Raw genomic sequence first — 52,740 nt, 5'->3', positions numbered from 1 at the left:
TCCCTCTTGCGTCTCCCTCCTGCCCTCCCTATCCCACCCTTCTAGGTGGTCACAAAGCACCGAGCTGATCTCCCTGTGCTATGCGGCTGCTTCCCACTAGCTATCTCTTTTACATTTGGCAGTGTATATATGTCCATGCCTCTCTCCCACTTTGTCCCAGCTTACCCTTCCCCCTCCCCGTGTCTTCAAGTCCGGCAATGGATGTTAACTAGACTTTTTGTGGTGATCATTTTGCAGTATATGCAAATATCATTATGTTGTACACCTGAAACTAATATAATGTTATATGTCAATTATATCTCAATTTTAAAAAATTAGACCTTTCCAGGGTGGAGGAGCCCAGGTAGGAGGGGGAGAGAGATCATGCAGCCATAACGTGAGGATGGAATGTGTGCTATATAATACAACAACTCCTCCCTAGAAGTTTCCTGAATTGTCAGTTAAGTCTCCTAAACCCATAAAGGCCTCCACAGTTCCATTGGAATGCTGTTCCTAACACAAATCTGACCTGGGAACGTACCCTTCTAGAAAACTCCCATTGCTTATTAGAGAACCTCCACAGTCCTCACTGCCAGCAAGGCCTTTCCTAACCTAGCCCCATCTTTTCTGCCTTGACAGGTAGAACTGTCCATCCAGATGTCTGTGTACGTGCACACTTCATGCTCTTCCCATGGCTTGGGTTGTGTTGCCGTTTCCTGTCTACTTTGCAAACTCCAGCATATGCTGTAGAGTGCCACTTATATTATCGTATCTCTTTTGCTTTCCGTGACTCTCCCAGGAAGAATTAGTTGCTTCTGCTTGTGTCTTTCCTTAGCTCTTTATTCATACCTTTCTTACAGCAGTTATTGCATTTTAGGTATTTACGTATTGTTGGGCTCTCTATGGTAATAACTTGAGGGCAGGTATCATGTCTAGATTTATCTTTGTGACCCAGGTGGTTGGCTGAATGGGGAGTTGATGAACAGATAGACTGGAAGAATGGTAGGTCATTGAGGGGATGCAGAACACGTACAAAATGATCCTTGGGGACACTTCTGCCTGGGAGTCTCCACTGGAGGTTAGTGTGGTGCTCCAAGGACAATGATGCTCAAGGACAAAGGACGACCCTGCTGAAAAAGTGTCGGCGTTACACCCTCTACCGGACTCTTAATCGCCCTCCCCACCATGTTGCGATGGTTACAAAATTCCTGAGCCCACCTGGGCAACGGGACCTGTCCCAAATAAGGAAAGGCATCTGGCCTGTCCCTCTCCCACCCTATAGAAGGAAGGTATATGTGCCTCGACAAATCAGTGAACGAAATTTTCACCTCAGACCATTCTTTTGTTTTCTGGCTATAAAAACTGGTCAATAGCACATGTTCGGGCTTGACTCTCGCAGACTGCTAGGAAGTTGGCCCGCTGTTCTGGCAGTGACCCTTCCCTCTAATAAATTCTGTCTTCTTTACATTCTGCCTTGTGTCTGGAAATTCTTTTCCAACCCGCGTTTGGACCACGACAGTTAGCAGTGAGATGGGCTGTGGCGGACAGAAAAGTTTCTGTTGTGCATAATGAAGGGGAAACCACTCCAATGTTACACATAATGTTTAATGGCTTACAAATAATTTCCCTGGCATGCGCTGGCTGTGTTCTCAAAATCTTAATTGTCCTGTTCTACTATCACAACTTAATGTTCAGTAATGATCAGATTATTATGAGAGTATCTGAGATTCTCTTACATGTTCAGAGCAAAGAGCTCTCTTATTTACTCCTATTTAAGAAAATACAATTTAGTAGACACAATATATTACTTATTTTAAAAAATTAAGTGAAAAGGAGATGGGATCTCAGCCCCTCTTCCTCTGTTGGCAACTTGGACTGGAGAGTCCGCAGAACTCTTTAACTCAAAACAAACTAACCAAAACTGAACCAGTAACTTTTCCTTAAAGGCTGAGCTTAGTCCTTCATCCAGGACTTAGTGCTTATCTTGTTTTGTTCACATCCAAGCCAAATGGTGCATCCTTTTATCTTGTTTCTTTATCTTGTTTCTTGTTTCTTCTTCCCCTAGTAACTGCATCACCACTAAAACACTTTTCTCTTAATACCTATAACTCCTCTTACTCCAGAGTTCCTAGTGGTTTAGTCTCTGATGTGTCATGTTCAAGCAGAACAGCCAAACATTATTTAAAAGGTTTCTCATTCTTTTTATATTTTAGTGTTGTCATTTTGTGATAGGTGATATATTTACCTGGCTCAAAATACTACAAAAAGTATACTTTGGGAAGAGAGTTCTTGCTCCCATCTCTGTCCCTCATCACCCCATTTCCCACATTCCCATAGGTGATCACCTTCCTTTGTTTTTTATGCATCATTACAGTGTTTATTTATGGGAGTACAGGCAAAGGAAAATGCATAGTCTCATCTTTCTCCCTATGGTCAACAGAATAATGCCCTCCCTCCAACATCCACATCCTAATCCCCCAAACCTGTGAATGTTAACCTTTCATGGCAAAAGGGATTTTGCAGGCATGATTACGTTAAGACTCTGGATAAGGGACGATTATCCCGAGTGGTCCATTTCGATCCCAAGGGCCCTTAAAAGAGGGAGGCAGTAGAGCAAGAGGAGAGGAGGCAACGTGGGGATGAGAGATTTAAAGACGCTACCATTTGAAGATAGAGGAAGGGGTCATGAGTCAAGGGAGAAGGACTGCCTCTAAAGCTGGAAAAGGCAATGAACCGATGCTGAACCCTGGCCTCTGTGCACCGGCACCGAATTGAACCTCGGAGAGTTCTGGGTGAAGTAGAAGAGAATAGCTTTATTGCTTTGCCAGGCAAAGGGGACCACAGCGGGCTAATATCCTCAAAACAGTGTATCCCATACCGGGGTGGGGGTGGTGGTGAGGGTGAGGGTTGTGAGGAGTCTTAAAGTCAAGGGGCGGGATTTCTGATAAGGATCAGGGTGCGTGCAGGACCTGCATCCCTTCAATCTAGAGATCATCTGGCATCCGGTGATCCCGTGATCTGTGGTGGTTCTCAGAATACTGAACTGTGACCTGCTTTCTGGAATGAAGAATGCTTCATCCAGTAGTTAACATCTTCCATTTGTTGGGGGTTTTAGTTCTGCAGAAGAGCTCAAAGATATTGTTATGTACGTCCCTTGAGGGGGAACCAGGACCCTGCCCCAAGGCTACACTGTTGTTTCTTGACTGCTCCTCCCTTGTCTCTGCATTCTCTCACTTCCCTGATTTTAGCAACTGTTTGAAGCTGCCCTTTAGAACTCAGGGAAGGTCATAGAGGCTGAATGAAGCCTATTTCCTACAAACAGGAAGTAGGGGACGTAGAAAGACTTTCATCCCCTGGAGCCCCATTCGGTCCTGCTTGGTTTCAGAATTCTCCCTTCAGAGCCTACAGAAGGAACCAACCCTGTTGACATCCTGACTTTAGCCCAGTCAGACTGATTTTGAGCTTCTGACCCCCAAAACTAGAAGACAATCAATCTGTATTGTTTTAAAGCCATTAAGTTTATGATCATTTGTTAAAGCAGCAAAAGGAAACAAATATACCTCTTTTCTTATATAAAAATGACATGAATTATATCCTTTGTTCTCTTTAAGGAGGATTGGGTGGGTCTCGATACCTTGAACATTAGTAATTCATTAAACTGGTTGTTCTCAAACTATAGCCATCATCAAATCACCTGAAGGCCTTTTAAAAACAACCCGGGACTTCCCTGCTGGTCCAGTGGTTAAGACTTCGCCTTCCAGTGCAGGGGGTGTGGGTTCGATCCCTTGTCGGGGAGCCAAGATCCCACATGCCTCATGGCCAAGAACCCAAGACATAATACAGAAGCAATATTGTAACAAATTCAATAAAGACGATCCACATTTTTTAAAAAGTTTAAATAGAATAAAAACAGAACCCTGGACTCCAGCCCCAGAGTTCTGATTTTGTCAGTCTTGGTTGGGCCTTGAGAACCCACTAAACAATTCCATGTCTCTTGGGTCTGAAGCACCCAACTACTCCAGGGCTCCCTCCTCCATCAGTTTAACTTGACTTCTAGACCCATGTCCCTCTCTGTCTTCTTGATAGTTCTTCTGGCTCTTTCACCTTCCCTTCCTTTTGCTAATTCTGCTTCATAAGGGTTTGACCAAAAGACCAGAGTTTCCCGCTGAGGCCTGGGCCTGTGGAGCAGTCAGGCAGAGCAGAGCATCCCAGGATGATTTCTGCTGGTTGGGGAAGCCATGAGGGAGGTTTCAGGAGGTGGGGTCTCGACTCAGACACTCTCAGAATCACACACTAGGCCTGCAGGCCTCACCTCGCACTGCCGTTGACCTTCCAATCTTCTGTCGAGCTTGGGCTTTCTGTAGGCTTATGCTGAGTACTGGGCCTTTTATCCTGTTATCCAACAGATGATATAGGGCTGGGAATTCTCAGTGAATTAATGTAAAATTAAATTCTGAAAGGACTTAGAAACAGCCCTGTATGCACTTTTTTTTTTTTTTTTTTTTTTTGCGGTACGCGGGCCTCTCACTGTTGTGGCCTCTCCCGTTGCGGAGCACAGGCTCCGGACGCGCAGGCTCAGCGGCCATGGCTCACGGGCCCAGCCGCTCCGCGGCATGTGGGATCTTCCTGGAGCAGGGCACGAACCCATGTCCCCCGCATCGGCAGGCGGACTCTCAACCACTGAGCCACCAGGGAAGCCCCCTATATGCACTTTTAAACAGGAAATCTGAGTCCATCAATCTTTTCTGTTTATAATGACAGATTTTACTACTATCTCAGAATCTACTTTTTTCCTGAAAATTGTCTACCTTTTTATTATCTTCCAATTAAAAAAATATATATTCACCTTCCTTGTAAGAATTAGAAACAATATTGGAGCACAATCATAAATAAATTATGTTTTTTACTCTAGAGGGCCTCATAGGACAAAGTTTGGTTAAACCAGTTTTGTGAGTCCTGGGAATTCTTTTTATAGGCAGCAGGTGACCACTGTCCCCTCACACAGGCTTGCTTCCAACTTCTGAGTGCTTTTCTCTTCCTCCTCTTGAATGGAAGTATCTTGCTTTTGCCTGTACTTTAGTAAGTTTAAGGCTATTGAAAAATAACTACAAACTCCTCAGTTGCAGTTTTCATAGAATTAAAATTTATGTAGACTATATTTTCCTAGAAATCTCTTGTCTAATTCTCTCCCCAGGGTCACCTGGATAACTGGACACGTCATGGTTCTTGGGTCTTATGGCCCCTTTGTTGGAAGAGGAGTAGGGTGGTTTTTTTTAATTTATAGTGAGTTTCTCTGAGGAATGAATTGCCTCAGAGTAAATTACGACATTTTAGTCTAGAGTAACTACATACCAAAGTCCTTGAAAGGCTATGGGTAAAACCCCTGGTAATAGGGTAGAAAGGCAGATTACAGTGCTGCAATGTCCAGGTACGGTTCACATGCTCTCCTTGACTTAGAAAGAAGAAGTTAGGATAACTTCCTTTGCAAGAATTCAGACGTGAAGATGATCACTTAAAGTAGGTACCCACCACCACCAACAACAACAAAAACAACACTTCCTCTTTTATATCCCTCACTAGTTTTCATTGATATGGTAAGAAACAACACTTCCTCTTTTATATCCCTCACTAGTTTTCATGGACATGGTAAGGAAGGCTGATCTTGTATGGGACCTTAGTATTAGTAGGCATCTGATTACTTGTATTTTACTTCATTTTTATGTGTCTTTTATCACCATTTCCAAAACATAATAGTTGCTTCAGAAATGTCTGTTGAATGTAATGGGGCACAGTTGATGGAGAACCCAGCAGAGTTACTGGCCTCCAAGTTGACAGTGTTGACTGCTGTGGCCCAGGGGCCCCATTTCTGCTTAGGGACCAAGGAACTTGACCAGAGGTTTGGCCCCAGGGAGGGGCAGAGAAGCCCCTCAAAACAGAAGCAGAGTGAGGCCCCACTCTCAAGGGACTTCAAGGGCAGGGCCTTCAGGGAGGGGTGAGTGTGGAAGGACAGGAGACACCCGAGGGATAACTTCAGGAGACTTTGGGGCTCGTGTCCTGCAGGCAGAGATGTAATCGAGTGAAATTTCTGTTACTACTCTTTATAGGAACTCCATAAGCTGGCGAGGCTTGGGGAAATTGAAGTACTATTTATTATTTCAACATTACTATTTATTGCCCTCTTACTAAGTGCCAGGCATTTTGCATATGTTATTTCCTCTTCAAAAAGATAATATATAGCACAGAAAAGTCATCTGGTGAGGTGATTAAACACCAGTGACGAAGCCAGATTGCCCAGATTGACTCAGATCCCGGCTCCATCTTTTACTGTGTGACTGCGGATGGGTGAGGTAGGCTCTCTCTGGACTTTGCTCATGTATAAAATGGATCTAATGGATGTAGCAAACTCGTAGATTCACTAGGAGGAGTAAATGAGATCATACATGTAAAGGGCTGAAACCAGTGTCTCGCGCAGAGTTAGTGCTCTGCAAGGATTAGTGTGATCACATTGTCCCAGCAATCATGTGAGCAAGGTGCTCTCGTATCTCCATTCTAGCGTGAGCACAGTGAGTGACGGCCTAAGGCCACGTAGTCAGTAAGTGGCAGAGCTGGCAGAACTCATACCTGACTGCAAAGCCCACATGCTCTACCAACTAGCAAACAGCCTCCATACGCATCCTAAGAAAAATGTAAAATCATCCAGCTTAGGCGGGAATTGATGCTCCCTTTGAAGGTGTTGTAACACCGCTGGCTTTGTGCAATGTGGGAAAACAAATGGAGTCTGGACATGTCCTGGCTCCAAGGTCAAGGAGTCATCCAGGTCATCACTCCTCTCCCACCTTCATCCCCACCCTCCTCCCAGGATGCTATTCCAAGGTCTAATCTGATCATGATTCTTCAAATGTTATGATGGGTTAGCACACCACCCTGTGGTTAATATTTGAAGTTAAGTAACCTGAGACTGATGACTGGAAAACAAACAGCATATCCTGGTATGAAGTGTCAGAGAGGAAGGCAGCTGGTTTCAGGGCACGAACAGCCAGGGAATGAGGTTTCTCTGTTAGTCCTCTTTCCTTTTAATCAATTTTAATTTAATTAGTTAACTTAGTTACTTTTAATTCTCATAGGAAGAACCCAAGCTGGAGAGATTTGCTTAGCCACAGGCACACAGCTAAGAAATGGCCTAACCAGGATTTGAATAATGTCCATGTGGCTTCTACTCCAGGAGAATATACCTGGAGCAGCAATTTTGGGTTCTTGGGCCAGTTCCTCTAGGAAATGTGCAGCTTAACATGGACATTCTCTTGTTAAATAGTACAACTGAAATGGATGAATTACATAAGCTATAAAGTATGCCTGAATAAAATTATTTTTAAAAGAAAGGAGGAAAGAGAAAGGAAAAAAAGAATAAAAGAAGGGAGGGAGGGAAGGAGGAAGGAAAAATATGAGTAGCTAGAAAAATATTTTCTTACTGGTTTAATAACTACTGTAAACCAGTGGCCTGGGTTCAGTGAAGCCCCACAGAACTGGATAAAAACTGAGAGCAAGTATAAACACCTTTTTGTGCGTATGTTTGCTTTTGGTAAAGGCGTGCTTGCTGCAATCCACAGAGTCCTAGGATCTCAGACTGACTGAGAGAGTTTTGTGTTAAGGATGCCATTTATACAGTCGCTGATGCTTAGGACTGTGTTGTTTATGAACACATCCCAGATGCTGATTTCGTACATCTGGAAGGGCTAAAGAGTTAGACTGGATTTAGGGCCTGGTTAGGCTCACCTGCTTATGACCCTTTGTGACCCATTCCCACATTATCCCTTCAAGTTGGAGGTGCCCCTCAGGGAGGCTGTTTCCCTGCCATCTATCCTTGTTGTCCTCTTCCTATATCTCAGCAAAGGGAGAGAGATGAAAGTGTGTATATGTGTGGGGTTTGGTGAGTTTAAGAGCATAGTTGTTGTTTTAATAGACTTTTTTTTTTTTTTGCGGTACGCGGGCCTCTCACTGTTGTGGCCTCTCCTGTTGCGGAGCACAGGCTCCGGACGCGCAGGCTCAGCGGCCATGGCTCACGGGCCCAGCCGCTCCGCGGCATGTGGGATCTTCCTGGACCGTGGCATGAACCCGTGTCCCCTGCATCGGCAGGCGGACTGTCAACCACTGCGCCACCAGGGAAGTCCTTAATAGACTTTTTTTAGAGCAGTTTTAACTTCACAGCAAAATTGAGAGGAAGGTACAGAGGTTTCCCATATTCCTCCTGCCTCCACACGTACATAGCCTCCCCCATTATCAACATCCCCCCCCCCGGCCCCAGAGTGATACATTGGTTACAATTGATGAACCTACATGGATACATCATAGTCACCCACAGTCAGTAGTTTACATTAGGGTTCACTCTTGGTGTCGTACATTCTGTGGGTTTGGATAAAGGTGTAACAACATGTATCATACAGAATAGTTTCACTGCCCTAAAAATCCTCTGTGCTCTGCCTGTTCATCGCTCCTACCCCCAACTTCTGGCAACCACTGATATCTTTACTGTCTCCATAGTTTTGCTTTTTCTGGAATGTCATATAGTTGGAATCATACAGTATGTAGCCTTTTCAGATGGGCTTCTTTCACTTAGTAATATGCTTTGAAGGTTCCTCCATGTCTTTTCAGGGCTTAATACCTCATTTCTTCTTAGTACTGAATAATATTCCATTGTCTAGATGTACCACAGTCTATTTTCAGTACCTTCTACTGAAGGATATCTTGGTTGCTTCTAAGTTCTGGTAATTATGAATGAAGCTGCGATAGACATCCATGTGCAGGTTTTTGTGTGGACATCAGTTTTCAGCTCCTTTGTGTGATTACCAGGAGTGCATTGCTGGGTCACATGGTAAGAGTATGTTTAGTTTTGTAAGAACCCACCAAACTGTCTTCCAAAGTGGGTATGCCATTTTGCATTCCCACCAGCAATGAATGCGTTCCCGTTGTTCCATAACCTCATCGGCATTTGCTGCTGTCAGTGTTCTGGATTGTGGCCATTCTAATAGGTGTGCAGAGATATCTCCCTGTTGTTTTAATTTGCATTTCAGTCTTTTATCAGATATGTCTTTTGCAAATATTTTCTCTCAGTCTCTGGCTTGTTGTTTCATTCCCTTCACAGTGTTTTGGGTGTGGCTGAACTCCACTGACTCCACTTTGTCAGCTCCGCCTTAAGCCCACAGTTGGATTGCCCTCCTCTCTGCAGGACTGAGCTTTAGTCTACTCACAAGGAATGCACCCAAGCCAGCTAGGTTCCCTGTCAACTTTTACCCTTTCCTTCATCTGATATGAAAACTGGAAGAATGCCTTTTGCTGAACCAGATGGTAATGAGACCCCTGGTTCCTGTCAGTGAGGATGTGATTTTCCCTACTAGTCAGATTCTATTTTTAGCTTCGGCCCCTTTAAATTCCCCGTACCCCTTTAGGCAGTGTGGCATACAGCTGCTAATGCCTCTGGATCATCAAACACCCGATCCTGTCTGTGTCAGTTACCCCCAGTAAACTTCATAGTTACACTTTATGGAATTGCCTGCTTTGTTTTTTGGTCTCAAAGTTCCTTCTCAGTTTGGAGGATATTATTCAATATCTCCACCTTCCAATACTTTCACAGAGCAGAACTTTTAAAAGTTTAGTGAAGACTAGCTTATCAATTCTTCCTTTCATGGGTCATGCCTTTGGTGTTATATCTTAAGACATCACTATACGCAAGGTCATTTAGATTTTCTACTGTGTCATTTTCTAGGAGTTTTATAGTTTTGCATTTTACATCTATGTCTTTGATCCATTTTGAGTTAAGTTTTGTGAGGGATGTAAGATCTGTGTCTAGGTTCATTGTTTTGTACGTGGATGCCCAGTTGTTCCAGTGCCATATATTGAAAAGATTCTCTTTGCTCCGTTGCATGGCATTTGCTTCTTTGTCAAAGATCAGTTGACTGTATGTATGTGGGTCTATTTCTGGGTTCTCTATTCTGTTTCATTGATCTATTTGTCTATTCTTTTGCCAATACCACATCATCTTAATAACTGTAGCTTTATAGTAAGTCTTGAAGTCTCATAATGTCAGTCTTCCAACTTTGTTCTGCTGTTGACTATGCTGGGTCTTTTGACTTTCTGTGTAAACTTTAGAATCGGTTTGTAAAATCCAAAAGTAACTTGGTGGGATTTTGATTAGGGTTGCATTGAATCTATAGATCAGGTTGGGAAGAACTGACATCTTGATAATATTGAGTCTTCCTATCCATGAACATCAAATATCTCTCCAGTTATTTAGTTCTTTGACTTTTTTTTTTTTTTTTTTTGGCCATGTTGCACTGCTTGTGGGATCTTAGTTCCCCGACGAGGGGTTGAACCCAGGCCCTGGAAGTGAAAACGCTGAGTCCTAACCACTGGACCATCAGGGAATTCCCTTTGAGTTTTTTAAAAATCCTCAGGTTCATTTATGTTAAACAGGAAAGCGATTGACTTTCATATATTATTACCCTTGTATCCTGAAACCTTGCTGTAACTGCCTATTAGTTCTAGGAGTTCTTTGGTTGATTCTTTTGGATTTTCTACATAGACAATCATGTCATCTATGAATAATGACTGTTTATTTCTTTATTCACAATTTGTATACCTTCTGTTTCCTTTTCTTGTCTTATTGAATCAGCAGGAACTTCCAGTATGATGTCGTAAAGGAGGGGGACAGTCTTGCCTCGTACCTGATCTTAGTGGGAAGCTTTAAATTTCTTGCCATTACATGTGATGTTAACTGTGGGTTTCTTGTAGATCTTCTTTATCAGATTGATGATGTTCCCTCCATTCTTAGTATACTGAGAGTCTTTATCATGAATGGGTGCTGGATTTTTGTCAAATGCTTCTTCTAGATCTTTTGATATGATCAGTAATTTCTGTTGTTTAGCCTGTTAATGTGATTGGTTACATTAATTGATTTTCAAACATTGAGCCAGTCTTGCATACCTGGGATAAATCTGCTGGATTGAGGTGTATAATTTTTTTTATACTTTGCTGGATTTGATTTGCTAATATTTTGTTGAAGAATTTTGCATCTATGTTCATGAGACGTATAGGTCTGTAGTTTTCTTGTAGTGTTTTTGTCTGGTTTTGGTATTAGGGTAATGCCGGCCTCATATAATGAGTTAGGAAGAATTCTTTTGCTTCTATTCTCTGAAAAATATTGTAGAGAATTGGTATAATTTCATCCTTAAATGCTTGATTAGAATTCACCAGCAAACCCATATGGACCTGGTGCTTTCTGTTTTGGAAGATCATTAATTATTGATTCAATTTCTTTAATAGATAGAGTCCTATTCAGATTGTCTATTTCTTATTGGGTGAGTTTTGGCAAGTTGTGTCTTTCAAGGACTTGGTCTATTTCATCTAGGTTTGTGGGCATAGATTTGTTTTAGTATTCCTTTAGTATCCTTTTTAAAATATTTATTTATTTATTTATTTATTTGGTTGCACTGGGTCTTAGTTGCAGCACGTAGGCTCCTTAGTTGTGGCATGCGAACTCTTAGTTGCGGCATGCATGTGGGATCTAGTTCCCTGACCATGGATTGAACCTGGGCCCTTCAATTGGGAGCATGGAGTCTTTTCCACTGTGCCACCAGGGAAGTCCCTATTATCCTTTTAATGTCTATAGGATCTTTAGTGATGTACCTTCTTTCATTTCTGATATCTGTAATTTGTCTCTTCTCTCTCTCTTTCCCTCTCTCCCTCTCTCCCTTTCTCCCTCCCTCTCTTTTTTCCTCTCTCCCTCTCTTTTTTAAGTAACCTAACTAAAGCTTATTGATTTTACTGATCTTTTCAAAGAATCATTTTTTGGTTTTGTTGATTTTCTCTATTGATTTCCTGTTTTCAAAAATTTTGTTGAGGGCTTCCCTGGTGGCGCAGTGGTTGAGAGTCCACCTGCCGATGCAGGGACACGGGTTCGTGCCCCGGTCCGGGAGGATCCCACATGCTGTGGAGCGGCTGGGCCCATGAGCCGTGGCCGCTGAGCCTGCTCGTCCGGAGCCTGCGCTCCGCATCGGGAGAGGCCACAACAGTGAGAGGCCCGCGTACCGCAAAAAAAAAAAAATTTTGTTGATTTTTGCTCTCATTCTCATTATTTTTTTCTCCTACTTAATTGGGGTTTGATTTGCTTTTGTTTTTTTAGTTTCCTAAGGTAGAAGCTTAGATGACTGATTTTAGATCTTTCTTTTTTTTTAATATATGAATTTAATGCTGTAACTTTCCCTCTAAGGACTGCTTTTGCTGCACCCCACAAATTCTGATAAGTTGTCTTTTCATTTTCATTGAGGTCAAAAATATTTTAAATTTCTCTTGAGATTTACTCTTAGGCCCACGTCTTATTTAGAACTGTGTTGCTTAACCCCCGTGTATTTTAGGATTTTCCAGGTATCTTTCTGTGTTGATTTCTAGCTTAATTCCATTGTGGTCAAAAGCACACATTGTATGATTTCTGTTCTTTTAAATTTTTTAGGTGTGTTTTATGGCCCAGAATGTAGTCTATCTTAGTGAATGTTCCATGTGAGCTTGAGAAGAATGTGTATTCTGCTGTTGTTGGATGTAGTCTACAGATGTTGATTATATCCAGTTGATTGATCATGTTGTTGAGTTCGACCATGTCCTTACTAATTTTCTGCCAGCTGGATCTGTCCATTTGTGACAGAGAAGTGTTGAAGTCTTCAACTTTAATGGTGGATTCATCTGTTGTTTGTTGCAGTTCTGTCAATTTTTGCCCCATGTATTGTGATGCTCTTTTGTTAAGCACATGCATGTTAAGCATTGTTATGTCTTCTGGAGAGTTTATCCCTTTATCTTTATGTAATGCCTTTCTTTATCCTTGGTAACTTTCCTTGCTTTGAAGTCTGCTCTGCTTTCTTCTGATTAGTGTTAATATGGTATGTCTTTTTCCATTCTTTTAACCTCTATGTGTCTTTATATTTAAAGTGGGGTTCTTGTAGACAACATCTTATTGGGTCTTGTTTTCTGATCCACTCTGACAACCTCTGTCTTTTAATTGGTGCCTTTAAACCATTGACATTCAAAGTGATAACTGATATACTTGGATTATTTATCATATTCGTTAAAGCCTTCTATTTGTTGCCCACGTTCTTTGTTCCAATTTTTGTTTTCCATTTCTTTTCCTGCCATTTGTGGCTTTAATTTAGCATTTTATTTGATTGTGTTTTTTCTCTTTCATAGTGTATCAGTTATACTTTTTTTTCCTTCTCTATTTTAGCGGTTGCCCAAGAGTTTGCAATATACATTTACAACTAATTCAAGTCCACTTTCAAAAAGCAATATACTGCTTCACAGGTAGTGCAAGTACCTTATAATAACAAAATAATCGTAATTCCTCCCTCCTGTCCCTTGTATCATTTCTTTCACTCATTTCATGCATACATAAACTCATATATATGCATACGCATCCATAATCAAATACATTGTTGTTATTATTATTTTGAACAAACTGTTATCTGTTAGATCAATTATGAATAAGGAAAATAAAAGTATTTTTCACTTGTTCCTTCTTCAGTGTTCTTCCTTTCTTTATGTAGTTCCAAATTTCTGACCTATATCATTTTTCTTCTCTCTGAAGGACTGTTAACATTTCTTGAAAGGTAGGTATGCTGACAACACATTCCTTCAATTTTTGTTTGCCCAAGAAAGTCCTTATTTCTCTTCACTTTTGAAGAGTAATTTCCCAGTATACAGAATTCTAGCTTGGTGGGGTTTTTCTCTCAACACTTTAAATGTTTCAGTCCACTCTCTTCTTGCCTTCATGATTTCTGAGAAGTCAGATGTAATTTTTATCTTTGCTCTTCTATAAGTAAAGTGTTTTTTCCTCTGGCTTCTGTCAGGATATTTTCTTTCTTTTTTTTTTTTTTTTGTGGTACACTGGCCTCTCACTGCTGTGGTCTCTCCTGTTGCAGAGCACAGGCTCTGGACGCGCAGGCTCAGCGGCCATGGCTAACGGGCCCAGCCGCTCCGCGGCATGTGGGATCTTCCTGGACTGGGGCACGAACTCGCATCCCCTGAATCGGCAGGCGGACTCTCAACCACTGTGCCACCAGGGAAGCCCAGGATATTTTCTTTATCTTTTATTTTCTGCAGTTTAAAAATGATATGTCTAGGTGTAGTGGGTTTTTTCGTCATTTTTTTTCTGCTTGGTGTTCTCTGAGCTCTCTAGATCTGTGGTTTGGTGTCTGGGGAAATTCTCAGTCATTATTGCTTTAAATATTTCTTCTGTTCCTTTCTGTCTTTCTTCTCCTTCTGGTATTCCTATTATGTATATCTTACACCTTTTGTAGTTGTCCCATAGTTATTCGATATCCTGTTCTGGGTTTTTCAGTATGAGACAGGAAGGGGGTAGGGCACAACATTTACAAGAATGACATAGCCAGAGGACACGACTGATTAGAACCAACTAGGTCCAAGATGGTGGACGAGTTGACTTCCACTAGACCTTGAGCCTCAGTATATGCTCTTTGTAACACATCAGCAAGCTAAATGACACACACACAGGTGCCATGACAGTTACAAGACCGACCATAAAGGTCAAAAAGTGGGTGGTGGCCCAATTCCTGGAAATCCCCACACTTTCCCCAAAATAGCCAGCATACTACTCCTACCCACCCTTATAAAAACTGACAACCCCATACCCTGGTGCCTCTCTCACCTTCTGAGATGGCCCACACTCTGTCTATGGAGTGTGTTTCTCCCTGAATAAACTTTCTTTCACTTTGCTGTGGCTGGCTCTTAAATTCTTTCCTGCACGAAGCCAAGAACCCACACTTGGCGGCCGTCCCAGGGACTCAGACATGACCTGGGATGTGACCATCCTTTCGTGTCCCACTCTCTTTCCTGCAGAGTTTTGGAGGTTTCTTTTGAGACATTCTCAAGCTTAGAGATTCTTTCTTCAGTCTTAGTTTGGGCTGCTATAACAAAATACCACAGACTGGGTAGCTTATAAACAACAGAAATTTATTTCTCACAGATCTGGAGTCTGGAAAATCCAAGATCAAGGTGTTGGCCCTCTTCCCGGTTCATAGCCTGCGGCTTCTCACTGCATCCTCACGTGGTGGAAGGGAGTGTTGTGGGATCTCTTTTATAAGAGCACTAATCCCACTAATTTACTAATTCACCCTCATGACCCAATTGCCTCCCAAAGGCCCCACCTTCTAACACCATTGCATTGGGTATAAGGATTCTAACATGAGTTTGGGGAGGACACAAACATTCAGATCATAGAACATGTCAAGTGAACTAATGAGTCCATCAAAGGCATTCTTCATTTCTGTCACAGTGTTTTTGGTCTCTAGCATTTCTTTTTGGCTCTTAGAATTTCCATCTCTTTGCTTACATTGCCCATTTGTTCTTTCATGTGGTTTACTTTATCCATTATAGCCTTTAGCATGTTCATCGTAGCTGTTTTAAATTCCCAGTTTGATCATTCCAACAGCCCTGCCTAATGCTTCTCTATCTCTTCCAACAGTGGTTTTTGCCTTTTAATATACTAGAAATGTTTTCTCTATAGCATGAGACAATGAACTGGGTAACTGCTGTTAAGTAGGTATTTAGTAATGGGGTGGTAAGATGTGTGGAAGGAGGGGAGCCTGTTACATCCCTTTGATTAGGTCTCAGTCTTTTTAGGGAGCCTGTGAGCTTCACATGTGCTTCTTGGTGCCCACACCCTGGGGTGGGTTGCCCTGTCTAAGTAGAGTAGGGTGGCTAGAATGGAGTTGGGTATTTCCCTTTTCCCTTAAGGAAGGCCAGAGGGAGCTGGAGTTGGGGTTTTCCCTTCCCCCAGGTCAGTTAGGCTCTGATAAAACCCCAGAACGTTAGGCTGTAGTTAGAGAGTTAACTCTTAAAAACAGACCTTGTTAAGAAAGACAGAATGCTCTGGTTTATTTCCAAATGGTTCCTTTTCTGCTCCCCCTGCTTAAAGCATGAGGGCTTTTCCCTCCAGCATTCACTGTGAGAACCTCATTAGAACTCCAGGTGGTAAAACTCACAAAAGCATGGACCCTCTGATGACTGGGTCCCCTTGGAGTTTTTAGCTCTGAGCGTGGTCCACATGGAGCCTCCAGCCGTTCCTGGATCACAGCTCAGGTTCCCCTCCCCCAGCACTAATTCTCATATAAGTTGAGATTCTCGGTATCTGCCTGTCAGTCTCCCCAGTTTGGGGGGCACTGGTTTGCTCTATGACCTCACTTCTCTTATGGATCTAAGAAGAGTTATTGATTTTTCAGTTATTCAGCTTTTCACTTTTTGTTAGGATGGAGTGGCAACTTCCAAGCATCTTACATGCCGAATTGGAAACTGGAAGTCCTCAGTAACATACATTTAAAAAGTTTATCAGGGCTTCCCTGGTTGCAGTGGTTGAGAGTCCGCCTGCCGATGCAGGGGACACGGGTTCGTGCCCCAGTCCGGGAAGATCCCACACGCCGCGGAGCGGCTGGGCCCGTGAGCCATGGCCGCTGAACCTGCGTGTCCGGAGCCTGTGCTCCGCAACGGGAGAGGCCACAACAGTGAGAGGCCCGCATACCACACACAAAAAAAGTTTATCAGATAAAAGGCCCGGACTCTCAAAATGAGTGCAAGTCCTGCAGGCCGGCACATCACGTAGCCCGGCATTTCCCAAACGCATTTGACTATGAAGCCCCTTTCCTCGTGTACCATTTATCAACATGCCATGGAGCCAGTTTTCTGAAGAACCTACTCTGAGGAACACTGACCTCGAGCACAGTCCATGCTGGAGAAGTATCAAGTTGTTCCTTGAAGCTGTGGCTCAGAACCCAGAGGCCCAGGGAGGCCCTCCTTTGGTCATTCCATTAAACCAGGAAACACAGTCCCCTTTACAATGAAAGCCCTGGTTAAAGGCAGAGCAGTGCTGTGTGCTCCTGGAACCCTGCTGGGCTCGAATCCTGGCTCTGCTGAGAGCTCCTGGGCAACTTAACCTCTCTGCGCCTTAGTTTTGCCATCTGTAGCATGGAAATGACAATGACTCATGTTAGTTGGCTTATAGGGCTGCTGTGAGGATCACATGAGTGAAAACATGGTCAAACCTTAGAAAGTGCTTGGCACCCAGTGTGTGCAGCTGGGTCTTTCCAAGCTTCTTCCATCAGTGTACCCTGCAGACTCTCACCTTCACCTGTTTCAACCAAAGGGGACACTATATAGCCTCTTTAAAATGCCTAGGAAACATGGGATAAAACCCATACCTTGATTTTGGTATGAGTTAACCATTATTTGATACTACCTTTACTCTGCAGCTGTTTTCTAGATTTTGATCTGTATAAGTAGGAAGACGGAGGAGGACCAGTGTTAGCCCTCTCTTTGATACAGGGAACTAGTCTCCAATATTTCCAAACTTGTAGACACCCCTCTTTTTTTTCAATATTAAAAAATGGGACAGGCCACAGCCTCTCCACATGTAGTCATTGTGCTTTAACCATCGACTGAGACAACAGTAATAATCAAAAGCTATTATCAATGTTAGGATGCTTTTTTAAAAAGTAAACGTTTTAAATAGATAATTATATGTACACGCAGTGATCCTTGAAATGAATTTATGTTTTATTCCCTGCTGCTGCTGCCATGTAAGGAAATAGACCAAGAAAACCTTTTATTTTTATTATTTTATTTTTCTGGCCATGCCACGTGGTATGTGGGATCCTAGTTCCCCAACCAGGGATCGAACCCGGGCCCCCTGCCTTGGAAGCATGGAGTTTTAACCACTGGACTGCCAGAGAAGTCCCCCCAAAATCCTTTTAACTGGGTAAATCAATTATTCACCTTTATTAAAATACTAGAAAATATAGATGCAGTGAAAGATACATGCAGCGGCACCTCTTTATATGTACCTGTGGAAAATCAGAGTATCTGTATATTCTCTGACCCTCTCAGTAACCCTGAGACCCCCTCCCCAGGTTGCAGGTCACAGAGCCCACTCTCCTGCAGTCAAAGAATAATCAGTGGAGAAAGGGTCCTCATACTAAAGACCATCCTTTTAGTAAGAAACGCTTATCCCTCACTCCTCAGAATCTTACAAAGGGGGATGTCCCTTCTTGTGCCAGCTCAGGGGTGTTTAAGGGAACACTCTGCATCCGTTGATCCATCCCTCATCTGGACAAGGGGAATTTCTCAGTTAGGTTAAGGACAGTCTATCAGCCATTGGACCTCACCTGAATGCAAAGAGTTTGGGATAAATTGGCCTCAAAAGTGGCCTAAGAGGAGGGGCGAGGAAGGGAAGGATTGGGAGCTTGGCATTAGCAGATGCAAACTGTATATATAGGGTGGATAAATGACAAGATCCTACTGTATAGCAAAGGGAACTATATTCAATATCCTGTGATAAACCAGAAAAGAATATGAAAAAGAATATTAATATATGTCAACAAAATAAATGGAATCAGACTATAAAAAAAGGGAAAGTGGCTTAAAGCCACACTGTACCCTCACTAGTGCTACCTGCCTGGGGCTTCCTAGATGGAGAGAAGAACCAGGGCTCCTCTCTGGTTAACCTGTGGTTTATCTATCTGGGACCACCCACATACCCACATTCTTCCCTTTCTGGAGGCAGCCTGAGACCCATCCTTTCCTTCCCTTGCACTCTCTTGCCCTCTCTGGCACTCTCCAAACATTCAGCGACTGTGCTTGTGACTGGGATATTCCAAGTAGTGGGCTAAGGGCACTTAGAGTCAGTTTTGCACGTCCACTCTTGCCACACAGGGGGGTTGCATTCTAGATGTTGGGGGGCAGCCTGGGTGGCCACAGGTTCCAGCTGAGCTAATTTGGTCTTCCGGGGAGCTGTCAGTCCTCCATTCCTAGAGTGAGTCCTCTGGTCCCCATAGTCTAACCAGAGTTAGAACCCAGGGCAGATTAGGTTAAAGGTCATCCATCCTCAGCCCTCAGGATGACTTGGAAGAGTCATAAAGAAAGGCAGTGCAAAATCCCTACCTTCCCACCTTAAAGACAACTTGTAATTTTTTTTTTTTTTTTTTTTTTGCGGTACGCGGGCCTCTCACTGTTGTGGCCTCTCCCGTTGCGGAGCACAGGCTCCGGACGCGCAGGCTCAGCGGCCATGGCTCACGGGCCCAGCCGCTCCGCGGCATGTGGGACCCTCCCGGACCGGGGCACGAACCCGTGTCCCCTGCATCGGCAGGCGGACTCTCAACCACTGCGCCACCAGGGAAGCCCCACAACTTGTAATTTTATGTACAGACTATTCCAAGTTTCACAAGGCACACGACAGAAAACTAAGAAGGCATTTGCTCTGCTCTCTCCTGAGAAAGCTCAGCTACAGGCATCCAGAGGCTCCAGCCCTGCTGGGTGGGACGGAGGACCCCAAACGAGCAGGAAGAGCCACTAGGAATAAAATCCCAGGCGTACTAGGCGAGGCCCCCGAGAGGTTCTGCGCTTTCACTGGCTCTGCGATACCCCTTCATCCCCCCCTCTTCAGCTCTGTATAGCTCACCAGAAAAGTCACCTGCAGATAGGAAACATAAATCATGTGTAAATATAGACCCGTGTTTAAATATCACTTATGCTTAAAGGGACCAGGCCAGAATTCTCTTCCACTAATTAGGAAGATTAAATTCTTCCCCTTCAAATGTCCAATGTACTTAATAAGAAAAGATCACTATTAATATAGCAAAGGGATTTTAGTTAAAATATCTCAGCCCAATTCTTTAAAATATTTCCCAGGACCCACTAAAAATTGTTATGGCGCAGTGAATGAGGGAGCATGGCTTTCTCTTACAACCAAATTTCAAGATAATGGCCTAATGATACCCACTGGGGATATGAATAGTGTGATCTGCACACTGATCACCCCTGGCTGTTGTTTCCCCTTAAGGGCCATCTCTTTGGACAACCTTGAATTGGGAAGAATGGCTGTCAGGTGTCCCACTCCAGGGGCCAGGCTGGAAGGGGCAGACTGAAGGCAGTTATTAAAATGAGATACATGCAGGAGATTGAATCACTTGCTTTTTAAAGCAAACCAAAGGAATAGAGCTTTGGCTATGAAGTTTTCGCCTGGTTATTCTTGTTGCTTCCCTCTGCCAACCCCGTGTGCCAACTTCTTGGTGGTCTTTGGATGACAGTGCTTTCTATCCCTGCATATCACACAGAATTACTCAGCAAGGAACAGACAGAAAACAGAAGATTACATGAGAGTCTGCACACTGACCAGGGGGCTGCCAAATCCCTTTCCCCTGCTTGGCAGCCAGAACCTGGTGACATGCCTCAACCCCCACCTGGGAAACTGGACAGCTGAAAAGAAAAACGTCCAGGAGCTAACAGCTGGGTGGTCTGCAGCTAATCATTCATTCATTCACTCATTCATTCATTCAAACACCTAACAGATATTTATGAAGTACCTACTATGTGCAAGCAGTCTTCTTGAGGCTGCAGATACAGCAGTAAATAAACAGACACAAATTCCTGGTCTCAAGGGGTTAGTGGTGAAGACAGATAGTAAATAAAGTAAATAAGCAAATTATACAACATATTAGGTGATAAATGCTATAGAGAAAAAACAAGGAAGAGGGATAGAGAATGCCAAGTGAAATTTTAAATAGGGTGATGTGAGAGGACTTGCTGAGAAGGTGACATTTGAACAAAGGCTCTATGGTGAAGCCCACCAAGTTGACAAGCCCAATTCATGCACACACAAATCTTCCAACCAGGTTTTGGTGCCTCATTCTTAAATATTTACGCACAGCCAGATTGCAAATGTTCAATGCAGAACATTGGAAGATCTTCAAATTTAAGCAGAAACAGAACATAGGAACTCAGAGATAATGCTGGAATCAGAAGACAGCTTTTTTAAAAAGCCCCAACTATAATTAATATCCTTTGAGAGAGAAAAGAAAAGATTGCATCCATAAAACAAGAACAAAAAAAATATTAAAAAGGAAACAACTGAGAACAAGGAAAAATTCTTGGAAATAAGAAAAAAAATCACAGTTGGAAAAAAACCTCAGTAAAAATGTTTTTAAAAATCTCAATAACCTCAGCAAGGTAAGGTACTGCATTTATGAAGCAAAAACAATTCTAGAAAAAAAAGAAACACTCAAATAATATTGAAGAGTTATTGAAAGTTAAAAACATTATCAGAAATTTAAAACTTGATAGAAAAACAAGGAGGGAAAAATGAGTAAATCCCTCAGAATAAAACAAAGAAAATAGGAGAGAAAATATAGCAAAAACTAGAGGACAAGTCCAGGAAAGGCAGTATCGGATTGCTAGGAGCTCCAGAAAGAGGACACAAGGAAAATGGAGAGGAGGAAAGTATCCATAAAATAATCCAATAAAATCTCCAGTGGGCCTTTCAAACCTCCAAGTAGCCACTAAAATGTATGAAAATAGACCCTCCCCAAGGCACATCACTGTGATATTTCAAAGGGAAGATTTTCTAAGTTTCCAGAATATAAAACAAACAAGAAAACCAAATAGGTCATCAAGAATGAGAACGGCTTCAGACTTCTTAACAGCAACAGTGAAAGCCAAAGACCATAAGCAGTGTCTTCAGACTTCCAGAGGAAGATGACTTCCAACGAGAAGCTCTATCCAGGTAAACGATCACTCAAATATCAATCAAAGAAAAATAGTTTTAGAAAAGCAAGGTTTCAAAAAGTTTACTTCCCATTCTCTTTTCCTTAAAACTTATGGAGGATATATGGTCCTCCAAAATGAACAAGACTAAAAAGAGAAAGATACAATGTGCTAATTTTCCTTTGACAGCCATTCTCCCCTTCTTTCTTTCTTTTTTTTAAGCATTTATTTATTTATTCAAAACAAACAACTTTTTATTGAAGTTTAGTTGATTTATAATGTTGTGTTAGTTTCAGGTATACAGCAAAATCATTCGTTTATATACATATATATGTTCTTTTTCAGATTCTTTTCCATTATAGGTTATTACAAGATATTGAGTATAGTTCCCTCTGCTATACAGTAGGTCCTTGTTGTTTATGTATTTTATGTATAGTAGGGTGTATCTGTTAATCCCAAACTCCTATTTTCTTTCAATGTACACCTCCCTGAGTTTTAGCTGGGCAAGGGGCTTGCCAGCAGGGACACCACTGCCTAGTGTCACCCACAGCTAACTTCTGGGCAATGGGATATGAGCAGAAGTGGTGCACACAACCCCTGGGTTGATTGTGATTTCAGAGAGCAAAGCCACCTGCTTGCTTCTGAACTCTTATGAGAGAAATAAGCTTCTGTCATTATGTTTTTGTTACAGCACTTCAGCTATAACAAATACTTATGGGGTGTGGGAAACAGGAGATCCAACTCAGGATAGAGAGCAATGGAATCCCCAGGATGACAGTGAAGGGAGATCCCAGGAAGAGGGCTGTGCTCTGACGTGGACAGCAAACAGTCCAGATTGGAGCAGTGAAATGCCCCATGTTGAGAGCTCAACTGTTGTCTTTTTTTTTAACTTGAGGTGAGAATGCTTAAATGAGCCTGAAGCAGATTGTTATCTGAACTTAGTTTGCCTTGTGTTGATGACATTTCTGTTCTCCATGACACAACCTTGGCTAGTTGAGGGGGTATGGGCTTGACACACTGCTATGGACGTGGTGTGCTTGGACCTGTTCCTGAAAGCTGGAGGCTGGCCATGGAAGCCGAAAATGCAGAGCAGCCCATTTCCATTACATATTTCTGGGGGATGCCCAGTACCTGTTCATACAATAACCTCCCCAGCCATGGGTTGCCTAGTGTTTCCAAAGACTCATTTGGGAATACCCCTCTGGTAAACTCCCAGGGAAACAGAAGCTAATCTATGACTCAGAGCCTCTGTTCAGCTTATCTTCTCCTGGGGCCGTTCATCTGATGGTGAGAATATTGCCCTTTCCTTACACAGCTAGGTTGGTGTTTGCTATTGCTTTTCAAAACTAAATGTATTGCTGAGGGATACTGTAGGAAGTAAAACTATAAAGGATCAGAATTATTACAACAAAATGAACTAGAGATCATCTCTGTGAAGGGAGGAAGGGGATACATTGGGAGGGGGCACATGGGCCTCTACAGTATGTTTTTTGTTTTTGTTTTTTTTTAATCTTTCGGCATGTGGGATCTTGGACCGCCAGGGAAGTCCTGGGCCTCTAAGGTACTTTATCAGTACTCTGGAAGCACACTGTTATATGGGTGCTTTACTTCTTAACTTTGGAAGCAGATTACATGGGTGTTCATTTAAATAGAACTATGCATTCTATATATTCTTATATATGTCTAATACATTTTACAGTATTTCTAAATAGCTTAAATACCTACGAAACTGATAAATGTGTGGCCAGGACTGGGGTTTGAGTAGTGCTGTAGTGTTGTTTGACATTTTAAACCACATGCATGTATTGCTTTGATAAAATAGAACCTCTGTGCTAGAAACTGGGCATATGAAGGTTTTTACGTCGAGGCTACTGCCTTTGAGTATTTCTGAATATGGTGAGAGACCAGTACAGATGATTAACTACAATACAGCCTGATGTTTTAAGATTACAGAAGAAGGAGCAATGACTTTTTTTAGTCAAGAGGCAGTGAGAGGAGAGGGTAGGTCCAGAGGGGAGAGTCTGTAAATCAGGCCTTGAAGGCAGGGTTTGAAAGAAGAACAAAGGATAAGAAAGGGTATCTCAGGAGGAAGGAACACAATGAGCAAGGGCATAGAAATGTGAAAGAAAGAGCAGGCAAGTGGTCGGGAGGTGATCAGGGACGGTGCAGTTTGCACACTGCACAGTCTCCAGAGGTGGCATTCATAGTGTTGTGCGGTGTGTAACCTACTCGATCATCCACAGCCATCTGGTTGAAGGGAGTGGTTAGGGTGCATAAGGGAAGGGAGAGGAAGCCAAAACTACGAGAGTATTAGGAGAGAAATAGGAAAATGGAATGTGGTATGAAAAAGACTATTACTGAATCCTAAACATTATTCAATAGGCTAGTGTTGACATAGTCAAATTATGAAATTTACAAAATTACACCAACCATTTCTACTCAGTGAAGGACAATAGCATGCGCCTGCAGGGGATGAGCATGAAAACACTTTAAATTGGTATATTCTGCAATAATCACATTCCTTAAGGTCTTGAGAACGTAGAAAAGAATTGGACAAAAATCACTGTGTGATCCATGGGTACTTCTTTATTAGAGAAGAAATTAACGATTCATACCAGAGACTACAGAGGGAAATTAACTTAAGCTTGCAATTCTAGAATAACTTTCACAATAAGGAATTCTTAAGTTTTCATAGAGTGAGGGGGAAAGAAAGGAGAGAGAGAAAATCATTTAGAACAGTTTCCCAAATTTGGCTACTTTCACAGACATATTCTTGGAGGTGGGGATACAAGTTTTCTATGTAACATTTAAAATTTTGTTTTACTTTTTTTTTTTTTTTTTTTTTTTGCTGTATGCGGGCCTCTCACTGTTGTGGCCTCTCCCGTTGAGGAGCACAGGTTCCGGACGCGCAGGCTCAGTGGTCTTGGCTCACGGGCCCAGCCGCTCCGCGGCATGTGGGATCTTCCTGGACCGGGGCACGAACCCATGTCCCCTGCATCAGCAGGCAGACTCAACCACTGCGCCACCAGGGAAGCCCTTATGTTTTACTTTTGCTTATAAACAAATTAATACACACTTGTTCAGGATTCCCTGGACAACCATGTTACATAACAGAGTGTTGCCACGTGATCGTAGCATCTGCATTTATACCTCTGATCCCTGTGGCCGAAAATGAAGACCAACCGTGCTTAACTTTTCAGTGGCTTCTCTCAGACTGCGTGCTCAGACCCTTCACGGAATTGTTGAATATTTCCTATGAGGTCTATGAGTTGTCACGGTTCAGAAAACTGGTTCACGGCAGTGATTCTCACAGTAGGAGGGGGTAGGAGGTGGGGTGGGGATGGTGGCTAAGGAGATACCCTTTGAAAAAGCATATTCAGAATATCTATTGATTTCATAATACAAATTCTATAAAGTCAAACTCAACAAAATAATCTTTGGACAGTAGCAGAAAACCAACTATAGATTCAACCCAGGAGGTCTGGGATATACTTGGTTGAGAAACACTGGTGTTGAGGTAGAGGAGCCCCAGCATGTGGAGAACACATAGTAAGGAACATGTGCCAAAGAGAAGGAACATCTTTTGGGTCAGTGAGTGAATCCTAAGCATATCTTGTCTTTTTGGAAACCAAAGGGCCAATCCACAAGAAACCTGAGACACCCATCGAACTTCTCAGACCTGTTGTTTTGGGCAAGTTGGTCCCCTTTTAATACTGAGTCAAAAGAAGAAAAAGCTGTTTTTTGCCCCCAGAATGCCCCCCACCCACTTTATTTGCGTTAACATATTTCAAACTTTTAAGTAAACAGTTGCTGTAGCTGGGTAGACGTAGCCCCAGGTCCATCCATCAGGAAGTGCTGTCAGTATCTGCAATGCCATCCAGCTCTCAAGGGGGATATCAGCCTGGGGTCTGCTCTGCTAGGAAAAAATACAAAGAATTGGATTTTCTTGGAAAAGATCAATTCCTCTCATTTCCCTTTCATTACCAGAACATTTACTCTTGCTGTTTAAGCATAATCGGTTACAGGTGGCCTTGAGATGCAAGTTGCCAGTAGAATACTGAGAGTATAATATACTGAAGGACAATGCAGATAAAGAGACCTGGGGAATATGGCGGACTCTAGTGCCCATGCCAACATAGAGGTAGCTGGGGAAATGGTGTTTCCCACCTTCCCAGGAAAGTTGTAAGTTTTCTTTCATTCTCATCTAAGCCTAAATTGCTAAAGAGTGTTCCAGAAAAGGAAACATTTGGTACAGCAGTTAATTGGATTTTGAGTGCTTTGTGCATGGGGTGAGGCCAGAAAGCTAACCCAAACAGACACAGTGTTTATCTGAGGGGATGATGTTGTAGAATTGTGATTAAAAGTTTATAACATTGACTATTTTATTTCAAGGGATTCAGTTGCATTTTTCAGACCTTGTTTTGTCACTTCCTGTTGCTATTCTGAGTAACCACCACAAATTATACGTACTCATTGCTCAAGGGTTAATTATTAATTAGTGGGCAATAAATACTCTTCAGAGAACATTTTAATTTGAACCCCTTTCTCCTTTGGCTAAAACAGAGTCTTTCCACGTGTGAGTCAGTGCAATTGGCCTGCTTAGAAGCTAGCTTGCACTAACAAGAGCTGTGGGGAGGAGAGTCCATCAGACCCCAAAGGTATCTTGCTTCCTTTCTGAAGAATTCATCACCCTGTGGTTTTCCATTCAGTCAAAGATCTCCTTTAAGTTACAATTTTAGAAAACTCTATTTTATCATTTGGGAAGCCAATTAGATTGAATGGATTTGCAGGGTGAACACAGGTAAAGCAAAACTTACCTTGATTTCACATTGCACTTAGAATAATCTAGGTTGCTTCCCATGGCTTGTGTGCTCTGGTCCTTGCCCACATTTGTTACTACTTTTCCTTCTTTCTGCGCTTCACTCAGTCTGATCTGTCTTGCTTTCAGTTCCTTGAATATTCCATACTTGTCACCTCAGGACCTTTGTACTTGCTATTATTCCTTCTGCCCAAAAAGCCTTTCTGCTTCATCTGTACATGGCCATCTCCCTGTTATCAATCAGGTCTCAGCTCAACCAGCCCCTCTGAAAAAGGCCTTCCCTTACTACATTAGCTTAATTTGCTCCCCATCCCCCTGCCATGTTCTATCAAATTATTCATTTGTTTCAGGAATTATTTACTTGTTTTGGATCAGTCTACCTCTCTAGAATATAAGTTCCATGTTATCTTTTTGTTCATCTCTGTATTCCCAGTGCCTCGTACAGTGTCTGGCACATAGTAAGTGCTAAATAAATATTTGTTAAATGAAGGTTGAGTGAAAAGCTTTCCTCCCATTGATGAAATTAACCCATTTGTAAAATGGGAAACTCATACATGACATCACAGTTCCTCAAATCACCCCGATCATTCTTTCCCTATCCAGAGTGCCTTCCTAGATTGTAATAAAACGTGGCGGTACAATTCCACCATCTCCCAGTGTTCCTGGCCCAGCGTCCCACCTGTCACTCACCTATAATTATTGTAGAGCTCCAATTTGCTTTAGCCTTGTCAACAGCTCCCCTTTCTCATGCATATTTACTAGATCATTGCATCCACCTATGCACTCTTGACCGATGAAGACCCGAGGTACCTAAAAAAGCAAACAAGCCAGGACATTTAGAGAACATCATTATTAGATTAGACATTTTATCCTTCCTCTAAATATTTCCCATGATCCAAAGCTTTTCAAATCACTTCACAACCTCCTCATGTATACTCTTTCAGTGCAGAACTTTATTATATGCATAAAATTATTCATTCAAGAACCTTCTTAAGCCAAGATGCTTTTCAAATAGAATGTTCTGTGTGTGTGAGATTGTCTAACTTGTCAAAGGGATTTAAAAATTTTACTCTATGTTTCAGGGAAAGAGGTTGGGTTGGCCACAGCTGGACCACCCTGATTGAATTCTGGTTTCTCTACAGCTGGGACCACACCTGAGCCCTTAAACTGACCCATGGCAACCAGGAAGGAGTCTGTCTCTAAGTACAGCTGGAAAAGTATTTGCATCAGTTCTCTGTCTCTGATTTTAGACTCACAGTTTATTAGAGTCGTCTCTCTCATCTATGAGCTCTGTCCTCAGCTGGGGAAGGGGTGGTGGTGTCTGAATCTCCTTCTCTAATACCTGGCCCATCATAAGATGTTTAAGTGCTGCAGCCCTGGGAGCAAGGACATGCATCTGCTTTGGTTTCACACCTGGCATGGGTGGGTGGCCCAGGGTCAGCCAGGCTGACACAGTCATTCTACCTGCTGAACATGTTCATCTTGAGTCAAACTCAGGCTCCCTCCCTGCTGCTAGGTAAGGCGTGTTCCAGGTTTCTAGGGGGCTCTTGGAAGGAGGAGAGAGGAGGAAGTCTTTTCACTGTGGCTCAGGCAAATTCCAGGCCAGGGATGTTACAGAAAGGCTGACTGGCAGTGAAGAAACAACCACAATGCGGGTACCCTGAGTGGTCAGGAGCAAGCAGGTCCTCTCCCAGAACACTAGGAACATACCAGAAGGGGCAGGAGAGGTGAAAGACAGAAGGCGGCAAGAATATTTTCAAAGCTTTTGACTTTCCTCAGAAGGCATAGTAATTCAGATGCATTTTTAAATTGAGGTATAGTTGATGTACAATATAAGTTTCAGGTGTACAACACAGTGATTCAAAATTTTTATAAATTATATTCCACTTATTATAAAATATTGGCTATATTATCTGTGTTATACAACATATTCTTGTTGCTTATTTTATACATAATAGTTTGTACCTCTTAATCTCCTACCCCTGTATTGCCCCTCTTCCCTTCCCTCTCTCCACTGGTAACCACTGATTTGTTCTCTATCTGTGAGTCTGCTTCTTTTTTGTTATATTCACTAATTTGTTGTATTTTTTCAGATTCCACATATAAGTGATATTATACAGTATTTGTCTTTCTCTGACTTATTTCACTTAGCATAATACCCTCTAGGTCCATCCATGTTGCTACAAATGGCATTATTTCGTTCTTTTTTATGGCTGAGTAATTAATATTCCATTATATATATATATATATATATATATATATATATATATATATATATATATATATATATATACCCCCCATCTTCTTTATCCATTCATCTGTTGATGGACACTTAGGTGACTTCCATATCTTGGAAACTGTCAATAATGCTGCTATGAACATTGGGGTGCATGTTCAGATGACATTTTTTTTTTTAAGTGTGAGAGTTGAGAAAAAAGGCAGGATTATTTCAGGTAAGTCCTTAACCTTATTTTTATTAAGAAGGGGGTCTGGGTGGAAGTAGGCTTTAAAAATTAAGGCCCCCAATTGAAAGACTCCTACACTCCATTGCCATGGCTATTTCCTATGTCCCAAGAGTGGGGAAGAGCACACAGGACTGTGTTCTGGCGAGAAAGCCTGGTAATGTCCACCTCAGTCACACAAGGTGACGCCCGTCCCGCCTGCACTGCCCGCCTGCGTGGGGGCTTTGCAAGTAGAAGTGCCACCAAGGCAGCGTTGCTTTTTTACTAGCTGGAAAAATATGCAGAAACATGAGGCCAGAGACCTAACTTGTCCCCTGGATCTGGCCATTTTAGGGAAAATAAAGCACCTCTCAAATTGCTGGGGGCCTTCTGGCTTCTATCTCCCCAGGAACAGTTGGCTGTGGTCAGTTGCAATGGTAAATAAAGCAGAATCCTAATGTAATTCTAATATAATTCTAATACAGGGCTCCTTCTGTTGAAGCCATTACCTAAATGAGTAAAACTCATCTGAGCTTTCAGTAAGGACGAGATGTATTCATTCTTGAACTTCTGTCAATTCTGTTATTTTCAGAAAGAATTGAGCAATGGTCACTCCTCTTGCCACTTGCCACATCTCCACCTTTGGCCAGGGTGCTGGCCCAGGTGGTTAGAGTTCAGTTATTTGGAGAGAAGGCCCTGAGGAGTAAGGAGTCTTCTCCTCAGATAGCTGTTCTCAAACTTGAACCCTGCATCAGAACTGCAGAGGGCTTGTTAAAACATAGGTTTCTACTCCTTCCCCACACATTTCTGATACAGGAGATCCGGGCTGGGGCTCAAGAATTTGCATTTTGACAAGTTCCCAGGTGATGCTGACTCTCAGCGGTCACATCTGCAAACCGCTGGTTGGCACTGATAGTGGTTCATTCCTCCTGCAGTAACTGAGGCTTTGGGAACACACAGCTCTGCAGCAGCCCCCAGCCACCTGAGGCAGGCCCTGAAACATGATCAGGGCGGACTTCTGTGCAGACCATCTGGCACGCAAGCTGGCTTGCCTGAGAGCTGAAAGGCCCCGTTGCCCTCACACCCACCCTCTAGGCTAGGCAACAGTTGGCTGTGGTCAGTGTGATCAGTTGGCAGCAGGACAGTGTGGGAGGCTGTGGTGACAAAACAGGAAGCTGTTGATGCAGCTGAGGAAGGGAGACTCGTCCTCCGTGCCCTCCCCTCCTGGCCCATCCGCCTCTTCAGAGGAACTTGAGTCTGTTACTGCCAAGAAGCAGAGAACTGCCACCATAAAAGCAAGCTTGGGAATTCTGGGGCCCTTCCTCTCCCGGAGCTTCCTCCAGCCCCAGCTTCAGCTAGGTGGCATCTCCTGCACTCTGGTGTTACTCAGAGCCTCCCAACACTCTGCAGCACCTCCTTGGCTACTCCCTGGTACAAGCCACCATCTTTTCTCATCTGAATTACTGCTCTAGCCTCCAGAGGTCTCCCAGCTTCAACCCTCACCCTGGCCTTCCTGTAGTCTCCTTCCCCACAGCCACTGGATCGACCCTTTCAAAATCAAGTCAGATAGGGTTATTCCTCTGCTCAAAAACCTTCAGTGGCATCTCATCTCCCATCACAAGCACACTCCGTGTGATAGCTTGAAAGGCCTCGCCAACCTATACCGTGTGATCTCTCGGACCTCATCTCCTCCTGACTCATAATGTTCCACCCATGGAGGCCTCCTTGCCAGGCATACTTCTACCCCAGGACCTTAGCACTTGCTGTTCCCACTGCATGAAATGCCCTACCGCTACATTTCTGCATGCCTTGCTCCCTCACTCCCTTTAGAGATCTACTAAAATCAGTGAGGCCCTGATGACTCCATTTAAAACCGTACCTTGCTGCCTACAGCCCACCTGCCTTTCCTGTCTGTTTTTTTTCTCCATAGCACACATCACTTACCACCTTCCAACATACTATTTTATTAATTGCATTTACTAGAATGTAAGTTCCACAAAGGCAGTCATTTTTGTTTGTTCTGTTCATGGCAGTATTTCCAATGTCCAGAAAAGTGCCTAGTGTAGTAGGTGCTTAAAAATATTTGTTGTATCTAGCAAAATTATCCTTCAAAACCAAAGGAGAAAAAGACTTTCTCAAACAAACAAAAATTGAGGGAATTTGTTGCCCAAAGAGCTGCCTCGTAAGGAACATTCAAAGACGTTCTTCAGAGAAAAGGAAAATGATAGAGGTCAGAAACTTGGATTTACATAAAGAAAGAACATCAGGAAAAGGAATAAGTGAACGCACTGATCTAGGAGCTGTGGCTATGGCGAAACCAGAACCAGTTTCTCCAGTACATGGCCTGATAGAAGGCCTACGTCTCTGTAATCAGTCAAGTCTTGCTGGGCTCCTACTATTTGCACAGCACACAGGCATCCCAGGATAAGCAAGATAGCGACAGCTCTCAAGGTTTCCAGTCTCTTCTAATAGAAACCCTTCACTGTTCGGGATCATGAAGTATACAACTTCAAAGGGTTTGTTTTTCCCCTCGGAGGAATGTCATTCAGGACTCAAGAACCTGTGAAAAGTATTTTGAAAAATTCGAAAACAGAAGACCACTAGAAGAAAAAGTGTTGCTTTACAATGAATTGAAAAAACGTGTTGAATGAATGCGTGAAGTGGTTTGTTTTTCCTGCTAGAGAATAGGTGCTGCCGGGCTGAAAGATGTAGCTCCCAAACCTGGTTGCAAATTAGAATTACTTTTTATTTTTTTGACAGGAGAGAAACTCTATTTTCACTTCCAGATTTTTTGAGGTCTAACTGGCAGATAAATATGTGTGTATTTAAGGTACACGATGTCATGGTCTGATACACATATACTACATTAAGAAATGATTACCGCAATCAAGTTAATTAACATACCCATAACCTCACAGCTACCATTTGCACGTGTGTGTGGTGAGAACACTTGCGATCTAATCTCGTAGCAAACTGCAAGCATACGATACAGTATTACTAACTATAGTCACCATGCTGGACGTTACATCCCCAGAACTTATTCATCTCATAACTCAATGTTTGTATCCATGTCCTAGGGATCTTTAAAACTACTGATGCCTAGCTGCCCCCTCCCATAGTGTGATTTAATTGGCATGCGGTGTGACTTGGGCATTGGGAATTTTTTTTTTAAAAGCGCTTCAGGTGATTCTAATGAGCAGCAACATTTGGGAATCGCTGGCCCAGAGGGACGCCTCACAGCGGGGTCCACAGGCGTCCTTACACTGCCCTTTCCCTCCTTCCAGAGACGAGGGTCCTCAGCTCACAGCAGGGGCCCTGGAAGCAATGGGGGTAGCGTGTTTTGCCTCTTTCTGCACCAGAAGGCTGATTTCTGACTGGAGAGGCGGGAAGAACAGAACAGCCTCCCAGGCTTTACACTGAGAAGCCAGAAAGAACACAGTAAGTCAAACTAAACCTGAGCTAGGATATGTGCTTCTGCAAGCGCTGTGTCCTAGAATGTGCGCCCTGAAAGGGAGTTTGGGTGACCTGGTGGGACAGGACTTACCACCTGAACTGATGCTGGGGATCTGGTCGGCTGGCCATCTCACTGGGAAGCCGTGGTGCTGAGGAAGAGGAAGGCTGTTCACATAAAGGACAGCGGTTCTTAGGGTCCCACTGTCTACTTATAGCAAGAAGGGATGTAGTGGTCACCTCCTCCAGCCTGGTGCTGCAGCCAGGAGGTCCCTGAGAGTCACAGAGCTGGTGACTTACCAGGATCACACAGCAAACCATTGTGAGAGCCATCCGGAGCTCTGGACTCCCTAACAGGCCTGGAAACATCCCATAATTTAGATTAAGGAGCACTAATGAGCCGTTAGATTTTTCCAGAGGGAGGAGTTAGATAAGATAGGGAAGAATGAGCGATCTAGATGAAGGTTAAAGAGAGCCTAGAGAAAAGATGGAAGGACAGCAAATCCCACTTGGCCCTGTGCACGCAGAGTGCACGCGATTCTTGCACAACAACAGAAACGCACGATCACACATGGCCCCTGCATCCCTCCTTCCACCCCAGCCCTGCAAGCGCAGACTGTCAGCGCTTCAAACAAAGAGCCCAGATAGTTCCTCAGTGACTCCTGGGCGGCTGCTGGGCCCGCTGCCCCTGACGCCCAACAGTCAGCTGTGCTCCCTCCTCTGATCTGAGCACCGTTGGCCGAAGTCCAGCCGTCCATTCAAGGAAGCAGTGTCCTTTCTCAGGCGCCCTCCCCCACCTGCACAGCCCTCCAGCCGCCTGGAGTGACAGACAGAACCTTAGCGGTGTCCTAGAGAAAGGCACAGGCGTACCACGTTCACAGCCCCGACAAGAAAAAGGAATCTGGGAGCCTCCTCCCCAGCCTTTTAGAAGGAAACCCCAGGCTCACCGTTCTGGCTCCGGTGAGCTGTTGCAAATAATCTTGAATCTCGTTGGTGTCACTGCGGGCTGTGACATCGACAAATTCCAAAAGCCCTTGTTTGAAGGGCAAGTGGCTGAGGAGCTCCTGGGCCCTACTGCTGTAGGGGCAGGTGGGCTTGATGAACACAACTACCTTCCCAGGCTGGATTTTGCTGTTCACAAATGCTTGAGCCATGCTCACAGGCTGCTATCTCCTGGGGAGGAAACCTCGATTGCAGGTATTGCTTGGGAGAAAAGCGGGGCCCTGGCCAGCTGGCTCTTATTTAAAGGAACCTCCCTGGAGGAGGAGTTTGCCCGGTAGCGCGCTCGATTTTTAAAGGGCCAGTCCTGAAGTCGTTTCAGTCTGGAGTGATTCAGCAGCTAGAGCTTCGGAGGAACGCCCGCTGGTATGTCATCATCAGTAGCTATGTCCAGGGTGTCATTGTCCTCAGCCCTTTCAGGAGCGCCTGCTCTTGGGAAGGGAACAGAGTCTTGTCACTCTCTGGGGAAGCAGAAAGTGTGCAGCCCAGCCCCAGGGAGGGGGCGGAGAAGGCAGAGTCAAACCTTTGTTGTCTCAGACACAGTTTCTAAAAACACATGCAAACAGAATCATTCAAGAACCAGAATGCGCTGCAATCTCTTTAGAAGGAGTGAAATTCAGATGGTGACTTTGTGTCCCGTCTTGCTTGGCCTGCACTGTCTGTCGTGGTCACTGCTTAGTGGAATTAGTTCCCCACTTTTAAACATCTGGAGATTTCACAAAAGAATCTGGACCCGCGACCTCTCTCTGAAAAGTCAGGTCGTCTTCATTGTGGCAGCAGCTGGGGCTGAGGAGTTGTTGTTCTTTGGGTAGGGCAGACAGCGGCTCAGGTATGCCACTGCCCGCCCCCCGCCGGGCTGGCTCACGCCTTCCAGACACCTGCTGTGCGTCCCTAAGCATTTGAGTTTGTGACCCTTGAACTGCACTTTAGCATGGAAGTGAATTCCAACACAAACGCACATTTCAAACTGCAGGTCCAATGAAGGTCTTTTTCTCTGTTTGACCCTCTGTGTGTGACCCTTGGTTTGCACTGTTGTGAGTCTAAGGGGTGTAATAACCCACTTCTCACATTCACCTGAGTGTGGTAAGACGCTTAGGACCGGATGCTCTTCCCTGTGGTGCCCACGCTCCCGAGTGGGGCGAGCGTAGTCTTTTATTCTAGGGCCAGTTCTGACCCCTCCATGTGCGGTAAGTTAAATAAACAAAGCAAGGAAAAAAGGAAAACCACCTCCTTGAAAAGGGAACTGTCCTTTTCCCCAGGAGGTTTTCCACTGAAACTAGGGCCCAAGCTGGAGCTGCACACCTTCACTGATTGCCACGTCAGAATCCCAAGCATAGCATGATTGAGAGAAGGGAGGAAAATTGACTCCTGGAAGCAGCTCTAATTATTACTAAAATTAAATGGCAAAGCAAGAATCCCAGATTCTGAGTCACAGAGAGGCACTAAGATACGAGATCTCTGGCACCAGAAAGAATGTGCTGGGGCGGGAGGCCTGAGGTGACGGGTCCACTCAGTCTTGGGACTTGCAGCTTCATTTTCTCCTGAATAAGCTCCTGGCAGAGTCCTTGTCGTCTCTCTTCGTTTCGTCCTTTTGCTCGGACTCCTGTGGCCGGGCCCCTCGCTGAAGCCCGGGGCCTCCTCAGGGCCGCCTTCTTCTCTCCCGCGCAAGGGTCCGCAGCACGCCTCGCACCGGGCACTTCCCTCCGAACCGCTTTCTTCTCAGCGTCTGGGCGTAGCCTCTCCCGCTCTGCTGGCCCTTTTTCTCAGCATGTGACTGTGGTCAAGTCTCTGCCTTGTTACAAACCACCACCACCACCTTCCATCTCCTTGACCCTGCTTTCCTGCCCTTCCCGAAAAGCCAAGTCTCATAGGACTTGCTGTTATGTTTGCCATCTGTGCTTGACTCACCTCCCATCCTCTCCTCACCTCAGTGCAGTCTGACCTCCTTCTCAACCGTTCTGCTGAAACTCCTTCGGCCAACGTCAATCATGACCACCACGTTGCTAAATCACCTTGCAGCCAGGTGTCCTGCCTGAGACTAACCCAGAAGTGTGGGTGTGGAGTTTCTGATAAACTGGTGGAGTGAAACTCCCAAAGGATCTGTTTGCATAGGGTCCCTGGAGGGTTGGGTACCTGGGGCAGAGATCAGGGTGCAGGAGGAGAGGGCTTCTGTTGTCTGCCCTACCGCTGAGGCCCAGGGACTGGTGTCTGAAGCCTTAGGACAGATGGCCACGGGACACAGCTGAAGAAGGCCTTTTCATGAGACTTGGAACAAAAACAGATGGCAAAGAGGGGGAGTCTTCTCCACTTTTCAGAAAATGCCGTGGCTTCACTTCAGTGGAGAATTCAAAGCATAGAATACTCTGTTGCGTTAACATCATGAAAGTTCATAGCTTTGGCACGTCAGGAGATGGAACCCATGGATCTCGGGGGTATTTCAGGGTGGGCAGCCACCATGGGAGCTGCCGTCCTGGAGTGCTGTGGACGTCAAGAGGGGGTGTGTGTGGAAGAGACGTGAGGACTATTCTTGGGCTTGTGCACCCCCAGGCACTCCCAGAAATACTGGGAAGCAAGGACTTTTTTCAAGGCAGCGGAGGTCCTGCTCTGCAGATAGTTGACAACAAGCTAGTGATCCATGTGAAATGTGAAATCCGGGCTATCACTATTAATGCGATCTCATTTGTACCGCAGGCTGTTGAGGACTGGGACAATCTGGCCACAAATGAGCATTTTTCAGGCTCTTTTGCTTACTTGCCCGCTTTGCAGGATTTGGCCCCGTAGATCACTGTCTCTCCATTTCCCCTCCTCCCCCCAGCTCTCTTGTTCCCAATGTCCTTTGCAGCTTGATCTCTTTCTCCTTCCTGTGTCTCTGGGTATTCTGTCTCAGCCTCTTCCTCAGTTTTGCCTGCACATGGGGTATATCCTGGGGCTTGGTCCTCTTCTCACTCTGTGTACACCCTCCTTGAAAGATTTTGTCTGCACACGTGGCTCCAGAAAGGTGGCTATCATCTTTTTGTTGATGACTTCCACATTTATTTTTCTCATCCAGAACTCTTTCCTAAGCCTCAGGAATTGATAGTTCATTGCCTACTGAGAAGACCCACTTGGGGTTCCTCAGGCGTCTCAGCCTCTGCGTGACCAAAATGGAAGGCAACCTCCTGTCTCTTCCCTCCCTGCTTATCCTCCCGGGAGTACTGTCATCTATCCATCAGCCAGGGCAGGAACCTGGGAGGCATCTTGACTGCTGCTTCTTCCCCTGCTCCCTGCTTTTTATTTATGCAGAGTGACCAAACTCTAACAATTTTGCCTCCTAAGTAGCTCCCCAGTCTGACGGCCCCTGCCTTGGGCCAGCCCTCATCAGTTCTTTGCTAGATCTTGTTAGAATCTCCACCTTGACCTCATTGCCTGGCCTGACACGGCTGCTGGGATGATCTTTATGTATGTACATCCTGTCACGTTCTCTCTTTTTCTTAGGAAACTTCCATTTTTCTCCAGGATAAACTCCAGATTCCCTAGTGGGAATATGGGCCTGTGTGATTGGTCCTCCCTGCCTTAGCCATGTCACTGCCTTTGCCCCACATTTCTCCTTTATCCCACAGCTATCTCGAGTCTGAGCCTTTGCACCCGCTCCCCTCTCTGTCCATGGTGGCCTGGCCCCCATTTCTGTGTGGCGGACTCCTGCTGGTCCAACACGACCCAGATCATGGCTTGACTCCTCTAGGTAGTACCCCTGAACACAGATCTCTTTTCCCCACTGGGTTGGGTGCCCCTCAGCTGAGCTCACACAACATGCTGTACTCTGACTCATGCCATTTCATTATTCTTTTTTGCTCTCTTTCTGTCATCTACAGTGAGCTCCCTGAGGGCAGGGAAAGAGCTTTCATCCCTGTATTACCAGAGGCCAGATGCGCACTGGTCCTTATCCATCCACCCATGCATCCACTCTACAAACATGAATCAGCGCCTCTGGGCCAGACGCAAAGACCACATGCAGCCCCAGCCCTTAGGACTTTATAGCCTAGGGGAGACGATACAGACATGGAAAATGAACCCAGTGTTATAAAGTATTCTAGGTAGTATAATAGAAGTATGTGTGGGAATGAGGGTGACCAAAAGAGACTGGTTATTCCCGCCTGGAGGGTGCTTAGGGAAAGGTAGACAAAGATGAGCTAGGCTGAATCTTGAGAGAGGAGATGTTTCGGAGTCTACAAGGTAGGGAAGTGCACTTCAGGCAGAGGGAACAGGAAGTGCAAGAACGACATAGAGGGCACTTGGTGTTAAGTGTAGTCACGTGTGAATAGAGCATTAAGGGTTCGAGGTGGGGAGAGAGGAGAGAGACAGCTGGAGAGCAGGCGGATCATGGGTGTCTTTTACCAAACTGAAGACTAAGGACTTTGCATATAGGCAGTGAGGGGCAGTAATAGATATATTTTAGGCATGAGGAGATTTGCAGTTCAATGTCTGATGAATTCAGCATGTTGTGACATCTTCCATTTAGCACAATGAGTGTCTAAATGCAATTTGACCACAGAAGGAGTGGTAGGGATGCTTTGAAGCAGGTAAACATTTAGGGTCCTTCAAGGCTCACCCTGGGACTGGTCCTGGCTTCCACAAGGCTTGGAGCGTGCAGAAGGGCAGCTCAGTGGGTGATGGGCTGCCAGTGTTCTGAGCTGCCCTCAAGACCTCTAGACTCATCTTGGCTGCCCTTGGCCCTGTCTATGTGCACCTGCAGGAGTTCAGGTGAATGAACCACGTTGCCAGCAACCCTTTCCAGCCTCAGACACATGAAGATTCTGGTGTGTGGCTGTGCCCGTTTTCAGAGGCTATCTTGTTTGATGCTCTCTCTCTGGATCTCTCTAGATTTGACCACAAAGCACCAATCTGGCTCTCACTGTAGACTCTAACTCCAGTTTGACCTCAGGAGACACTGATGCTGACTCTAACTGTGGTCCCTCACCTTCTACCGCTGAGGGCGGCTGCTCGGTGCTGAACTCAGAAACACTACAGCTCCCATGTACTACGGACCTACTGTAGGCCAGGCTCAGTGCTAGGAGCTTTACATACATCATCTCTAATCCTCACAGCGACTTTGAAAGGTAGATACTTTGGATCCCAAACTGACTAGAGGAATAAGGAGAGGGTCCCTGACTTGAAGGACTTGAAGTTCAACCAAGGCCAGGAGTAGAGGCTGCTTTGCAATAGGCTCCACCATATACTTGGGAAGTCTGTCCAAAAGTTGCCACCTTTTCTAAGATCCAGGCTCGGTTCGATATAGCATGTCACCCACTGATACTGGTGCCTTGAGAGTCCCTGGGACCCACTGAGGTTTCTTGCTATCATTTGAGCTCAAGACTGTATCCTTTACCTTTCCAAGTGTTTCACCACATGCAGCTCTTACTCTTTCTATTGGCTTCATGGGAGGGCTTTCTCTTGAGCTCTCCTCAACCGAATCGTGTCAGGCAAACCAAACTGAGCCGTTTATTAGGAATCTCTTCATTAGGGACAGCAGGAAGGAAGTGGCTTTATGTTGCTCTCTTTTCCCAACTCTCGGTGCCAAGGTAGGATATTTCACAGGGCATCTGGCCTGTCTCCTTTGGGATGGTTGTGATTGGGGAAAGATGAAAGGTGAAGGATTCCCCTTGGGCTGTGACTTGGATTCCCTCTAAGGGGTTCTAGGGTACTTTGAGAGAAAGCACATAGATTTAGACTTCAGAGCATCGTATACACAAGCAAAATATGATAACTCCTGCTTTTATAGCCCCAGCCTCTAACCGGGTTTATCAGCTTGGATATTTTAGGTAGAAAGAAACAAAATACCCAGTTTAAACCAGTTTTCATTAGGGGGTTGATTTTCTTGGCCATCAGGAAGTTGGAGGTAGGAGGCAGGCTCAGAGGCTCAGGGGTCCAGGGCTCTGGGTGGGTGTATCTGAGATTGTCGTGGTCCTCCCCTCAAGGCTGCAGGTTGGCTGCAGCTGGTCCAAGCATCCGTCCTCACATAACTGTGTTCAAAGGTAGGCGGAAGAGGGTGGCCCCGGCAGGGGGTGACACAGGGCATCTCTCCTCCATGCCTTCCCCTCAGCACATTCCCCTTATACTTCCTGGGCTGGAACTGGTTCACGTACCCTCCCCAAGGTTAGGGGCTCTCTCCCCTAAGCCCATTGATGTGTGCTTGATACCTGAGTTCTCTGGGCCAGCACAAAGAGACAGCACAGCTGTTGGACAATCGACCCGCCTTACTCTCTGTCATACGTGGCACTCTGATTTTATCGACTAACACCCACCTTTCACCATCAAGAGCAGGGGTCTGCTTTTCACTGGTGCCTCCTTCCCAAGGTAGCTACATCGGAGGTGAAGGGATTTTCTGGACTAGTCCATCATTCCTGTATGTGCTAGGATGCCTTTGGCTGTAAGGAACAGAAACCCCAACTCAAACTGGCTTAAATAATAATATTCAAAAAAACAAAAGTCTGAAGTAGCACAGCTTCGGGGCTGGCACAGCTGAGAGGCCTCAGCTCCATTCCCCTGCCCTTGTCCACGTGATGCCTTCACCCTCAGCCTGGCGGTGGAATCCCTCATCTCTGTGAACAACAGTGTCCAGGGGAAGTGAGAGGGGGTCACTTCTGAAGATTTCCCAAACCTCACCTGGTGGTGTTGGTCTGCTTTGCCTCACAAGCTCATTCCTGACACAGATTAGCACATGGAATGACCACACTTTTGGAGAGAGTAGGCCCATGCCTGGAGTGGAGACAGTTTAGCCTCTCCTGAGGGAGGGGGCCATGTTGGGGAGGACTGAACTCCTGGGCAAAGCTGGGAGGAGGAAGGGGAACACGGACGTGGGAGAGGCAACCACCAGCTCCCAGGACAAACTTCTTGGAAGCAGAGAGCCGCCAGCAGGGACTTTATCTTGTTTAGTCAAACGAAGCTGAAAACACTGAAATAAAGGATGACAGCTTCCGCTGTCGAATAGATGGTTGTATCCACTTTTTTGACGCAATGTCTTCCAAGCCTAAATGTTTTCAGCGGTTTCAGATCTGTCACTTCCTCCTTTCCGAAGGCAGGTTATCAAAATGATATTTATCTGATAAGTATCCCCTCTGTATACCTGCCGTTTGCAGGTAGGAAAGCAGCCCCTGGCAGGTTTGGAGGCTGTCCAGGGCCCTCCAGCGATAGACTTGGGATTCAAGCCCAGGCGTTTCTGAGCCCAAAGCAGGCGCTCTCTGCTTTGCTCTGCCCAGCAAAGCCCCTGGTCTTAGAGGAAGGCCAGCGTCAGTCTGGAAGGGGCCTCAAAGGCCACCTACACTAGCCCTGTCGCGTGCTGGCATCCCCGCCAGGGCATTTTTCTGCCGTGCTCGTTCAGCCTGCCCTAGGGCCCCTCCGCGGAACAGGCAGGGACTGGAATCAATGGAAGGAACACTGGGCATCTCCCACGGAGGGTGGAGCCTGCTCCTGGCTGTGAAGCAAATGCCCACGCCCCACCCGAACACAGCTTTCAAGAAGGAGGGAACATTTGATACTTTCATGTGGATTATAGGGCCAGGACGAGGAAGAAAACAGCAGGTGTGTGCAAGGACGTCATGTGAGAGACAATCACAGCTTTGCTTGTGACAAAGAACATAGTGGTTCCAAATGGGAGTGAAGATAAAATCACATTGCCAGGCTTTTCTGAGAGCACACCTGAGCACACTTCTTCTTTCATATTGAAGTCTCTTAGCCGTGTCTCTCCCGCAGCTGGTGGCCTGAGTGCCAACTCGCTCCTTGAAGCTCAGCTTGATTCCACAAAGCTGGTAAAGCCCAGAAAGCTTAACTGGACCTATGGTGAACTCACCCTATGACGCAAATTAGACATTCCTGTTATCATGTAAGTTCTAGTCTAACTTTTATCTGGATACCTCTTGTTGATACACATCCACTCCCCTGAACAGTCTACAAGCTGGTTTTATTTCTTGCTAATTCCCTTGATGTCAGTACAAAAGAAAACACTGATGAGTGCTCAACTTGAATACCCATCGGTGGGCACGAATTTAGTAATAATATAGGAATATGATGGAAGACTGTGAAATTTTTTTTTAAGATTTTTTTTTTGATATGGACCATTTTTAAAGTCTTTATAGAATTTGTTACAATATTGCTTCTGTTTTATGTTTTGGTTTTTTGGCTGTGAGGCATGTGGGATCTTAGCTCCCCAACCAGGGATCGAACCCACACCCCCTGCATTGGAAGGCGAAGTCTCAATCACTGGACAGCCAGGGAATGTCCCATGAAGAGGCAGACACATGTGAACTGGTTTGGGACAGTCTCTTATTAAGATGCAGCAGGATGGCAGCAGTACGCTATCATCACTTGTGTACAAAGAAATGGTATGTTGAGTGAGACTTTCTTTTTGCACTAGAATTGGGAAGGCCAGAGCTGGGGATGAAGAAGGGTAAATACTGCACCTCCTATAGAAAGCCACCAACAGCTGGTGAGACTTCCTTTTCAGGGCTTGCCAAAGGATGACGGAGCTGACCCTGTGATCAGCATGCTCTCCCCACCATCTCCCCAGACCCTGGGGGCCTAGAAAAGAATGTTGGGTGTTTTTCCTTTTCCTCCTCCAGGCCAAGTGAGAAGGGCTCCAGGAGAAGCATTCTTAAAGATTGGCATGTACCTGCAACGAGGGAGACTGGTACCTCACTTGCCAGTTGGTCAGCTGCTCAGGTTGTCAGTACCTTGGTGCCTACCGAGGAGGGCGAAGAGCCTCGGGAGAGATGGCAGGGCCTGGCTCGAAGAAGATGTGTGAGTTTCCCCTGGGGTGAATGAACACCAGGAGGGGTGACAGCACTGAGCCGTCTTGTTGTAGCAGCAGGAACCTGAGGAGGTTGGAAGAAGTTAACCTGCAGCTGGATCTCCCACACTGGGGAAGCTGTGTGGGAGGAACTCTCTCTGAAGAACTTACCTGTGAGCCCCAAAGAGCCTGTATTAGGATGCTAGCCACTCAGAACACATCACCAAGGGCTAGTGGTGGCCAGGGAGCTGTGACCATTCACAGGGAGAGGACCACAATGTAAGCCACTAAGAGATATTTGCCTTCCTTCCCTCTTGTCCCTCTCAGTCCCCAGCCTTGAAAAAAGATGGGGAGAGATCTCATAGAGCCGATCATGTCCCTCCCGTGTCCACCCCAAGAGCTGGACTGGGTCAGGAGTGAAGGAGTAGATATGCCTGCTGCAGGTCCCCCAGCCAGCAATGGGGGTGGAGTTTGAGCTGATATGAGATTGGATTTTTTTTTTTTTTTTTTTTTTTGCGGTATGCGGGCCCATCACTGTTGCGGCCTCTCCCGTTTCGGAGCACAGGCTCCGGACGCGCAGGCTCAGCTGCCATGGCTCACGGGCCCAGCCGCTCCGCGGCATGTGGGATCTTCCTGGACCGGGGTACGAACCCGTGTCCCTTGCATCGGCAGGCGGACTCTCAACCACTGCGCCACCAGGGAAGCCCGAGATTGGAATTTTAAACTAGATTAGATGAGACTCCTAATAACTAAAGGCAAACAGAAAGCTATGGGATCTGTTCATCTTCTGCCCACCCGGCAGAGAAGGGAGATTGGACAGAGCACAGTAGGAAGTCACAGTCAGTGAAAAATAAAAACACCCCAGGTTAGTTTTTTGCAGCTTCATATATCTGAATATGTATAGACTATCTCTAGAGGGACACACAAGAAATGGGGAGCAGAGACTGACTCTTGGGGGTGACTTGGGGACTGAATGCATCTCAAGGATGAGAGGAAAACCTACTTCCTGCATACCTTTGGGGTGCTTTTTGTTTGCTTGTTGGTATGTACGTGTATGACACAAAATTGGCAGAAGTCATGCCAAAAGCGGTGAGATAGAACAGGAGTGGTGGAAGAAGTGGAGACAGGACCCTTAGATCTCAGAAAAACTTGGCCAAGTTCACCTCTTTAAGGGAACGGGCTCACACTGAGGTGTAAAACCCAAATTCCTTTCTGCCCCAGCAGGAGCGGGGTATGGGGATGGTAGGGGCTACTCTGCACCCAGGTTGTTCCTGAGAAGCAGAAGATGAGAATGAATCTGGACGCTCACATACAAGCCACGTGCTGGAAGCAGCCTGTCCCAATGGCAGGGCACAGAAGAGGGACTGCAGTGCACACAGCCCTCCACCTGCCCGTCCTGCTTAACTAGAAAAACTCAACATGCAAGGATGAGTAATCAAAAAGGAGCCATCACGACATGTGTGTACAGACTGTGCAAGAGGAAAAGTCTGGAAGCAGGAAGAGAGGAAATGTCAACAAAGCATTACAAGTTGTATGTATGAGGATTTTCCTTGTGGCATTGTTGGTAATAACAACAGCCCTAAAACCTAAGAACCACCCAAACACTCATGAATAGGAATTAATTATACAAATCATGGTAACCTATATAACCAATTACTTTGAAGTCATTAAAACGTGAGTTATATATGTATGTCCTAATATGGAAAGGTCTTCAAGATATATAATTTTAAGTGATCTAAATAGGCAATATGAGGACATATTACAAAATTCTAATAATACAAGATGGTATTAGTAGACAGTGAAAGCAAAGTTGCTCCTTCACCCCCATTTCCCAGCTGCTTAGATCCTCTCACCAGGAGCAGCCACTGTTCCCAAATACGTGTGCCAGGATATATTACTGAACTTTTTAAAAAAGTAGGGTCGGAACAGCATGCAGTTCCATTTGCATAAAATTTTGAAGTATATATATGTGCAGATGTGTGTATATAAAATATATCATATATATAATGCAAAATATGTATATATATACACACAGTACAGTATATAAAAGCAATATATATTGTTTTTCTGAAAAGCAACTCAGGACCCTATTAATCAATCAATTGATTAATTAATTTCTTCAATTATCTTTAGGAAAATGACTAGCAATCAGAGGAGGGTAGGGTAACTTGATCAAGTCGGTAGTATTTTATTTTGAAAATATTTTAAAATATAAAACACATTCTACCTGTAAGAGTTTCAAACAATATAAAAGTATTTAAAGTCACAATGATCACTATTCAGGTGGCAGTTTGAGGCCGACCCTGCCAGAAGAAGTAGGATGCCAGCCAAGAACCAGCAAGGACACTAGGACCCGGGCAGAAGTGCGGTGGTAAAGCCGTGGAAGGGTGGCGTCCAAGCTGGCCCCTGGTGACACTGGCCTCCTGGAATGCATGTCACACTGCATAGGGCTGACCTGTATGTACCAACAGGATAGAGTGAAATGATGTGCATGACTTTTGAGTTAGGACATAAAAGACACTGTGGATTCTTCCTTGCTCTTTCTTGGATCAGTTACCCTGCCTTACAGCTGCCGCAGTGTGAGGACACTCAAGCAGCCCCATGTAGAGGTCCACGAGGCAAAGAACTGAGGCCTCCAGTCAACAGCCATTGAGTGAGCCATCTTGGAAGTGGGTCCTCCAGCCCTGCTTTAGATGACAGCAGCCTCAGCCAGCAGCTTGACTGCAATCTTCTGACAGACCCTGAGCCACCTAATTGTCCCTGGACTGTTGACCCTCAAACGCTGTGTGAGATAATAAATGCCTGTTGTTTTAGGCAGATAAGTTTTGAGGTAATTTGTTGTGCTGCGATGAAGAACTGATAGGAAGGCCTAGGCACCCTGGGCCTCACCCCACATGCAACAGGGGACTTGATAGTCAACTACTCCAGCACCATTTGCAGGTGGGAGTAGGACTTCTGCTAACACAGGGTATGTTCAACCTTCAGCCTAAAGGTCTTCGGAGCTGACTTATGGGAAGGGGTGAGGCAGTTTGAGGCGTGTGTGTGTGTGTACAATATGTGGGTATGTGAATAAGTGTTGTTCCCTTGAGCCTTCCATAAAGGAAAAAAGGAGTCTGTTTTATGTGCCCTTTGCCCCCAGGGTGACTATGAATCCTACTTTAGTTATGGGACCTTTTTAGTTTTTTTTTTTTTAATAGACTTTGTTTTTTTAGAGCAGTTTTAAGTTTACCAAAAAATTTGAGAGGAAGGTACAGAGGTTTCCCATATTCTTCCTGCCTCTACACGTACGTAGCCTCCCCCATTATCAACACCCACACCCATGTGTTACAACTGATGAACCCACATTGACACATCATAATCACACAAAGCCCATAGTTTACATTAGGGTTCTCTCTTGCTGTTGTGCGTTTTACAAGTTTGGACAAATGTATAATGACGTGTATCTACCCTACAGAGTAGTTTCACTGCTCTAGGAATCCTCTGTGCTCTGCTTATTCATTTCTTCCTCCCAAGAAGGAGCGTTTTATTCCATGTTATACCTTCTTCATTGACTCTTTGCCATATGCATATCACTTTTATGTTTAATTTTTAAAGCAGTGATTGGGCAGTAAGGGAGTGGAGAAAAGCAGTATAGAGTAGCCTTAAAAGAGCTTCGCCAGGAGAAAGGGAAGTGAGAAAGTGATAGGGCAATAGCTTAGGGAAATAGCAGGACAGAGAAAAAAGTATCTTTAATATGAGGGAGCGTTGTGTACTTTTTTTTTTTTTTTTACAGGAAGTTGAGGGAGGAAAATATAGTGAGAGAGTGGATGCTTGCTAGTGCAAGGTCAGAGACAGAGCTGAGGGTAGGGGACTGAGGGCCAGGCAGTGGGGTTAACCTTGGCCAGAAGGAGGGACACATCTTCAGGGGAACGCTGGCGTTGGGGGCCTCATGGGGAGTGGTTCTGGGGCCGAGGATGGGCAAGCCAAGTGGCGGCAGTGAGAAGCCCAAGGGACTCCAGACTGACACATGGCTGAAACAGCAAATGGTGGGCTCCAGGAAGGAGAGGAGGCAAGTGAAGCCAGGAAAAGATGGTGAAAGAACAGAGTGAGGAGGGGTTGACGTCAAAATGAAGAAGAAAAACTGGTTCAGTGGCAGAAATTAAAAAAAACAATAATTTTTTTAAAAGTTATGCCAGTGACAGGAAATTCAGGTTCATAAGCGTGCACTCGGTAGATGCTTGGCTGCATGACTAAATATTAGCAGCAATGTCAGAAATGTTGAAACAAAGCTATGAACGATTTTCAAACAGCAGTTTCAAGCCTTTCTTGGGAAACACAACTTTCCTTTGGCTAAAATGACCCCACAACTAAACGCGGTCTGTTTGACCAGGGAGGCGACACTAGAGGGAAGCAAACCACTGAGGCCAATTAGCTACCAGTTCATCAACACATTAAATTAATCTCTTCAGATTACCAGCTGTACAGCACTTGCCTCTTACAGAAGTAGAAGCTACATTCATGCACAACTCGTTCTGAGAAAAATTCCTTATACATGAGCTGAGATGCTAAAGGAAATGAGTCACTTAGGAACAGAGCATCTTTAATGGAAAAAGACAGCTTGCCCCACCCAGAGACAATTGCTGGGCACACGTAAACGGAGCGGTCATTTGAAATAACTTGTCCAAAGTGCTTGAGGTAAAACTTAAATGAAGCTGCAACTGGAAAATAAAGTTCTGGGCTGACAGTCACTATTGAACTCTGGTAATCCAGAGTGTTAGGAGATGAATCAAGAGGAAACACCAGTGTCTTAGCTGTTCCACACCCAGGAATCCTCCCTTTCGTTTCTTTCTACCCAGCATCCTTTCCCCATGTAACAACTCTCAGGTTTCATGATTCCTCCATAGGCATGGAGTTCAATTAAAGACAGACAAATGTTCTTCAATGGGCTTCTGATTAATAAATTTGGTCACATCCAAATGATGGAAGAGGATGCAATTGTTAATAATAACAAGGTATCTCTCTATCTCTATCTATATGTGCTGAGGTTTCTAGGGTCTAAAAATCAAAGTGCAGAACCATGTGTATAGGACAATCTCCTTTGTATGAATATAAAAATGTGGGGTAGGGGCTTCCCTGGTGGCGCAGTGGTTGAGAATCTGCCTGCTAATGCAGGGGACACGGGTTTGAGCCCTGGCCTGGGAGGATTCCACATGCCGCGGAGCAACTAGGCCCGTGAGCCACAACTACTGAGCCTGTGCATCTGGAGCCTGTGCTCCGCAACAAGAGAGGCCGCGATAGTGAGAGGCCTGCGCACCGCAATGAAGAGTGGCCCCCGCCTCTTGTCACAACTAGAGAAAGCCCTCGCACAGAAACGAAGACCCAACACAGCGTTAATTAATAAACTCCTACCCCCAACATCTTCAAAAAAAAAGAAAAGAAAAATGTGGGGTATGAGATTATTTATATGTATGTGTATTTATTATACATGTATTTGTATATGAATGAGATAGATCTACATATCCTAACATGAAAGATTTCCAAGTGAAAAATATATCAAATTTTAAAAGTTGCAAAATATCTATATCTTAAAAAATGATATATGTGCATGGATCCATGTACTGTTTATGATGGATATGTCCAGAAAGGGGGCTGGAAGACTGTGCAGCAAACTGTGGGCATGTGGCCTCTGAGGGGAGACTGGCTGTGGGAAGGATGGTGCCGGTTTTCAGCTTTGCTCCGTAGACTTCTAAATTGTTTGAAACTTGTACAATAGGATGTATTCATGTATTACTCAGATAAGAAAAAAAAAAGCAAAAACACCAAAAGTTAAAACTATGTGATCGGGCTTCCCTGGTGGTGCAGTGGTTGAGGGTCCGCCTGCCGATGCAGGGGACACGGGTTCGTGCCCCGGTCTGGGAGGACCCCACATGCTGTGGAGTGGCTGGGCCCGTGAGCTATGACCACTGAGCCTGTGCGTCCAGAGCCTGTGCTCCGCAGCGGGAGAGGCCACAGCAGTGAGAGGCCCCGCGTACCGCAAAAAAAAAAAAAAAAAAAAAACAACTATGTGATCAACTCTTGATACTTTCCTGGGCAATTAGAGAATCAGAGTGTGGTGGTACAGACGCGAGGTGACACATCCCAGTTTACTAAGCATGGCCTTGCTGGGAGCTGCCCAACAGAGGGTCATAAAAGAGAAAGGGAACAGAGTTTGGTAGCAAGCTAGGCCCAAGCCCCTCATTTCTACAGATTTGGGGACCACCAGAGAGCTGTGAGGAGACTGAGCTTGAAAGTTCATCTCAAAACATTGTGACCCCTCAGCAACTATGGGGTAGCAGGGAGGGGAGAGGCCTTATCCAGACTGCTGAGGAGTAATTTCTCTGCACTTTCCCGGAGAAGATGGAATTGTAGGGCTTCCCCTTTGGACTCTGAATTACTAAAAACACAACTGTTTTTGGAGAAGACAGATTGTCACCATGTGGCTGGTGATGCCTGAGTGCTAGGGCATGAGACGGCCCCATTGGCCCTGTGATGTGGACCAACATGTAGGGACAGGTGGCAGTGAAGGCCAGTCTGCATATGATAGAAATAGCAGATGATCAGAAACTGCGTGTATTTTCTGATAATGAAACTGTCGAGATAGCCTCATCCACCAAAGGGCAGACAGCAGAAGCAAGAAGAATTACAATCCTGCAGCCTGTAGAACAAAAACCACAATCACAGGGCTTCCCTGGTGGTGCAGTGGTTGAGAGTCCGCCTGCCGATGCAGGGGACATGGGTTCGTGCCCCGGTCCGGGAAGATCCCACATGCCGTGGAGCGGCTGGGCCCGTGAGCGATGGCCGCTGAGCCTGCACGCCCGGAGCCTGTGCTCCACAATGAAAAAAATCAAAACAAACAAAGAAACAAAAAACCACAATCACAGAAAGACAGACAAAATAAAAAAGGAGAGGACTATGTCCCAGATGAATAAATAAGATAAAACCCCAGAAAAACAACTAAATGAAGTGGAGATAGGCAACCTTCCAGAAAAAAATTCAGAATAATGATAGTGAACATGATCCAGGACCTCGGAAAACGAATGGAGGCAAGGATCAAGGAGATGCAAGGAATGTTTAACAAAGACCTAGAAGAATTAAAGAACAAACAAACAGAGATGAACAATACAATAACTGAAATAAAAAATACACTAGAAGGAATCAATAGCAGAATAACTGAGGCAGAAGAATGGATAAGTGACCTGCAAGGCAGAATGGTGAAAATCAGTGCTGTGGAACAGAATAAAGAAAAAAGAATGAAAAGAAATGAAGACAGCCTAAGAGACCTCTGGGACAACATTTGCATTATAGGGGTCCCAGAAGGAGAAGAGAGAGAAAGGACCCAAGACAATATTTGAAGAGATTATAGTCGAAAACTTCCCTAACATGGGAAAGGAAATAGCCACCCAAGTCCAGCAATCACAGAGAGTCCCAGGCAGGAGAAACCTAAGGAGAAACCTGCTGAGACATTGTAATGAAATTGACAAAAATTAAAGACAAAGAAAAATTATTAAAAGCAACAAGGGAAAAATGACAAATAACATACAAGGGAACTCCCATAAGGTTAACAGCTGATTTCTCAGCAGAATCTCTGCAAGCCAGAAGGGAGTGGCATGATATACTTAAAGTGATGAAAGGGAAGAAACTACAACCAAGATTACTCAACCCAGCAAGGATCTTATTCAGATTTGATGGAGAAATCAAAAGCTTTACAAACAAGCAAAAGTTATGAGAATGCAGCACCACCAAACCAGCTCTACAACAAATGCTAAAGGAACTTCTCTAAGTGGGAAATAAAAGAGAAGAAAAGGACCTACAAAAGCAAACCCAAAACAATTAAGAAAATTGTAATACAAACATACATATTGATAATTACCTTAAATGTGAATAGAGTAAATGCTCCAACCAAAAGACACAGACTCGCTGAATGGATACAAAAACAAGACCCATATATATGCTGTCTACAAGAGACCCACTTCAGACCTAGGGACACATACAGACTGCAAGTGAGGGGATGCAAAAAGATATTCCATGCAAATGGAAATCAAAAGAAAGCTGGAGTAGCAATACTCATATCAGACAAGATAGACTTTAAAATAAAGACTGTTACAAGAGACAAGGAAGGACACTACATAATGATCAAGGGATCAATCCAAGAAGAAGATATAACAATTATAAATATATATACATCCAACATAGGAGCACCTCAATACATAAGGCAACTGCTAACAGCTATAAAAGAGGAAATCTACAGTAATACGGTAATAGTGGGGGACTTTAACACCTCACTTACACCAATGGACAGATCATCCAAATAGAAGATAAGTAAGGAAACACAAGCTTTAAATGACACAATAGACCAGATAGATGTAATTGATATTTACAGGACATACCATCTGAAAACAGTAGATTACACTTTCTTCTCAAGTGCACATGGAACATTCTCCAGGATAGATCACATTTTGGGTCACAAATCAAGCCTTGGTAAATTTAAGAAAATTGAAATCATATCAAGCATCTTTTCCAACCACAACGTTATGAGATTAGAAATCAATTACAGGGAAAAAAACCCATAAAAAACACAAACACATGGAGGCTAAACAATACACTACTAAATAACCAAGAGATCACTGAGGAAGTCAAAAAATACCTAGAGACAAATGACAATGAAAACATGATAATCAAAAACCTTTGGGATGCAGCAAAAGAAATTCTAAGAGGGAAATTAATAGCAATACAATCCTACCTCAAGAAACAAGAAAAATCTCAAATAAACAATTTAACCTTACACCTACAGGAACTAGAGAAAGAAGAACAAACAAAACCCAAAGTTAGTAGAAGGAAAGAAATCATAAAGATCAGAGCAGAAATAACTGAAATAGGAACAACAAAAACAGTAACAAAGATCAATAAAACTAAAAGATGGTTCTTTGAGAAGATAAACAAAATTGATAAACCTTTAGCCAGATTCATCAAGAAAAAGAGGGAGAGGACTCAAATCATTAAAATTAGAAATGAAAAATGAGAAGTTACAACAGACACTGCAGAAATACAAAGCATCATAAAAGACTATTACAAGCAACTATATGCCAATAAAATGGACAACCTGGAAGACATGGACAAATTCTTAGAAAGGTATAACCTTCCAAGACTGAACCAGGAAGAAATAGAAAATATGAACAGACCAATCACAAGTAATGAAATTAAAACTGTGATTAAAAATCTCTCAACAAACAAAAGTCCAGGACCAGATGGCTTCACAGGTGAATTCTATCAAACATTTAGAGAAGAGCTAAACACCCATCCTTCTCAAACTCTTCCAGAATATTGCAGAGGAAGGAACACTCCCAAACTCATTCTACGAGGCCACCATCATCCTGATACCAAAACCAGACAAAGATACTACAAAAAAAGAAAATTACAGACCAATATCACTGATGGATATAGATGCAAAAATCCTCAACAAAATACCAGCAACAGAATCCAATAACACATTAAAAGGATCATACACCATGATCAAGTGGGATTAATCCCAGGGATTCAAGGATTCTTCAATATACACAAATCAAACAATGTGATACACCATATTAACAAATTGAAGAAGAAAAACCATAGGATCATCTCAATAGATGCAGAAAAAGCTTTTGACAAAATTCAACACCGATTTGTGATAAAAACTCTCCAGAAAGTGGACATAGAGGGAACCTACCTCAACATAATAAAGGCCATATATGACAAACCCACAGCACACATCATTCTCAATGGGGAAAAACATTTCCTCTAAGATCAGGAACAAGACAAGGATGTCCACTCTTGCCACTATTACTCAACATAGTTTTGGAAGTCCTACCCACAGAAATCAGAGAAGAAAAAGAAATAAAATGAATAGAAAAAAAATTGGAAAAGAAGAAGTAAAACTGTCACTGTTTGCAGATGACATGACACTATACATAGAAAATCCTAAAGATGCCACCAGAAAACTACTAGAGGTAATCAATGAATTTGGTAAAGTTGCAGTTTACAAAATTAATGCACAGAAATCTCTTGCATTCCTATACACTAATGGTGAAAAATCTGAAAGGGAAATTAAGGAAACAGTCCCATTCACCATTGCAACAAAAAGAATAAAATACCTAGGAATAAACCGACCTAAGGAGGTAAAAGACCTGTACTCAGAAAACTATAAGACACTGATGAAAGAAATCAAAGATGACACAAACAGATGGAGAGATATACCATGTTCTTGGATTGGAAGAATCAATATTGTGAAAATGACTATGCTACCCAAAGCAAGCTACAGATTCAATGCAATCCTTATCAATTACCAATGGCATTTTGCACAGAACTAGAAGAATAAAATCTTAAAATTTGTGTGGAGACAAAAGACCCTGAATAGCCAAAGCAACGTTGAGAAAAAGAAACAACAAACAGAGCTTGAGGAATCAGACTCCCTGACTTCAGACTATACTACAAAGCTACAGTAATCAAGACAATATGGTACTGGCAGAAAAACAGAAATATAGATCAATGGAACAGGATAGAAAGCCCAGAGATAAACCCATGCACCTATGGTCAACTAATCTATGACAAAGGAGGCAACAATATACAATGGAGAAAAGACAGCCTCTTCAATAAGTGGTGTTGGGAAAACTGGACAGCTACATGTAAAAGAATGAAATCAGAACACTCCCTAA

The 52,740-nt window shown here is 44.2% G+C and overlaps 1 protein-coding gene across 1 annotated transcript; it reads right to left on the bottom strand.

Annotated features, from left to right (window-relative positions):
* Window positions 1-24,130: 24,130 nt before the first annotated feature.
* GLRX (glutaredoxin) lies at window positions 24,131-33,474 on the bottom strand. The gene is made up of 3 exons (XM_082835190.1): window positions 33,222-33,474; window positions 27,074-27,193; window positions 24,131-25,477 (listed from the first exon to the last, which is right to left on the bottom strand). The coding sequence occupies exons 1-2, from the start codon at window positions 33,426-33,428 to the stop codon at window positions 27,080-27,082; spliced, it is 321 nt and encodes a 106-aa protein (XP_082691316.1). The 5' UTR covers window positions 33,429-33,474; the 3' UTR covers window positions 24,131-25,477; window positions 27,074-27,079.
* Window positions 33,475-52,740: the final 19,266 nt, after the last annotated feature.

The sequence above is a fragment of the Leucopleurus acutus genome, assembly GCF_964270905.1.
Source record: "Leucopleurus acutus genome assembly, chromosome: 3".
Classification (NCBI taxonomy): Eukaryota; Metazoa; Chordata; class Mammalia; order Artiodactyla; family Delphinidae; genus Leucopleurus; species Leucopleurus acutus.
This window is presented reverse-complemented; position numbering and strand designations above follow the sequence as displayed.

What these genes read in the sequence shown, in the direction of transcription:
- GLRX (XM_082835190.1), bottom strand. Translation starts at nt 33,428, where the DNA reads ATGGCTCAAGCATTTGTGAACAGCAAAATCCAGCCTGGGAAGGTAGTT. An exon ending in AGCTCACCGGAGCCAGAACG is followed by an intron (nt 27,194 to 33,221) that starts GTGAGCCTGGGG and finishes TTGCTTTTTTAG; the next exon opens with GTACCTCGGGTCTTCATCGG.